The 57,621-nt window shown below is 55.4% G+C and overlaps 4 protein-coding genes across 9 annotated transcripts; 2 read left to right on the forward strand and 2 right to left on the reverse strand.

The window, feature by feature from the left end:
• Window positions 1-1,502: 1,502 nt before the first annotated feature.
• PLEKHJ1 (pleckstrin homology domain containing J1) lies at window positions 1,503-7,166 on the reverse strand. Its single transcript, XM_059489966.1, has 6 exons — window positions 7,013-7,166; window positions 5,403-5,470; window positions 4,167-4,233; window positions 2,560-2,650; window positions 2,332-2,395; window positions 1,503-1,735 (listed from the first exon to the last, which is right to left on the reverse strand). The coding sequence occupies exons 1-6, from the start codon at window positions 7,125-7,127 to the stop codon at window positions 1,667-1,669; spliced, it is 474 nt and encodes a 157-aa protein (XP_059345949.1). The 5' UTR covers window positions 7,128-7,166; the 3' UTR covers window positions 1,503-1,666.
• Window positions 7,167-7,214: 48 nt separating this feature from the next.
• Window positions 7,215-19,109, forward strand: SF3A2 (splicing factor 3a subunit 2). Its single transcript, XM_059489786.1, is given in 10 exon segments — window positions 7,215-7,261; window positions 9,381-9,548; window positions 11,260-11,331; window positions 12,600-12,646; window positions 13,384-13,493; window positions 14,679-14,728; window positions 16,462-16,602; window positions 17,595-17,663; window positions 18,659-18,799; window positions 18,801-19,109. Coding segments are annotated over 9 exon segments (948 nt in total). The 5' UTR covers window positions 7,215-7,261; window positions 9,381-9,422; the 3' UTR covers window positions 18,993-19,109.
• Window positions 19,110-21,174: 2,065 nt separating this feature from the next.
• On the forward strand, window positions 21,175-26,207 carry AMH (anti-Mullerian hormone). 3 transcript variants are annotated; one of them, XM_059489901.1, is made up of 5 exons: window positions 21,175-21,757; window positions 22,718-22,890; window positions 23,434-23,554; window positions 23,700-23,901; window positions 24,047-26,207. In XM_059489901.1, exons 1-5 carry the CDS (start codon window positions 21,217-21,219, stop codon window positions 24,948-24,950), a joined length of 1,941 nt encoding a protein of 646 aa, XP_059345884.1. In that variant the 5' UTR covers window positions 21,175-21,216; the 3' UTR covers window positions 24,951-26,207. The 3 variants fall into 3 exon arrangements, with proteins under 3 accessions (XP_059345884.1, XP_059345885.1, XP_059345886.1); XM_059489902.1 differs by having other exon boundaries at window positions 23,703-23,901; XM_059489903.1 differs by having other exon boundaries at window positions 23,724-23,901.
• Window positions 25,867-33,050, reverse strand: LOC132084673 (cilia- and flagella-associated protein 251-like). Of its 4 annotated transcripts, XM_059489908.1 has the most exons (8): window positions 32,993-33,050; window positions 30,660-30,746; window positions 29,276-29,441; window positions 27,733-27,885; window positions 27,584-27,646; window positions 27,306-27,448; window positions 27,090-27,199; window positions 25,867-27,059 (listed from the first exon to the last, which is right to left on the reverse strand). In XM_059489908.1, the coding sequence occupies exons 3-8, from the start codon at window positions 29,373-29,375 to the stop codon at window positions 26,519-26,521; spliced, it is 1,110 nt and encodes a 369-aa protein (XP_059345891.1). In that variant the 5' UTR covers window positions 29,376-29,441; window positions 30,660-30,746; window positions 32,993-33,050; the 3' UTR covers window positions 25,867-26,518. The 4 variants fall into 4 exon arrangements, with proteins under 4 accessions (XP_059345891.1, XP_059345887.1, XP_059345889.1 ...); XM_059489904.1 differs by having other exon boundaries at window positions 25,867-27,199; XM_059489906.1 differs by lacking the exon at window positions 32,993-33,050 and adding an exon at window positions 32,754-32,847 and having other exon boundaries at window positions 25,867-27,199.
• Window positions 33,051-57,621: the final 24,571 nt, after the last annotated feature.

The raw sequence follows: 57,621 nt of genomic DNA on the forward strand, positions 1-57,621 counted from the left end.
TCTTGCTCACCCAACTGTTCCCTGGAACAGCAAATAAAACCCATGTTCTGCACAGTGACACTGGAGGGTGGCAGCTGCACCTGGGGCAGGTGTCCTGCAAGGCACAGGTGACACATTTGTTACAGTGGTGGCAGGCCCAGCCGAGAACTCAGCTCTGCTTTGGAAAAATGCAGGATTGAAATGCCCTTTGGAGTCATGCAAGGACACTGATTCCCTAAAGCACAGCTCCTGTGTGCTCCTGCTCTTAATCCCTCACTGGATTCCCCCTGGAGCTGCCATCTGTCTGCAGCCCCCCCTGGACTCCGCTCCCTCCCTGCTGCCCTCAGCTGATCCCTCAGGGCAGCTGCCCTCGGCTGATTTTGGTAATTTCTGGAGCAAGCACCTGGAATGATTCAAGGGAAAGGGGGGAAAAGGGAAAATCTCAGCTTTGAGATCAAAACTAAAGCCTCAGTGACAGGAGTCACCCCTGGTGCTCAGCTGCATGAGGTAAAGAGGGAACACCAGGATACCAAAGGCTGGAGTGTGGGCTCTGCTTTGGGCATTAATTCCCAAAAAAAACCCAAAATTCCTTTCAAACCCAGCTCAGAGGCTGCTCCACCCCCGCCCTGGGCTGGGCAGCTGGAGGGGAACAATGCCCAGAGCTGCAGCTCCCAAAGGCCAGGCCCCCACCCTGCCCTGCCCCAGCCCCTTCCTGCTGCCAGCAGCCTCTGACAGGACCCCTGGCACCTTCCCAGAGGCCTCTCCTGGGAGTTTTCCCGGGCTGGGTCCAGGGAAGCTGCTCAGGCAGTCGGGAATCTGGGACTGCAGCAGCCCTGGGTGTGGGGAGTGTCCTCACCCCTCATGTCTGGGCAGTTTTCCTTGGGGCAGCCAGAGCCAGGGCTGATCCTATGGGGATGTTCCTATCCTGATCTCCTCCCTGCAGCCCTGCTTCCCTGGCAGCTCATGGCACCTTGGCACAGCTTTTGGTCTGTCCCTTTGGACAAAGGGGACACACAGAGGGGTGAAAAGCTGCAGCAGTGGCTCAGGGAATGAAGGGTTAATGCCTGGCTGAGCTGGTGCATGTCCTGCAGCTCCATCCTCCAGCCAAAGGGAGCAGCTCCTGCCTTTGCCAGCTCCTCCATCTGGATCACTGCAGAGCTCTGCAGGCAGGCAGGATCACACAGGGATCCCTCCCTGCCTTTGTTCCCTCCTGCTCTGCAGCTTTGTCCTTTTGGATGGGCTCATCCAGCCCCCAGGAACTGCAGGGGAGGGAAAGTAAGACCCCAAAAGGCTGCACAGGGCTGCAATGCTCCTCTCCATCAGCTGGAGCTGTGGAATTCCCACTCCTCCCTGGAGGGCAGGAAGGGGTTAATGTGGAGCCCAGAAATGCATCAGTCACATCCTCTTACACCAGGGATGGGCCTGGGGGACTGCAGGAGGATCCTGAGCCAGGGGAGCTGAGCTGAAGGGGGGAGCTGGCCCAGCATGGCCTGGAGGAGCTGGGGGCTCTGCCAGCCCCAGGCCTGGGGGCTCTGCTCCCACTGCAGCACCCCCAGAACAGCTCAGCCCCCCCAGCTGGGGCACTGGGAATGTGCAACGAATTCCTTTTAAAAAAAAGTACAAAATTATTGGGTAATAAATAAAAAAAAGTCAGGTGGTCAGTGTGGGGAGCTGCAGCAGGGGAGGGTTACAGCTCCCTGTGTGCTCCCAGCTGGAATCGAGCTTCCTCTGAGATCCCATACTGCTCCAGGGGGTCCTGTGGGGAGCACAGGGAGGCACCAGTGAGATGCAGACAAAGCCCAGCAGCCCTTGGGACACACAGGACACAGCCAAGGTCCAGGGAGCCACAGCCACCTCCCTCCCCAGAGCTGGGATGCTCCTGGCACCTGGCAGGGTGTGGCTGAGCAGCATCTCCACCCATGGAGCTGCTCCAGAGAGCCCCTGGGAGCTCCAAACCTTGGCCCACTCCAGCACTGGAATTTGTGCATCAGGGTTGGAGTGAGCACCCAGGGCTGGAACACCCAGCCACTCCAGCACTGGAATTTGTGCACCCAGGACAAGGTGCTCAGGTCTGGCTGTGCAGATCACAGCTCCCTATGGGATCTGGGATCTCCTTCCCACACACAGCCCGGGCAGGACTGGCAGCAGCAGCCCCTGTTGCTGCCAGGGAATTTGCTGGGAGATTTCAGGGAAGAGTTTCTTCCCCAGATCGCCTGGAAATGGGGGATCTCCCTGAGCCCAGCCCAGCCCCAGAACCTCCCTCCACAACCAGACTGGATACCATTCTGTTCCACTCCAGATAGCCCCTGCTGGCACCCAGAGCCATTGTCACACCTGCAGGGACTCACTCACCTTCCCTGTCATCTTCTGGATCTCATTCCTGTAGAAAATCAGGCTCCTCCTCAGGAACTCGTAGCTGCAAGACAGGAACAGAGCAAGGGAAGGATGTGGGCAAGTTTCAGATGCTATTTAGAGCTGAGGGAAGCTTGTCTGGGAGGAGACAGCACTGCCCTCCCAGTTCCTGCTCCCAGAGCAGCCCAGAGCCCCCAGCCCTGCCCTGGCCCTGAGGGCTCAGCCCACCTGGCTCTCTTGAGTGCCTCCACCCACTCCTGGCACTGCTCCTCCGTGGCACACTCAAAGCAGTATTTCCTCTCTGGCTCCTCGATGAAACCTGCCAGGGACAGGGAAAAGGCTCCAGGCAGGTCCTGGCAGAGCTGCTGCTGCTGCTCCCCTGGCTCTGCCCAGCCACAATTAGCAGCTCTGTTAACGAAGATGAGCTGGGAGTGAGTCTGCAATCCCCACCTCCAGCCCCTCTCCCATTCCCTGGGTGCCTGGGGCAGCTGCCCACAGCATTTCCCAGCTCACAGCACCTTGGGAAGAGCAACTTCTCAAACTGAGGGTGACCTGAACAGGATCAGCATGGCCACAACCAGGCTGACTCCCTGAGGCCCCTTGCAGACACCAGGATTTAAATCCAAGTGGGAAACAGCCCTGAGGGAGGAACTGGGAAACCTGCAGGGATAGCCAAGCAGTGAAACTGCACTGGGAGCAGGCCCTGAGCTGCTTTTGCTGGAGGATTTTGGGGATGTGACACTCACATGGCACTGCCACCATGGGGAGCAGGTCCTGGTGCCACTCCAGGACATGCCCCCAGTTCCTGTCCCCAGGGCTCTGTTGAGCTCACCCTCAGGGCTGCTGCTGCCAAACTCCTGGGTCAGGAGGTGCTGTGGACACATCCCAACACCAGGAACTGCTGCTCAGGAATCCTGCCCCATCAGAGCTCCCAACACCCCCAAACCCCAAAATCCAGCCCGTGGTGCTGTGAGTACTGCTGAGTTTAACCCTGCTCAGGAATCCTGCCCCATCAGAGCTCCCCAAAGCCCAGAATGCAGCCCCTGGTGCTCAGTGTGCTCAGGCTGTGTGAGGGAAGCACAGAGCAGAGCCACAGCTGTGCCTGGCAGCCAGGCCAAAAGATACAGGGATGGCCTTGGAGAAACATCCTGTTATTGTGGCCACATACCTCTGGCACAGGGGATGAAAGGCTGCTCCCAGGGGAGTGCAGCTGCACAAGGACACACAGACGGGAGGATGGGGCTGGAGCAGCTTTATCTGAGCCTCTCCAGGGTGTTTTTTTGGATCAAATGCAGCAGGACAGAGCAGATCTGTCAATAAGCAAGCTCCCCCTGCCAGGGATTCCACAGGGGCCTGGCTGCTCTTAGTGCTGCAGTGCAAACCCCACAGGCTGTGCCATGGAACATCCCTGAGATCTCAGGATGGGCCATGGGCACAGGGAGGAACAGCTGAGGAGGGAAAGGCTGAGGAATTGGTGAAGTTGGAAAACTCCAACCATCAGCCCAGCACCACCAGGTTCACCCCTGTCCCCAGGTGCCAGTGCTTCCAAACCTTTTGGGGGAGTAATTTTTCCCCAATATCCAACCTAAACCTGCCCTGGGCACAACTGGAGCTCATTTCCTCTCACCCTGTTCCCTGGGAGCAGAGTCTGAACCCCACCTGAAGGACCCTGACCCCACAGAGGGAGAGGAGAAGGGCTGGGGGCAGAGACCCCAAAAGGAGGGGAAGGGCTGAGCTGCCCCAGGGAAACAGGGAGAGCAGGAACTGAGCAGTGCCAACATTTCCTTCCCCCTGTGCCACCAGGAGAAGGCAAAGGGAGCACAGGCAGCACTCACTGATGGAGAAAACGTTCTCCTCCTCTTTGGTGATCTTGCAGTGCTCCAGCAGCAGAGCTCCAATGGGCTGGAAAACAGAGAGAGAGGGGGTTTAACCCACAGAGCCCCCACACCACGAGGGCTGAACCCACAGGGCTTCCCTGGAGCCTTTAAAGCAACTTTCACAAGCTGGGGCTGCTTTTAAATAATTCAGTCTGCACCATATTTCATGTTTCTTTAATCAACCTATTCATGCCAGTCTCACTTGTAGCACTTGGCATTTGTTAATTAGGTGTTAATTACCTTCAGCCTGGTCTTTACTCTGTGATACCAGAGAACATTTGCTTTTAAAATCAAAGATGAAACATTGACCGTGACACCCAGAATAACCAACACTGAGCTGTGTAAGGGCTGTGCTGAGCCTTGTAAGGGGTTAAACAGTGGGAGGGGAGCTGGGGCAGCTCAGGATGGACAAAAATCCACCTGGTAAAACTCAGGGACATGGGGACAGCAGGTGACACTGGCCATGAACAACATCAAGCACAGGAAATCCTTGTCCAAGTGAACCAAAGTGTCAGAAGCAAATCAGACAGCAGGGAAGGCATTGAAAACCTGATTTATCTTGTATTTTATAGAACTCTTTGGGTTGGAAGAGACTTTAAAGCCCACCCAGTGCCACCCCTGCCATGGCAGGGACACCTCCCACTGTCCCAGGCTGCTCCCAGCCCTGCCCAGCCTGGCCTTGGGCACTGCCAGGGATCCAGGGGCAGCCACAGCTGCTCTGGGAAATCCATTCCAGGGATGGATTCCACAATTCCTGATTCCCAATCTCCCACCCAGCCTTGCCCTGTGGCAGTGGGAGCCATTCCCTGTGTCCTGTCCCTGCAGGCCTTGTCCCCAGTCCCTCTGCAGCTCTCCTGGAGCCCCTTCAGGCCCCAAAAGGGGCTCTGAGGTGTCCCTGGAGCCTTCTCCTGTCCAGGTGAGCAGGCCCAGCTGTGCCAGAGAACAATTCCTGCCCAATACCCCATCTAAATGGAATTTTTTCCCATCTAAATGTCACTTCTTCAGTGGGAGCCATTCCCTGTGTCCTGTCCCTTCATCCCCAGTCCCTCTCCAGCAGCCCTGCTGAGCTGGTGGAAGAGGAAAGGTGGACCCTGTTCCTTTTTCCTGCACCATTTTCCCAGCCCACACAATCCAGGCACACAAAAAGAAGAAAGGAGGAGGGGAACAAACCCCAGCCAGGGGCTCAGTCCCTACCTCGGCCTCATCGGTGCGGAAATAGAAGAGAAAATTCACCACGAGCTTCACCAGGCGCTTCTTGAGCACTGCAGGGACAGGGGGAGCAGGAAAGGCTGAGTCAGGGGGCACAGGGGGCACCTCTGCCAGCCCTGAGCCCACCAAAGCACCCCCCAAACACTGCCTGGGGGAGACAAAGTGGCCTCGGGGTGACAGAGCCCCAGAGCAGCTCAGGAGGGCTCCCAGCAGCTCCTCCCGGGCACTCAGGGCTCCCAGCAGCACCACGGGGCCTCAGGCACTCCAGGAAAAGCTCCAGATCCCAGCAGCCCCACCTGGAGCTGCCAGCTGGGTGTCACCTCCCAGGGGACAAAGTCCAGCAGGAAAGGCTCAGCACAAGGGAGGGAATAGGGAATCAGGGCTGGTTTGCCAGGGAATTTGCTGGGAGATTTCAGGGAAGAGTTTCTTCCCCAGATCTCCTGGAAATGGGGGATCTCCCTGAGCTCAGCCCAGCCTCAGAACCTCCCTCCACGCCCAGACTGGATCCCACCACTGGTGCTCCCCATTCCCACAGTCCAGCTCCAACCCTCCCAGTCTGCCTGTCCCAGTCCTGCCTCCCAGCACTGCCAACCAGTACAGCCAGTCCCACCCTGACCCTGTGCCCCCAGTGCCGTGCCCAGTGCCCTCAGTCATGCCCACCCATCCACCTCTGCCCAGTGCTCCCAGTGCTGCCCACCCAGTAAAGCCAGTCCCACCCATCCCCTGTGTCCAGTGCTCCCAGTGCCCTGCCCAGTGCTCCCAGCCTGGATCCTCCAACACCCTCAATGCTCCCTCCCAGCTCCCCCAGTCCCTCTCCAGCCTTGCCCCCCAGTAACTCCAGTTCTGATTCTGCAGTTGGGGTCCCTCAAGTACCTCCAGTCCTATTCCCAGTTTCTCACCTGTGATTCTCCAGTTCCCACAGCCCCACCATCCATGGCACTCACGGCACTCTCCCAGTACCTCCCCAGTATCCCCAGTCCTGATTCTGCACTCGGGGCCCCCCAGGAGTCCCCACTCCTGACCCACCTTCACCTTCCTCCCCACACCCCCTGCCTCCCCTGTACTCCCAGCTCTCCCAGTCCGGACTCGGTCCTACTCCAGTTTCTCACTGGTGATTCTCCAGTCCCCTCAGTGCCACCACCCCAGTTCTCCCAGTCCCTCCTCGCCCACTGCTTCCACTTTCCCAGCCCGGATCCTCCAGCTCCCTCAGCTCTCCCAGTCCCTCCCCAGTAACCCCAGCCTGGATTCCCCATCTCGGGGCCCTCAGGTACCCCCGGTCCTGCCCTGGTCCCATCCCAGTAACCCCAGCCCTGATTCCCCACTCGGAGTCCTCAGGTACCCCCAGTCCCGCGCCCCCTGATCCTCCCAGTACTCCCAGTCCTGCCCTGCTCCTACCCCAATAAACCCAGCCCTGATTCCCAACTTGTGCCCCTCAGGTGCCCCCAGTCCTGTCCTGCTCCCTCCCCAGTATCCCCAGCCCTGATTCCCCACTCGGAGCCCACAGGTACTCCCAGTCCTGTCCCGCCCGACCCTCCCAGTACCCCCGGTCCTGCCCTGCTCCCATCCCAATAAGCCCAGCCCTGACTCCCCCTCACCGTTGCCCTTCTTGGGGACGCTCATGCGGATCTCGGCCGCTTTCTCGGCGGGCTGGCGGGCCAGGGACAGCAGCTCCCGCTCGTTGTAGCGCATGGCGGGCCCGCCCCGGCCCATGGCCCCGCCCGGGCGCCGCCGCCGCCGCCGGAAGCGCCCTCAGAGCCGCCGGAAGGGCTCGCGGGGCGGCGGGAGCGCGCATGCGCAGGGACGGGAGCGCGCGTGCGCCGGGGAGAGAGCGGGGCCGCGCGCAGGTACCGAGAGGGGGAGGGGGCCGTGAGGGGAGAGGGGGAACCGGGCAGGAGCGGGAGAAGCGGAGCTGGGATAACCGGGAGAGGTGCGTGAGGAGAGACCGGGGGAGCTGGGAAGGGGGGATTGGGAGAACTGGGTATGAAGGGTGTGGGAGAGCTGGCAATGAGGGATTGGGAGAGCTGGGTCAGGAGGGACTGGGAGGGTTGAGTATGGAGGAACTGGGAAGGAGGGATTGGGAGAGCTGGGTATGGAGGGACTGGGAGAACTGGGAAGGAGGGATTGGGAGAGCTGGGTATGGAGGGACTGGGAGAGCTGAGTGAAGAGAGACCGGGAGTTCTGGGTGAGGAGGGACAGGGAATGTTGGGTATGGAGGAACTGGGAAGACTGGGAAGGGGGGACTGGGAGAGCTGGGTATGGAAGGACTGGGAGAGCTGGGAAGGGGGGATTGGGACTCTTGGGTATGGAGGGACTGGGAAAACTGGGTGAGGAGATACCGGGAGAGCTGGGTCAGGAGGGACTGAAAAAGTTGAGTATGGAGGGACTGGGAGAACTGGGAAGGAGAGACTGGGAGTTTTGGGAAAGGACAGACTGAGAGAGCTGGATATGGAGGGACTGGGAAAACCGCGTAAGGAAGGGCTGGGAGAGCTGGGTGAGGAGAGGCTGGGAGAACTGGGTGAGGAGAAACTGGGAATGTTGGGCATGGAGGAACTTGGAAGGAGGGACTGGGAGAGGTGGGTATGGAAGGACTGGGAGAGTTGGGTCAGGAGGGACTGGGAGAACTGGGAAGGAGAGACTGGGAGTGTGGTAAAGGAAGGACTGGAAGAGCTGGGTGTGGAGGGACTGGGAGAACTGGGCAGCCTGGGTGATGGGGCTGGGGAAACTGGAGAATCACAAGTGGGAAACTGGGGGAAGGGCCCAGGCAGGGTTTGGGCTACTGGGAGAGTCAACAGGGCAGGACTGGGAACACCTGGGAGACCCTGAGTGCAGAACTGGGATGGAGTTACTGGAAAAGTACTGGGGGAACTGGGTGCCCTGGGTGGGAGCACTGGGGGTGCTGGAGAAACCGAGGATGCTGGAAAAGGAGGGAACTGGGAGAACTGGGGTGGTGGGGCTGGTGGAACTGGAGAATGACGAGTGAGAAACTGGGGTAGGAGCAGAGCAGCACTGGGAGCATTGGGACGGCAGGACTGGGGCCCCTGGGTGCAGAATCAGGACTGGAGTTGCTGGAGGGGGACTGGGAGAACTGGGTGAGCTGGGTGGGAGGACTGGGGGTACTGGAGAATGAGGACAGGGAAAATGGGGGTAGGACTGGGAGGACCAGGAGAAGCAGGACTGGGGATATTTGGGGGACTTTGACAGGAGAATTAGGACTGGGGTTAGAGGAGAGGCACTGGGAGAACTGGGTGCTCTGGGGGACCAGGGGTAGGATCAGGACAGAACTGGGAGTACACAGTGAGGAGGGACTGGGAGAACTGGAGAATCATGAGTGGGAAACTGGGGTAGGGCCAGGGGAGGACTGGGAATATGTGGAGCATCAGTGGGAGTCAGGGGGCCTTGAGTGGAGAATCAGGACTGCAGCTACTGGGGGATGTGGCTGGAGAGGGACTGGGAGAACTGGGCTCTCTGTGGGGAAGGATTTGGGGTTCCTTAAAGGTCCTTCCAGTGTTTGGGCTCTGTGTGGGAAGGTTTGGGGGGGACTCCAGGACCTCACCTGGGGCTTGGGGACACTCAGAGCCTTGTTGGGGGCTTGGGGGGCTCTGAGCCTCCCATGGTGGGAGGGTGGCCCTGGGGCTTTGGGGGGTGTTGGGGTGGTGGGGAGCAGCAGATCTGGTGGTGGAGAGGGGAGAGCTCTGGGGCTCTTGGTGCCTCGGGTGAGGGGGGAAAGCTCCTGTTTGGGGTCTCGGGGGGCGTCTGGTGGGGCTGCTTGGCTTGGGAGTGGCTGAGGAGATGGGAAGGGCTCCGGGGGGACTTTCTGGATCCTTTTACTCCACTTTCCTGAGTTGGTACCAGATGTGGGATTGCATCCCGTGCTGTGTGCCCAGGGCATGTCTGGGGTGCCCTCCCCATCCTCGCTGCTGGGCTGAACAATCCCGTGATTCAATTATCCCTTTCTTTTGCCAGACTGTCCATTTCTCCGGGAGCTGAAGGCCAGGAATCCCCGCCATGGATTTCCAGCACCGGCCCGGGGGCAAAACGGGCAGCGGGGGCGTGGCCTCGGCCTCCGAGAGCAACCGCGACCGGCGGGAGCGGCTCCGCCAGCTGGCCCTGGAGACCATCGACATCAACAAGGTACAGGGACCCCCTGGGCCATGGGGACAGGGTCACATCCATGGTGCAGGGACCCCCAGGGCCCTGGGGACAGGGTCACATCCATGGTACAGGGACCCCCAGGGCCCTGGGGACAGGGTCACATCCATGGTACAGGGACCCCCAGGGCTGTGGGGACAGGGTCATATCCATGGTACAGGGACCCCCAGGGCTGTGGGGACAGGGTCATATCCATGGTACAGGGACCCCCAGGGCTGTGGGGACAGGGTCACATCCATGGGACAGGGACCACCGTGGCCTGGGGACAGGGTCACATCCATGGTACAGGGACCACCGTGGCCATGGGGACACAGTGCAGGGTCACATCCATGGTGCAGGGACCCCCCGGCCTGGGGACAGGGTCACATCCATGGTGCAGGGACCCCCAGGGCGATGGGGACAGGGTCACATCCATGGTGCAGGGATCCCCAGGGCCCTGGAGATACGGTGCAGGGTCACATCCATGGTGCAGGGACCCCCTGGCCTGGGGACAGGGTCACATCCATGGTGCAGGGACCCCCTGGCCTGGGGACAGGGTCACATCCATGGTACAGGGTCCTCCATGGCCATGGGGACACCGTGCAGGGTCACATCCATGGTACAGGGATCCCCAGGCCATGGGGACAGGGTCACATCCATGGTACAGGGGACCCCGATGGCCATGGGGACACCATGGAGGGTCACATCCATGGTACAGTGATCCCCAGGCCATGGGGACAGGGTCACATCCATGGTACAGGGATCCCCAGGCCATGGGGACACTGTGCAGGGTCACGTCCATGGTACAGGGACCCTCCACAGCCATGGGGACACTGTGCAAGGTCAGATCTATGGGATCATGGCAGGGTTTGAGCATTAAGGCTCATCCAGGGACATCTTCAGCTATCTCAGGTGCTCCAAGCCCCAACCAGCCTGGTCTTGGATGCTTTCAGGGGTGCAGGGGCAGCCACAGCTGCTCTGGGAAGTCCATGCCAGGGCCTCACTACCCTCACAGCCAAGAATTTCATCCCAATATCCCATCTAAATCTACTCTTGGTCTATTTGAAGCCACTCTTCCTTGTCCTGTGCCCAAGTTCCCCTCCAGCTCTCTTGGAGCCCCTTTAGGCTCCATGGTACCCTCAGAGCCTTCTCATCTCCATGCTGAGCTGTGGGTTGGGTTTAAATACTTCTGTTTGTGGACATGTGGGGGTTGAATAAGGAATATTTGGGACAGAGTGACAGGGAGGTGCCAGCTCTTGTGTACCCATCTATTTCCAGTCTCCTCAGGGCTGGTTTGGGTTCTGGTGTTTCCTGCTGCAGCTGGGAATTCTGTCACCATTGCACACAGCTGCTGTTGGTTCTCTCTCTGTTTCCTCCTGCTAAAGCTCTCTTGTGCTGTTAATTTAAAATCTGAACTCAGCTACAGGATCCTGGGATTTCCTGAGCTGGGAGGGACCCTCAGGGATCATCAGTGTAGCCCCTGGCCCTGCACAGACACCCCAAAAATCCCACCCTGGGCACCCCTGCGAGTGGAATCCAAACATTCCTGGAGCTCTGTCCTTGGACTGGGACCATTCCCTGGGGAGCCTGGGCAGTGCCAGCACCCTCAGGATGAGGAACCACTTTCTCCAATGCAGAACTCTGCAGTATTTTGGTTATTCTCCTGCTTTACCAATGGATTTTGTTTGTAACTTGTCCATCATTCTTTCCCCAGGACCCCTATTTTATGAAAAATCATCTGGGCTCCTACGAGTGCAAGCTTTGCCTGACACTGCACAACAATGAGGTGAGGGAACATCTGCCTGTCCTGATCCCAGCAGCAGCACCTTGGGAACAGCAGGAGCTTCAGTGACTGCTGAGATGTGAGGGGTGGTGTCTGGGTTTGAACAGACAAGAGTCTGCTTAGGAAGGCAGGAACCTCCCTGAAATGGAAAATGTAATCCCCCTCCCTCTGAATTGTTATAAATTTGAAATGAAGGGACTCTCAGGCAAAGATATGGGAGCAGAAATAAAAATTCTTTATTAGGGAAGAAAATAAAAAATTAAATAATCAGTGCAGTAGTACAAAACAACACAGAGTCAGGATAGGAGCTGCCCCCTGTGTGCCAGGGTGGTGTCCCAGCCCCATCCCATGGGGGCTCAGCCCTCCTGCAGTGCCAGCTGTGGCTCTGCTGCAGCAGGGTGGAGTTTTCCTCTGAAGATCCAGTGGAAAAGGCAACTGCTTCTCTGGGAATGCAGTGGAAAGGCTGTGCTGGTGTCCCAAACCTCAGATTGTGCCCAGGTAGGAATGCTTGGCTCCTCCCCTGGGCGGAGCATCTCCCCATGGGATGCTGGGATTGGCTCAGCCCTGCAGGGACACTCAGTGGCCATGGACAGCAGAGATCTGGAGGGAGGGTTGGCTGTGGGAGAGATAAAGAAACAACTGCCCCATCAACAGCAGAGAACTGCCCCAGCTCTGATGGGAATAGAACACACAATGCCATCTAGGACAGATGGTTAAACCTGACAGTGTGAGCTGTGATCTTGTTGAAGTGTGTAGTTTTCTTCTGAAAGTTCAGTAGTGTAGATGAGCTTGATCTTCTGAGAATCTAATAGAAAAGAAAGCTGTTCTTCATAGAACCTAGTAGAGAAAGACTTCTTCTGAAAGAACACTTCTTCTAGTGTGCTAAATCTCAGATTATATCCAAGTAAGAATGCTCAGCTCCTCCCCCTTTGCAGGACATCTCTCAATGAGATGATGTAATTTTATCAGTTATGAAGTGAGATTCAATAGCCCATTAACAAAAGATATTTCCCCAGAGGGAAGATTAGTTGTAGGAGAGATAGACTGCCCAATTAACAAAAAATAACTGCCTCACTTCTAACATATAAGAAATAAAATACACACATATCTTATAACCCAAGCTCAGCAGCTGAGAGCAATCTGCACTTTTGGAGTGAGATTCCTCTGTGCTGAGGATTAAAACACCCTTGTCAGGGAGTGCTACAACCACCCTGTGACAGGAATGTTTCAGTCATGGCTTCATTTAACTTCTACCTTGGTTTTTATTTCAGGGGAGTTACTTAGCACATACCCAGGGGAAGAAGCATCAGACCAATTTGTAAGTTATCCTCCAAAATAACTTTATTCTTTATTACTGAATTCTTTATTACTGAAGCATTTTAATATTATGATTTTGGGTGTCTGTAGTCCTTTATCTCCACTGCACTCAGCTTGGTTGTTATTTTACTGTGGTTCCTTATGCAGCCAGGAGGCACAGCCTGGATCTGGTTGAAAAATGGTGCTGAAAATCTCCATTTTAAGCTAAAGTTCAAATCCAGTTGTGAAATTTCTAAAGGAAGAGGGAGATGGAGTTTTAAAAGCAAATTGTCTGAGTCTAGTTAGGAGGCCCTCTCAGTGTATGGACAACACTCTCAGGGATGCTCAGGGTGGGATTTTTGGGGTGTCTGTGCAGGGCCAGGGGTGGGATTTGATCCCTGTGGGTCCTTCCAACTCTGGAGAGTCCAAAATTCTTTGATCTGGATTTGTCAATACAGGTTTGGAGAAGTTTGTAAGTTTTGTTTTAAAGAAACCAGTTTGCTTTGCTTGATCTGTGGGTTTGGTTTCATGTTGATTTCAAGAATTCAAGTTTTCTCCAATCCATCTGTGGAGCCTGACCTCAAGGTCATGGTGAGGGTGGATCAGATGGTTGAGTGACAACCTTTAGCTAAGGGGGAGGATGGATACAGCTGGGGATAAAACAGGATTTCCTGGCATGATTCCTGTGGAATGCTGTGCTGAGGGATTCAAACTGCTCCTTTAGAAACAAGAATTCTTAAATTCTGAATTAATCCCCAGGGCACGACGAGCTGCCAAGGAAGCCAAGGAAGCCCCAGCCCAGCCTGCCCCAGAGAAGGTGAAAGTGGAAGTGAAGAAATTTGTGAAAATTGGGCGCCCAGGCTACAAAGGTGAGCCCAGGAGCTCCCTGATGGGCAGTCCCTGCCTGGTGGGATGTGAATTACTCATTGGTCTTTTGAGCAGCTCTGCCCATGAATAAGATATGGGCTCTTTCCTGGAGTCTTTTTATTGTTTAAGTTGCTCATGGAACTTCTTTTTATGGCTGACAGGCAGGGAGAAGCACTCAATAATACATGGGTGTGTCTCAGGCTGCCAAGGAGATGATGGCATCTCATCTTCTCCTTCTCTTGTGCTGCAGCACCTTTCATTAATGCTGTAAATCACTCACTCCAGGCAGAATTCATGGTTTTTTTTCTGTTTTTCATGGTTTTTTGGCCTTCAGTACCAAACTTGGCTTTTTAATCTCACCAGTGCTTTGCCCCACAGCAACTGAACTTCAGTAGAGGAGAATCATGGAATAATTTAGGTTGGAAAATACCTTTAAGGTCATTGAGTCCAACAGTAAACTTAGCACTGCCAAGGCCACAACTGAACCATGTCCCCAGGTGTTTTAACACTCCCAGGGATGGGGATTCCTGGACAGCTCCTTCCAGTGCTTTACAGCCCTTTCAGGGAAGGAATTTTCCCAATATCCAACTTAAATCTGGCCCAGCTTGTGGCTGTTCCCTCTCATCCTGTTCCCTGGAGCAGAGCCTGACACCTCCAACTGTCCCCTCCTGTCAGGAGCTGTGCAGAGCCACAAGGGCCCCCCTGAGCCTCCTTTTCTCCGGGCTGAGCCCCTTCCCAGCTCCCTCAGCCTCTCCTGGAGCTCCAGACCCTTCCCCAGCTCTGTTCCCTCCCCTGGACACCCCCAACCCCTCAATGTCCTTCTTGGGGTGAGGGACCCAAACCTGCCCATGGCAGTGACACAATCCCAGACTGGTTTGGGTTGGAAGGGACATTAAATCCCATCCAGTGCTACCCCTGCCATGGCAGGGACACCTTCCACTGTCCCAGGCTGCTCCCAGCCCTGCCCAGCCTGGCCTTGGGCACTGCCAGGGATCCAGGGGCAGCCCCAGCTGCTCTGGGCACCCTGTGCCAAGGCCTGCCCACCTTACAGAAGTAGCTTTGTGACATTTTGTTTGATAAACAGGAGAAAAATCTTGTAATACTTAATTGTTGGAAAATTTAATGCAGATTAATGCTGCTCTCACTCTGCTGGAGCATGTTCTCAGCTTTCTTACTTTTTTTTACAGTGACCAAACAGAGAGACCCAGAAACAGGCCAGCAGAGCCTTCTCTTCCAGGTAAGGGCAGAGTTCAAACTCTCCTTGTCAGGGTTTTTCAGGTCACACTGCTGCTAAATGAGCAGCTCTTTGCAGGATCTAATAAATCAATAATTATAAGGAGGCCTTATCTTCCTTGCTGCTGCAGCTGATTGTGTTGAGCAAATCCCTGAGCTCAGCTGTCAGGCTGTGTAGTGGGAGAGGGATATTCCTGAGGTGGAATGAGGTGACAATCACAGCAGAGTTTTGGCTGAAGAAAAAAAAAAAATTAAAAATTATCTGTTTCCATCCCCCTGTGATGGGCAGGGACACCTTCCATGAGACCAGGCTGCTCTAACCCTGGCCTTGGACACTTCCAGGGATGGAGCTTCTCTGGGCACCCTGTGCCAGGCCCTCCCACCCCTCACAGGGAACAATTCCTTCCCAAAATCTCTCCTAAATTTCCCCTAATTCAGTTTGTGGTCTTTAATCCCAAACTATTCTGGGATTCTCATCCTTTCCTTTGCTGTTTATTTCCTTTGCATTGGGGATTGCTCTGGGTGTGCTCCACACTGGGGATGTGTTTGGTGACCAATGGCTCCTGGCCTGGATCAGGAATTGTGTGGCCAGGAGGAGCAGGGAGGTCATTCTGCCCCTGTGCTTGGTGATGGTGAGGGCACACCGTGATTATTGTGTCCAGTTCTGGCCCCTCAGTTTAGGAAGGACCTTGAGGTGCTTGAGCACATCCAGAGGAGGCAGCAAGGCTGGAGAGGGGCTGGGAACACAAACCCTGTGAGGAATGTGTAAAGGAGCTGGGGTTGTTTAGGCTGGAGAAGAGGAGGCTCAGAGGTGACCTTATTGCTCTCTACACCTCCCTGAAGAGAGGTTGCAGACAGGTGGGGTTGGTCTCTTCCACCAGGCAGCACTGACAGAACCAGAGGACACAGCCTCAAGCTCAGGGAAGTTATAGGTTGGATATTAGGAGGAATCTTTTCACCAAAAGAATAATAAAGTACTGGAATGCTCTTCCCAAGGAGGTGGTGGAAATGCCATCTCTGGATGTGTTTAAAGATTGGACATGGCACTTGGTGCTATAATCTAGTTGAGGTGTTAGGGCAGAGGTTGGGCTTGATGATCTTAGAGGTCTCTTCAAACCTCATTATTCTGTGATTCTGTGTTTCTGTGATTCTGGGATTCTGAGCAGAGCTGGGGGTGCAGAGGAGGGGTTGTTTGTGGTGGTGTTCACAGCAGTCCCAGGACAAGGGAAGAGATGAGAATCTTGACTCCATGTTTCAGAAGGCTGAATTATTATTTGATGATATACATTATATTAAAGGAAAGGATATATTAAAATTATACTAAAAGAATAGAAGAAAGGATTTCATCAGAAGGCAGGAAAGGAAAGGAAAGGAAAGGAAAGGAAAGGAAAGGAAAGGAAAGGAAAGGAAAGGAAAGGAAAGGAAAGGAAAGGAAAGGCTCGTGACTCTCAGAGAGTCTGAGCCAGCTGACTGTGATTGGCCATTAATTAGAAACAACCAACATGGACCAATCAAAGATGCACCTGTTGCATTGTTTTTGAGGTTTTTTTATTGTTGTTTACATTTAATTTCTGAGGCCTCTCAGCTTCTCAGGAGAACGAATCCTAGCAAAAGGATTTTTCATAAAATACATCTGTGACAGAGATCTCTCCCAGCCTCATCACTCTACGATTCTGTGACTCTGAGCAGGGCTGGGGGTGCAGAGGGGGGATTGTTGATGCTGTCCTGCCCCCCCAGATCGATTACCCAGAGATAGCAGAGAGCATCATGCCCCGGCACCGCTTCATGTCGGCCTACGAGCAGCGCATCGAGCCCCCGGACCGGCGCTGGCAGTACCTGCTGATGGCAGCTGAGCCCTACGAGACCATTGCCTTCAAGGTGAGGCTGCCAGGGAAACCTGGGACACTGCCTGGGTGTGACCAGGGCCACCCTGTGCTGGGGGCACCAGGCCCAGGGAGGGATTGTCCCACTCTGCTCTGCCCTGGGGCAGCCTCAGCTCCAGTGCTGGGGGCACTTTGGGCACCACGAGATCAGAAGGACCCAAAGCTGTTGGAGAGTGCCCAGAGGAGGGACAGGGAGCTGGGGAAGGGCTGAGGAGCAGCTGAGGGCACTTGGCTCGTTCAGCTGCAGCCCAGGAGACTGAGGGGAGGCTCCTCGGGGGCTGCAGCTCCTCCCCAGGGCAGGCACAGGGGCAGGGGCTGAGCTCTGCTCTGGCACAGGGACAGGAGCCCAGCAAGGGCTGCAGCTGTGCCAGGCCTTGGCATGGAGCTCAGGGCAAGGTTCTGCCCCCCGAGGCTGCTGGGCACTGCCCAGGCTGCCCAGGGAATGGTGCCAAGGCTGCCAGAGCTGCAGGAGCTCCCAGGGCTGCTCAGGGTGGGGGTGTTGGGGTGGCTGTGCAGGGATGGGCCTGCACTGATCATCCCTGAGGATCCCTTCCAGCTCAGGACATTCTGTAATTAATTCCTAATGAACCCTCTGATGTCTGTGCTAACCCTCACGGAGTGGAAGGGGGGGTCAGGAAGACGTGGCTGGAAGTCTTTAAACCCCACTGAGGTTTGGTGGAGGACTCTGGCATAAAAACCAGACTGTGCTGAGCCCTGGGGAGCTGTGAATTCCCAGAGTCTGGCACAGGCAGGAGCCTCCTGGGTTTCACTCCTCAGCCTCTGTGCAGATGTTCAGGGAGGGATTTTTGCTGCTTGTCCTTGACCGATAGGGAAGTAACTTAATTCTTTCCTGCCCCCACCTCTGTCTAATAACAACCCTGCAAGGCCTGGAATAACTGTGCTTATCTCTCAGGCTCTGGGGCTAAAAAGGGCCTTTGAGCTAATCTGGTGCTGCTAAGAATAGCTCTGTGTTCTCTTTCGTTGCAGGTGCCAAGCAGAGAAATTGATAAAGCAGAGGGAAAGTTTTGGACTCACTGGAACAGAGAAACCAAACAGGTAACTGAGGTTTTGTGATGTCTGTCCTTAAGGGGAGCAGAGCAACTTGAGAGAGTGACATCAGTTCTGTCCTGCTGTTGAAATTTCCATTCTCTAAATGCACCTGAGCACTGAGAGGTGACAGAGATCCTCCTGTGGCGGATCTCAGAGAGGATTCAGTTTCTGGCAGCAGCAGGATGAGGCATAAATACCCAGAGAAAAGGAGGTTCAGGGGGAATCTTCTTGCTCTTACAGCTCCCTGGCAGGATGGTGCAGCCAGAGGGGGTCAGGCTCTGCTCCCAGGGAACAGGAGAAACCAGAGGGAATGGCCTCAAGCTGTGCCAGGGGAGGTTTGGGTTGGAAATTGGGAAAATTCTTTCACTGAGAGCATTGTCAGGCATTGGGACAGACTGCCCAGGGCAGGGGCATACTTCCACCCTTGGAAGTATTCAAAAACACATGGATGTGGCATTTGTGGCCACAAATGGTTTAGTGGTGAACTGGGCTGATGGCTGGACTTGTTGATCTTAGGGTTAGGGTTAGGTTTGGCTTTTCCCAGCCATGATAAATGTTCAGCACTGTGTCCTCTCCATGGCTCTGTGCCCTGTGTTCCCTGCACACACCTGCCTGAGGGAGCCTGAGGAACAGTGCCTGGGGGGGCTCCCACCCCTCACAGGAACCTCAGAGTCCAGAGGAGTTAAAATCTGCGGCCAGACTGGCACCAGTCACAGATGCTGCCAGGGACAGGAGGGTGACAGGAGGAGCCTGAGCTGTGCTCTGGGGCAGAGAGCAGCTCCTGGGTGCTGGCAGAGCTGTCAGCAGGGTGCTGGGCACTGCCCAGGGAAGGGTGCCAAGGCTGCCAGAGCTCTCAGGGATGCTCAGGGTGGGTTTGGGGTGTCTGTGCAGGGACAGGGGTTGGACTGATGATCCCTGAGGGTCTCCACCCAGCTCAGGGCACTCCAGCATTCTGTCAATTCCTGATTAATTAATTCCTCCCTTTTCTCTCCCATTCCCAGTTCTTCCTTCAGTTCCACTTCAAGATGGAGAAGCCCCCGGCCCCCCCAAACCTCCCCCCGGGGCCCCCGACCGTCAAGCGGCCGCCGCCCCCTCCCCTGATGAACGGGCTGCCCCCGCGGCCCCCCCTGCCCGACTCCATGCCCCCCCCCTCCCCCTGGGGGCATGGCCCTGCCCCCCATGCCCCCCTCGGGGCCGGTGCCACCCCCCCCAGTGCCCCCCCAGTTGCCCCCAGCGCCCGGGGTGCCCCCCCCTGCCCCGCTGCCCCCCATGCTGCGGCCGCCGCTGCCCACCGAGGGGCCGGGCACCATCCCTCCTCCTCCTCCCTCCAACTGAGGCCCCTCCTGGGCCCCATCCCGTGGGATTTGTGTCTTTTTAACTGCAGCTCACCCCCCATCCAGGGAACAGATCCTTTTTGTACCTCTGCAAAGATGGCTGAACTCTGTAGGTTCATTAAAAGGTTTTTGATTCTCCTTTCCCTCTGCTTTCCTGTGCTGCTTTTGGGGTTCACTTTCCCCACCCCTTAGATACAGGAGATTATATATATATAAAATATATAAAAATATATAAATACAAATATAAAAATATATAAAATATATAAAAATACAAATATAAAAATGTATAACATATATAAATATAAAAATACAAATATATATTAAAAATATATATGGAGCCAAAATATAACCAGGCTATTTTAGAAATCCTCCAAAGAGGAGGCAAAGAATTGGGAATTTCAAGACATCCTTCCATCAGCTGTTTTGGCCTGAGGAATACCCCTCAGGCTGCCCCATTAATTACCCCCCATTAATCAGTTTTAATTCAACCAGAGCCCTTCATCTCTGTTCATTCACTTCATTCTCTGTTCATTCACACAGACAGGTTCCTGTTACTGATATTAAATCTTAGTTTATTGATATAATTCATTAAGTGGCAGTACCATGGTGTAGCACCTGCTGTCACATGATTTTATTGTGTGCCCTCCTCCCACTTCCAGCTCTTTTCAGGCAAGTTTTTAGTTCTCTGTGGGTTTATTTATCCTGAATGTTTCCTTCCAGCCATCACTTGGTTCCCATAAAAAAGCAGCAGCAGCAGCAGCAGTTCTGCCATTTCTCTTCCCTTTCCCAGGTTCCTGAACTGGGGGGTCAGTGGGGGATCCTGGGTGAGGGCATGGCCAGGGTTGGGGTTCCTGACCAGTTCTGGTGTTTGAGGGGCCATGGGAGCCCTGCAGCTGCACCCCCTTGGTGGGGGAGCCAAAGCCTTCCTCTGCTGGGCTGAGATGGTCCCAATCAGTTAAAAATCCCAGACTGGTTTGATTGGGAGGGACCTCAAAGCCCATCCAGTGCCACCCCTGCCATGGCAGGGACACCTCCCACTGTCCCAGGCTGCTCCCAGCCCCGCCCAGCCTGGCCTTGGGCACTGCCAGGGATGCAGGGGCAGCCACAGCTGCTCTGGGAAATCCATTCCAGGGATGGATTCCACAATTCCTGATTCCCAATCTCCCACCCAGCCCTGCCCTGTGGCAGTGGGAGCCATTCCCTGTGTCCTGTCCCTGCAGGCCTTGTCCCCAGTCCCTCTGCAGCTCTCCTGGAGCCCCTTCAGGCCCCAAAAGGGGCTCTGAGGTGTCCCTGGAGCCTTCTCCTGTCCAGGTGAGCAGGCCCAGCTGTGCCAGGCTGGCTCCAGCCCTGGAGCAGCTCCCTGGCCTTTGTCACCCCCTGTAGAAGTGACCTCAGGTTCCTCCAGGCCTCGCTGTGTCCATGTCCTGCTCCAGTTTGGGTGCTTCATCCTTCTCTGATGATCCTGAGCTCCAGACTGCAAATGCTTGGAAACCCAGGAAGGGTCTGGAACTTTTTTGTCTGGACATTTCCCCAAAATCAGGAACTCTTTTGGGATGGTTTAGACCACCTGGCATTGACAATTCCAGCTGTTCCAGTGGGTCTGGGCATCTCATGGAGGGAAAGGTCTTTGCAATTATATTAAGAAATCTGAATGGTGTGTGAGACTTTCTAAGGGAGGCACTGAGTGCTCAAAGTCCTCAAGCTGCTGCTGCCCCTCATGATTCCCATTCCCAGGATGAATCCCTATTCCAGGGCAGCCTGTTGAGCTGCAGGGTGAAGGTTTTCCAGCCAGAAGAAGGAATGCTTTCCATACATTTACTTTTGATTTCGGCCCATTATCTGCCCCTGTCCCCCTCCTCCTGCTCTGGCTCTCAGCGCTGATGGGGTCGTACGTGCCAGTCCCCATGAGGATCCCATTCCAGACACTCATCCTCCTTTAGAAAATATCCAAAGTCAAGGCCGTGCATCCCTTCGAGCCAGTGCAACAGCTTCGATCTTTGCACGTTTCCAAAACGAGCTGCAGACCCAAAAATAGAACAAAACAAAGTTTCTTTGCCACCTCCCTCGCTGCTCCGCTGCGCGACAGCCCCGGGGCGGCTCAGGGGAGGTGGTTGTGCCTCGGCCACTCAAGGCCACCCGTGGTTAAAAGGCAGAGCTGTCCTCCCTCTTCCTGCCGAGGTTGTTCGGGATCCTGAGCTGCTCCAGGGAAGAGCTGAGGTGGCACCATGAGCGCTCTCGGGGGGCTCCTGCTGTGCCTGCTGCTGCTGCTCCCCTCTGCAGCTCTGCCCAGGAACCAGGGAAGGGATTCCCTGCTGGAAGCAGAAGGGAGAAAGGTGGGCAATGGAAGCTCGCAGGAGTCAGCCAGGTCCAGGAGAGCTGCTGCCACTCGCCCATTCTCCAAGGCTGAGCCAAAGGGAGCCAAATGCCCGCAGGGAGCGGCTGAGGATGAGGAGGGCCCGGGCTGGCCCCGCTCTAGCCCGCAGCCCTGGCCCCTCGGGGGCCTGGAGGGGCCCGTGTGCAGGGTGAGGATGGAGCAGGACGGGGCCCACCCGAGGCAGCTGGAGGTGGTGGGAGTGCTCAGCCACTACGAGAGCAGCTTCATCAAACTGCTGCGGCGGCGCCGGAGCTGGGACGGGAACTTCCCGGGCACCTTTGGGCTGTGCCGGCCCGGGGAGGCCGGGGCTGCTCCCCATCCCCTGCAGAGGATCCACCAGCACGTCCTGGAGCCCGGCCTGGAGAGATTCCTGGTCCTGCACCTGGAGGAAGGTTGGTGGAGAGCCCTGCAGGCTCTGGGGTGGAGCAGGGAGGGGAAGGATGCAGGCTCGGGGTGGTGGTGCTGTTTGCTGGCCCAGAGTCAGGGATTTAAACACAGAATTAAATCTGGGGGTTGGGTTCCCTTTAAAAACAGCGAAGTGATGGAGTGAAACGTTTCTGGACATGTTTTGAAGGAGGTGAGGATGGCAGCGTGGCTCTGCCATCTGTCCAACACCCAGTGCCACATTCCAGCAGCGTTTGGGACACACTCTCAGGGATGCACAGGGTGGGATTGTTGGGGTGTCTGTGCAGAGACAGGGGTGGGACTGGTAATTCTTGGTGATTCCCTTCCAGCTCAGGACATTCTATGATTCTTGGTGGCTTCTGCTCTGCTCTCATGAGTGTTTCTCCCTTTCTGTGTTTGGGTCCCCTCCCAGCTCTGGGGAGAACGGAGAGGCTCAGACCCAGGTGCTCCTGCTGTGCCGGTAGCCCAGCACCTGCTGATCTCCGCTCTTGGGGCTGTGGAGCTCCTGCAGCTTCAGCCTTATGGGAGATCCTCAACACACATTCCCCTGTCCCATCCCGGGGGTGATCCCGGTCCTGGAGAGGGAGTTACAGCCTCCAATTTAATCTATAATGAGAGGTCCTGAAATTTTCTGCCTCTGGCTTTGGATTTTCAGCTGGGCTCAGCAGTGCCGGGCAGCGGCGAGGTGCCTCTCCCCCGGGCAGTGCCCACAGCGTTCCCGAGGCACTGAAAGCCGATTTCCATGGGCTCTGGGGGAGGCAGCTCCGTGCCCGCCGGGTGCGGGGTGTGTCCCGCTCTCCATCTCCCTGGAGCCGGGATTTGCTGCGTCCCTTCTCCCCCTCGGCTCCGGTCCCGCTGCTCCGGTCCTTTCACGGGGATAGCGCTGGGCCCGAAGCCCCTTCCCCACGCTCGGGAGGGGATTCACGGCCGTGTCTCCCCCGTTGCAGTGCAGTGGGAGGCGCAGGTGAAGCTGCGGTTCCAGCTGGTTTTCCAGGCGGAGGTGGGACGGGCGGTGGGAGAGCTGCAGGCGGCCGTGATGCTTTTCTACCTGGGCCGCCGGGAGGGCTCCGGGCTCCCGCAGGAGCTGCTGGCCACGGGCCCGGGGCTGCCGAGGGACCAGGTGGGTCCGAGCCCTGCTGGGAGCAGGGGAGGGATGGGGTGTCCCAGTGCCGCTGTCATCCCTCCCAGCCCATTCCACAGCCCCTCCAGCTCCCTCCCTATTCCTTCATCCTTCCTCCCAGTCCATTCACCATCCCCTCCCAATCCATTCACAATCCCCTCCCAGCCCCTTGTCACCCCTCCAGGCCTTGGCCAGCCCTCCCGGTCCCTTTGCGGTCCCCTCCCCGCAGCTCCGCCCCGTCTCCCGCTCCCGCCGTGCCTGAAGATGGAGCTCTCGCCCTGCCCAGCGGGGCTGCCCCGGTCCCCAGCCCGGTCTGGGGTGCTGAACCTGCCCCTGGGGGGTTCTCTGGGTTCCCTGCACCCCGGAGCAGCTCTGGGGATGGGGATGAAGCTCCCAGCGCTCCCCACCCTCCCTGTGGCCGCTCCCTGGCCTGGGTGACCCGGGCCCCGCAGGGACCGCAGCGGGGGCTCAGGTGAGTGTGCCCCCCGTGATGCCGCACTCACTCCCTCCCTCGGGGTTTCTGTGCTTTCTGCCTCGATGCAGAGGCTCTGCCTCTCCAGGGACACGCAGTACCTGGCCCTGGCAGCCGCCGCAGCCTCGGTGACCCGCAGCGCGGAGCGGCTCCGCTTCTCGGCTTCCCTGAGCATCCACGGCGGCGCCGGAGGTAGGGACGGGGGGACCCTGGGGACAGCAGCATCCCCGCCCTCCTGTCCTCGCTTGGGCCTCTGGGGTCCTCTCAGGCCCGCGAGAGGTGGTGGGGACACGCAGGAGACCCCAGAGACCGACGTTCTCCCCTCTCGTGGCCGCAGCAGGTGCCCCCCTGCCCCGCACAGAGGTGCAGCAGCTCCTGTTCGGCTCCGATGACAAATGCTTCACCCGCATGACGCCGGTGCTGCTGCTGCTGGCCAAGTCCCGGCAGCAGGAGGAAGAAGAGGAAGAGGAGGCTTTGGCCCCATCCTCCTTCCTCTCTGCTGAGGGGGTGCTGGACACGGCTCCGTACCCACAGCTCAGGTCCGTGGCTGTCGCTGCGGGCACAGGAGAACACAGGGGCTGGGGGATGAAGTGGGGCAGGGGCAGCCCCAGCTGTGGGGACAGGGATGGCTGTAGGGCACAGCCTGGTGGGACCCCCGTGACTCTCCCTGTGCTGTCCTTGCAGCCCACCCCAGGAGCTGCCGACCCCCACGGCCCCGGGCCAGGCCAACACCTCGTCCCCAGCGCCCGGGGGCAGCGCCCAGTTCCTGGCAACCCTGAGCCGCTTCATCCGGCAGCTCCTGAGCTCCTCCAGCGAGCCGCCCCCCCAGCCCAGCGCCCACCACTGGCTGGACTTCGAGATGATGGAGACCCTCCCTCACCAGCTGCTCAACCTGTCGGAGGAGGCGGCGCTGGAGCGGCTGGTGCAGTCGGAGGAGCCCTCGGTGCTGCTGCTGCCCCAGGACAGCGGGGCCGTGCTGGAGCAGCACCTGGGGGACTGGCAGCCGGAGGGCACCGTGCTGCAGCTGCTGATGGGCAAACTGCAGCTGGTCATCCAGGAGCTCAGGGACATCCCGGCTTTCCAAGCCAACGCGGCGCTTTTCCAGCACCTCCTTTCCTTCTGCTATTACCCAGCCGAGCCCGGTGAGGCCGAGGCGGCCGAGCGGGGCCCGGGCTCCCGCAAGCTGCGCACGCTGCTGCTGCTGAAGGCGCTGCAGTCGGTGCGGGCGCGCTGGCAGGAGCGCAGGAAGGTGCAGCGGCAGAACCGCAGCGCCCGGCAGCAGGGGCACTGCCGCCTGCAGGAGCTCACCATCGACCTGCGCGACAGCCACTTCGTCATCATGCCTACCATGTACGCGGCCAACAACTGCGAGGGGCCCTGCCGGCTGCCGCTGTCCACACGCATCCCCAGCTACTTCTCGCACACGGTGCTGCTGCTGGGCATGCAGGACCAGGGCTCGCCGCTGCGCAGGGCTCCGTGCTGCGTGCCCGTGCGCTACTCGGACCAGCTCATCATCAGCCTGTCCTCGGACGGGCTGGAGATCCGCAAGTTCCCCAACATGGTGGCAGAGGAGTGCGGCTGCCGGTGAGGCTCCCGCCGGCCTCTCCCCGCCCGCCCCACCCCGGCCCCTCTCCCGGTTCGCCCTCCCGGCTCGGGGTCCGGTGCTTCTCCCGTGTGTCCTTGCCCATTGGTTTGGCTCGTTAGCGTCGCTCTGGTTCTGGGTTCACCCACGCCTGTCCCTGGGGCTGTGTCCCACTGGGGATGTCCCCTCCTGCTGCTGGGGGTGCCCGAGGTGACTCTGCTGGGTACATGGGGGAGGACAAAGCTTGGCAGATCCAGGCAGGACCATTCTTGTTTATCCCTCACTCTCTGCTCTGTAGTGCAGGGAAAGGCAGCTGCTGGTGCCTCCAAGCCTTGCAGCATCCTCTGGCCATTCCCCATCCCACGGGACCCCCCTTGGATGCACAGCTCTGCCTGTGACAGCAGAGCAAGAGCCCAAATCCCCTGGCAGAGCCCAGCCCTGCCCTGGGGACACGGCTCTGTGCGAGCCTGGCCGTGTCCTGGGGCTCCCGGCCAGGTCACATCTGCTCGCCCCGCGCTGACCCCGCCGCCGGGCCGAGGGGAGGAGGGAGGGAGCGATCCCTTTACAGCTCCCGGGCTGCTCACACCATTCATGGTGCCAGAGCACCTGCTCCGTGACCCCGCCGGCGTCAGCACGGGCTGCCCGCCCCAGATCATCTTCCAGCCCAGCCAAACCCTTGGGAGCAGCTCCTGGGCTTGTCCTGGCTGCACCTCCTCGGGGTTTGCAGTGAGGAGGCACGGCTGGAGGTTGGTACCCACCAGTCCCACCTCACAGACCTGCAGGATGAACCCTGAAAACACACACACACATAACCAGGGACAAAACACAAAACCAGGGACAAAACATGTAACCAGGGACAAGGGCTTTTCTCATTTTCCTTTTTTTTTTTTACCTTATTTTTTAAAAACTTCCACTTGAAAACTTTATTAAAAATGAAAATAGTTTATTTTAACCACTGTTGATTTAGCAAATACTGAAACCTGCCATGGGTGGGGCTGCGAACATCTCTGGCTGTGTGATATTGCTCTTGTGTTTCCTTCCTAAAGTGACTCGGAGAAGGCAAGGCCTGCAGGGATCCCCTGGGTGAAGGGCTCCAGCCCTGCTCTGTCACCAGCACCTCCTGGGCCACCCCAGTGATGGCACTGGGCTGGCTGAGGTCTGGGTCTGTCCCTGATGTCCCTTTGAGGATGGCTGCAGCCTGGTTCTGTAACCCAGAATGTTCTTCTCTCTTGATTTGCTTTCAATAAAACCATTAACCCAAGAGCTGCACAGTCTGGACACGACTCTGTTCATGGGGATCCCCAGAACCACGAGTGGAGGGGAACTGCAGAGGGGTTTGGGTGGGGATGGAGAAGGCAGGAGGCCCAAAGAAGCTCCTTCCATGAGTCCTTTCAGGTCACCTTTGATCCAGGGGGTCCCAAAGCCCCCGGGGAGCTCATGCCAGGCTCCTGGGCTGCTCTGCTGCTGCTCGGGGTCCTGGTGCTGCCCGTGCCCGGGGTGTCTCTGCAGGGCAGGCAGGGTGGGATTGGATCCCCCTGGACCCGGCTCCATCCAGCCCCGTGCCCAGCCCGGCCTCAGTCGCGCCTTTTGCCCTCCCTGGCCCTGCCGTCCCTGCCCGGCTCCCAGGGCCTCCTGCCCTTCTGCTGCTTCCAGTCCCGCCTGGGGCTCTCCCGGCCGCCCTCAGCCCTGCCGGGCCGGCCCCTCCACCCCTCCCTCCTGGGCTCATCCCGCTCCCGCCGCTTCTCCTTCCTCTCCCTCCTCTCCCGGTCCCGTTTCCTCTGCGGCTGCTGCTCGGGTTCCCTGGGGGCCCGGGGGTCTCGGCCGGGTCTGTCCCTGTGCTTGGCTCGTGGCTCCCTCCGGCTGCTCCGCTCCGCATGGACAGCTCGGCCTTCACGGGCTTTTTCCTTCTTCTCCTCCTTCTTCTTGTGCTCCTTCTCCTCTTCCTCCTCATCTTCCTCCTCCTCACTCTCTTCTTTTTCTTCCTCCTTCTCCTCCTTTTCTTCCTCTTCCTCCTCCACCTTTTCCTCCTGCTTCTCCTGGCTCTTCTTCCCCTCCGTCACAGCCGTTGGCACCTCGGGGACATCTGCAGGTTCTTCATCCTTGTCCTCATCCTCATCCTCATCCTCATCCTCATCCTCATCCTTGTCCTCATCCTCATCCTTGTCCTCATCCTTGTCTTCATCCTTGTCCCCGTCCTTATCCTCATCCTCTGGTGTTGCACGGCCAAACCATTTCTTGAAGATCCAGGGTTCTCCCTGTGGGGACAGAGGGGACCAGAACTGCTGATGCAGCCCAGGGACAGGGACCCCTCTCCATCCCTCCCCCTGGGGACAAGCAGGGAGGTGCCACCCTGACCCATACCAGGTTGCTGTCAGCTTCGCTGTCATCGTCATCATCACCATCATCATCATCATCATCATCCTCCTCCACTGCGCTGCTCTCGGGTGGCGGCGCAGGCTGGGCAGTCACCGCCTCTGGCACCTCCACCTTGGGGCTCACAACCTCTGGGAGGGGACAGGGACAGGCCACGGTCAGCTGGGGCTGCTTGGGTGGGACATCCCAGCCCGGGGCTCGCAGGGCCCTGTCCCTGTCCCAGGCCAGACCCGGGGCATCGGGCAGGGATGGAAGGTCGGACCCACCGGGAACTGGAGGAGGTGGAGGCTCCTGGTGACCACGGGCGAGTCCCTCCTTGGAGCATGGAGCTGCAAGACAGGAGGGGACAGCAGGGGACAGGAGGTGACAGCACGGCCTGGCCACCCCTTCCCGCTCCTCCCAGCTCCCCGCTCACCTTGCAGCACCTGGAAGGTGACGCTCAGCAGGGCCACCACAGAGGCCACCAGGATGCACTTGTTGAGGGTGAGCCCTTCCCAGAGCAGCGGCTCCTCCGCGGGGTCCAGGCTGGGCGGCTCCGCCTTGCTGGGCACGGGGAGGCTCCTGGGGACTGGGACACGGAAAATGTTACTGGGGGAACTGGGAGGAGGAAAAGGGCTCTGAGGTGGGGGGTGGGAAGAGCTCTTAATGTCCTCATGCACAGCCTGCTCAGGGCAGGGATAGGGGCAGGGACAAGGACAGGGGCAGGGTCAGGGATGGGAACAGGGAGACAGGGGCAGGGACAGGGACAAAGAGCAGGAGCAGGGGACAGGGACAGGGACATGGGGGCAGGGACAGGGACAGGGACAGAGACAGGGACAGGAATAGGGGCAGGAGCAGGGACAGGGACAGGGACAAGGGACGGAGACAGGGATGGGGGCAGGGGCAGGGACAAGGGCAGAGACAGGGGACAGGGACAGGGATACGAACAGGAGCAGGGGACAGGGCCAGGGATAGGGACAGGAGCCGCTCCTGCCACATGTTTGCACTGCAGGAGTGGGGACAAGAGTGTCTGGGGGGCTGAGACCGAGGGGTTTGGGCCATGGTGGCATTAGAGTATCCTGGCAGTCAAGCTGGGAATAGCTCTGCCTGTGCTCCTCCTCCAGCAGCAAATCTGGGCAGGATGGAGAGGAGGAGGAGGATCTGGCAGGAGGCGGAGGAGCCCCATCTCCATCCCCGAGTCACTGATTTCCCCTTTCCATGGCCAGACAGTGCCTCCAGGGACACAGGACTGTGCCTCTGTGGCCATTCTGGGGCAGGAAAGGCCTTTCCCACTGTTGAAGATTGCAATGCAAGATGTTTTCAATTGCCATCTGTATGGCAGATTATCTTTGTCAAGTGGGCAGTTTGCCTTATCTCTCTCTCTGAGTGACCACAATCACACCTCCCTCAGGAGGGGACATCTGCTGATAACAGCTACTGAATGTCCCTGCATGGCTGATAAGAACTACAGCATCCCATTGGGAGATGCGAGCCCAGAGGGAGGAGCCAAGCATTCCTGCCTGGATATAATCTGGAGATTCTGGAACACCAGCACAGCTTCTGCACTGGATTCCCCAGAGGAACAGCAGCTGCCTCTTCCACTGGATCTTCAGAGGAAGAGACTGCACCTTTCTACAGGATCCCTGCTCCAGCAGAGCCACCCCTGACACTGCAGGAGGGCTGCAGCCACAATTCCAATGGGACTGCTGCCAACAGCCTGACCCACAGGGTGTCAGGTTGGGTTCTGACTCTGTCAGTGTTGGTTTAGTGTACTGCATTGTTTATTTTATCCTTTTATTTTTCTTCCCTATTAAAGAACTGTTATTTCCTGCTCCCATATTTTTGCCTGAGAGCCCCTTAATTTAAAATTTATAGCAATTCAGAGGGATGGGGAGGGTTTGCATTCTCCATTTCAGGGGAGGCTCCTGCCTTCCTTAGCAGACTCCTGTCTTTCCAGACCGAGACACCCACACACCCACCTGGCGGCCCAGCAGCGCTGCCCTTGGCTCCCACCTTCTCCACCCGCTGCTTCTTCTCCGCCGCTCTCCTGTCCCCGCTGAGCGGGGCTGGCTCGGGCATGTCCGGCTCTGCCTCTGCCAAGGGATGGCCCCGGTGCTGCTCGGAGTCGCTCTGCTGCTCTATTCCCTGCGGGGAGGGCACGGAGCATGGCTGGGGGACAGGGACAGGGAAAGGGACAGGGATAGGGACAGGGAAAGGGACAAGGACAGGGACAGGGAAGGGAAAGGGACAGGGAAAGGGACAGGGACAAGGAAAGGGAAAGGGACAGGGGCAGGGACAGGGATGGGGCAGGACAGGGATGGGACAGGGATAGGGACAGGGACAGGGAAAGGGACAGGGACAGGGGGAAAGGGGGACAGGGACAGGGGCACAGGGACAGGGGTGGGATAGGGGCAGGGGCATGCGACAGGGATAGGGGCAGGAATAGGACAGGGACAGGGACATGGACAGGGGTGGGACAGGGACAAGGGCAGGGATGGGGACAGGGGCAGGGACAGGGGCACGCTGCTCTGGGGGTCCCGGTGCCACCCCAGCGAGAGGCACCAACCCAGCTCCTGCAGCACCTGGGGCTCGTGTTCACCTCAACAGCCTTAAAGCTGGGGTGGATTTTATGTTATTTAAGCTGGATTTAGCCACGAGTCAGCCCCGACTAAGGCATGGGTGTGCTTGGATTCCCCCCGGAGCAGCCCCCGGGGCAGGCTCGGTGTGCGGGAGCCGAGGGAGCCGCGCTGTGCCCCGGGCTCGGTGCTGAGCAGGCTCTGGGCTGGGCGTTGGTTGGTGCCACCAGGGAGAGCTGCCCACCGGCACAGATCAGTGACAGCGACAGCTGGGGGACCTGCAGGGACGTGCTGCAACCCTGCCGGGCGGAATGGCACCGCGGGACAGCCCCAGCCCGGCCCCTGACCCTGACCCGGCACAGGGATCCATTCCCAGTACCCCCTGCCCTGCCCTGGCACAGGGATCCGTCCCGGGCACCCCGTCCCCTGGCATAGGGATCCATCCCCTCAGGCACCCCCTCCCCTGGGACAGGGATCTGCCCAGACACCCCCTGCTCTGAACAGGAATCCATCCCTGGCACCCCCTGCCCTCCCCTGGCACAGGGATCCATCCCTGCCACTCCCTGCTCTGGCACAGGGATCCATCCCAAGCACCCCCTGCTCTGAATAGGGATCTGCTCAGACCCTCCCTCCCCAGGCACAGGGATCCCCCCAGGCAACCCCTGCCCTGGCAGAGGGATCCATCCCTGGCACCCCCTGCCCTCCCTGGCACAGGGATCCATCCCAGACACCCCCACCCACCCCTGGCACAGGGACCCCCCAGCCCCTCCGTGCCCTGGGCACTCACATGGGCTCTGCGCTGTCCCGTGGCTGTCGCTGCTCACCGGGGCGCTGCCATCTGTCACAGACACAGCTCAGCTCCTCAGGGACAAACCTGGGGACATGGGAATCACCAGGGGCTGGGGGGACGTGTGGGCCCCTTGGGGACACCCCCAGCCTGCACAGAGGGGACATCTGGCCGTGATTCCCCCATTGGTGTCACCCATGGATGGACAGGGGGGTCCCAAGCCAGGAAAAAAAACCCCCCCAGGAATTGAGGGGTGCAAGGGGAGCTCTGAGACTCTGAGCCCCAAAAGGTCACCAGCCTGGAAATCCCAGGGGAGTGGCAGCCAAAGGGACAGTGACCTCCCTGCCAACAGGGGGGGGACCAACAGCCCAGGGTGTGCTCAGACACCCCAAAACCACAAAGCTGGACACTGCAGGGCACAGCCTGGCAGCAGGAGAAGGCCCAGCTACCATGGAGCAACCAGGGCTCCAAAAGGAACTCAAGGAGCTCAGGGAGGGCTCTCAGGGCTTTTCCTGAGGGTCCCCAGGGCTCTGGCACCAGGAAGGGCTGGGGAGGGGGTCCTGGGGGTTTCTCTGCCCTGGGAGGGCTGCAGGGGTGGGAAGGCACCACAAGGTCCCAGCACCACTGGTCCCAGCTCTCTTGGCATCTCTGAGTCCAGTGCCTCAGGTGCCACATCCTCTGCAGAAAGAAGAAGAATTTCTGCCCCCTTTGAGGCAGATTTAGTTGATTTCCCCTCTGTGGAACACTGAGAAAGAGACCAGTACCCAGGATGAAACCTAGACTCAGTGCTGGAGGCAGAACAGATAAATATGAGGAAACCTTTTGGCCATGATCTGCAAGGTCTTTGCTTTCATGAGGAAATAAAATGAATCTTTGGTTTATTTAAGTGGTGTAGGTCTGGTCCTTTCTCTGCTGGGAAGGGACAGAGCTGCCCCAGGACTCTGGTGGTACCTGAGAGGTTCCAGACCCAGGGAAAGCACAAGGGTGGAGAACTTTTCCCAAAGTGTTTCCCCCCCATGTGCTTGCCCTGTTTTTGAGCTTCTCAATCATTCACCCTGGTTTGGGGCACAGATGAGCACCAGGAAGGTGGAGGAGGGTCTGAGCCTCTGTTCCTTCTGCCTGGCCATGATCCATGTGGTGTCACGCAGGTGTCACACAGGTGTCCTTCAGTGCCTGAGGTCACCCTGAAGTGACACCACCCTGCAGAACCATCTCTGCCAGGCTGAGCTGTGCCCTGCAGAGTCTCACACACCTCACCAGTGGCCAAGGAACTTCTCCTGTCCTTCCCTGCCACCTCTGAGCTCTCCCTGCCCACCTGGACAGCCCTTAGGTGGCCTTAGGACATCCCAAGTCTTTCTCCAACACCACACAGGGACCATCACCAAACTGAGAGGGGTCAAACACTGTGCCCACAGCACACCTCACTCCTCAGCAAAGCCCAATGCCCTGTCACAGAGTGCCAGGCTCTTTCCATGCCTCCACCCCTTGTGTTTCACCCTGATGGAAGAGCCCAAAGAGCTCCAGACCCAGGGCAGGCAGGTGTCCTTCCCTGCCATGTGCCCCAAGGGCATTAACTCGGCCCCAGAGCTGAACAGATCCATGTCCAGCTCTGTCCCCTCTGTGCCCTGGCAGGGGTGGATGCACTCTGGGGCTCACAGCCCATCAGGGTCCTTGTCCCCAGGCAGGATGGGCCGTGTCACCTGCAGGAACAGCCACCCTGGGCTGGTGATCCAGGGACAGCCACTGCCAGGCCAGGCAGGGCAGGGATGGCCACGAATGCCAGGGGTGGCTGTCAGTGCCATGTGAGGCCATTAATTCCAAGGGTGGCCACAGTGCGAGGGGTGGCTGTCAATGCCAGGCATGGCCTCAGTGCCAGGGACACTTTGCCCATGGCAGGGCTGGTCACCCGCAGCCCCCAAGTCCTTGCTCACAGTGGCCCTGCCCAGGGGTGCATCCATCCATCCATCCATCCATCCATCCATCCATCCATCCATCCATCCATCCATCCATCCATCCTCCCTCCCTCTCCCCCGCCCATCCCTCACCCCTCACGCCAGATCCGCCCGTAAATGCTGAAAATCGCAGGCACTTAACAAATAATCAGCTCCGCTCTGCTGCCGCTGGGATTTCTCCCGCACGGGCTCCCGAGGTCGCCTGCACCGCTGACTCACGTCAGAGAAACTTCCAAAAATATCCCCTGGCCTGCCCCGTGTGCCGGTCAGCCCCGGCCGGGGATGAGCCCCGTGGGGTTCAATCCCACCCAGAGCCGGCTGTGGCCAGAGCTGCCTGGGGGCTGCCTCATATCAGGGTTTAAAATCCCCAGAAATTCGTACCTGGGGTCGGCACCGCCTCCTCCTCCTCGGCTGCAGCCCCCGGGCGGCCCCGGCTCTCCCGGGTAAAGAACAGCAACAGCTGCCGGGGGGAGCGGAGCAAAATAGCGCCCAATCACCGGGGCTGAGAGCCACAAAAGGCAGCGCAGCCCCGGCACCGAGCGCTGCGGCTGCCCCGGGCACGGGCTGAGGCTGCCGGGGCACCTGAGAGGGGTTTGAACCTCTGTGACACTTCTGGGGACACAGGGAGGGGACAGGAGCCTGGGCACGGGTGTGTGAGACAGGTGTGGGAGGGATGGATGGATGGATGGATGGATGATGGATGGATGATGGATGGATGGATGGATGGATGGATGGATGGATGGATGGATGGATGGATGAATGGATGGCGGATGGATGGATGGATGGATGATGGAGGATGGATGGATGGATGGATGGCGGATGGATGGATGGATGGATGATGGATGGATGGATGATGGATGGATGATGGATGGATGATGGATGGATGGATGGATGGATGGATGGATGGATGGATGGATGGATGGATGGATGATGGATGGATGATGGATGGATGGATGGATGATGGATGGATGGATGATGGATGGATGGATGGATGGATGGATGGATGGATGATGGATGGATGGAGGTGCTGGGTGTGCAGAGGTGGAGCCAGGCACAGGTGAGGAGAGAGGTTGAGAAATCCCCCTGGGGGCAGCAGTGCTCAGACAACCCCAGTGCAAATCCCATTTTGCAGTGTTTGCAGGGGTCCATTGTGCTCCCATCCCTCTGATGTCCCCATTCCTGTCCCCAGGAGCCCTGTCACAGCCACAGGCACCTCCTGGGCAGGTGGGAGTGGGGATGTCCCATCCCCGGATAGAGGGAGGAGATGAAGAATCCCACCTGGGGAGCAGCAAAAGCCCCTGGAGCTCTGGCCCTGCCTGTGGGGTTATCCCAAGCCCCCAGCTCAGCACAGCAGGAACAGCCTCAGGCAGGAGCTCCTGTGCCAGGGATGTGGAGCAGCAGTGCCTGGTATCAGTCTGGCACATCCCACTTTGAGGACATTGCTGTTATGCAGAGGCTTCAGACCCCAAAACCCCCAAAACCCCGAAACTGTAACATTTCCCACCTGCAGCACTGACATTTTTCTTTAGCACGCTCTAAAGGAGGAATGAACCAAGCACTGCCTTTTCCAGGTGAGGCTGGATCCAGGCCCTGCTTTAGGGGGCTCAGGAGCAACCTGTGCTCCCCAGGGCAGGGATTTGGCCTTTCTGGCAGGGACAGGATGAGCACACGGAGGGAGAACAATGTGGAAGCCCCCAGAGCAGCCAGAGCGCTGGGCACACCCTCAGCAGAGTTTTCCCGTTTGTATTCCCATTCCAGCAGGGCCAGAGCTGTTCACCGGCATGGCATTTGCTTTATAGGGAGGTGATGAAAGAAGAAAATCATCACCAGGACAAATAAAATCCCTTTTCCTCCCAGTTAATCACGTTTCCATGCTGCCCCCAGGTTTGCTCGCTGCTCCTGCCTCCCGTGGCTGAGCTGCTCCTTCCAGGAAAGATGCCAGGGGCTGAACCGGCACCGGCAAAACACCCTCCCACTTCATCCTTACATGGAGCCAGAGGATCCAGAGCTCTCCTCACCCTTCCCAGGACCTTTCAACACCCCCTTCCCGCAGCGTTTCTGCCTCCACACGTGTAGCTGGGAGCTGTTCCCCGTGGAGCTGCAAAGCCTCCACCTCCATCGCGCAGTTTATCCCGGGCAGATGGAGGAAAGAGATTCCCGCAGGCAAATTCTTTCCTAATCTCTTGAACCCCCCCCACCAAATCCCGGCCTCTTCCATGCCCTGAGCCTGATAAAAGTGTAGCTGGGACGGGGTGAGCTCAGGGAGAGGGAAACCCGATCCGGCTGGGAGAGCAGGAGCAGAGAGCCAGGTGGGGAGCAGGGAGGGCAGTGGAGAGGCCAAAGAGTGACTTTGGATGGGGCTGGATGGCACAGCCCCTCTTCCCTGGCTTCCCATGGCCTCTGTCCCCATGAATTGTGGTCCGGGCTGTGCTGCAGCATCCCCTCACTGCCATGGCAACGCTCACTTCTCCTCCCACCAGGACATCATCTCCCTTTTTCTCCCCGTTTTTAATAACTCACAGTTAAAAGGCAATCAGAAAGGCATAAAATTAGTCACTGAGTATTTTTGGCACAGGTTGGTTCTGGGGATGGATCTTCTCTCAGTTCTCACAATTCCCTCTCTCCCCAGAGCCCCTAGGCCCTGCCTGACTCTGTCTCCTGCTGGCACAGGTATGAGGGGTGGCAGATGCTCCAGCTACCTGCTCAGGTGGCTTTCCCACTGCTCACCAGGCTGGCTGCAGATTTTTTCCCCTTGGATTTCATCCCTGGCTCCATCAGAACCTGCCTGACCATGTCCCAAGGCTTGAGACTCCAAAACACCTCCCAGCCTTTGGAGCCTTTACCCTCCAGCCTGGGCAGGGTTGGGCTCTTGGCCTGATTTTAGAGATGGGAATTCGGATGTTGTCTGCCAAGCCAAGTGCCCTGGGCACAGCACAGCTCTGCAGGCAATGCCCAGCTCCAGCAGTGTCACCCCCACGCTGGCATTGTCCCTTGGGGGCCACAGGTCTGAGGGTGCCCAGGGCAGGTTCCCACTGCTGGCACCAAAATCCTGCTGGAGATGCACGTGGAGCTCACCAGGTGCTGCACATGGAGCTCACCAGGTGCTGCCTGGGCTTGTTGGAGGAGCTTGGTGTCTCCCAGCCCTCCACCCTCCCCTCAGATGTGGTTGGGGATGCATTCAGAACGGGGCTGGTGGAGGAGAGGATCACAGAAACACCAAAATTCTCCAGGAAATGGGGTGAAAGAGCACCTTGATTCCCTGCACGAACCAAACCCCAAAGGTGTCCCCATGGCAACCTGGGCACAGCCCAGCGCTGACAGCAATATTCCCAAAATTCCTCTTTAGCTGGATCCACCATCTCCAGCTAGGGGTTGTGCAATGGTTGTGCTGACAGCTGCTGCCTCCTTCCCCTGAGGAACCAAACATCCACCCAGGAGATGATTCCTGCAGGAACCACGGAGCTTCCCAAGCACTGAGGAGCACTTGGGAGCTTTCAGGGAGGGAAGGAATGTCTCCCCTCTGCCAGCTGTGCTGCTCCTGTCAGATCCCATCTGTCAGCATGGAGATTTCAGATCTGCCAAGCTGAGCCATCTCCTTGCAGAGGTGTGGATGATGGAAGGCCTGGAGCAGTTTGGATGCTGGATGTTCCTGTGGCTCCACATCTCCAGGTGTTGCAGCAGGGCTGGAGGGAGCCAGCAGGAGATGAAGCATCCTCTGCATGAGCTGATTCCCACAGCTGATTCCTGGACAGGCTCCACATGCCCAGGAGGCCTGGCTGCACCTCACGGGCCTGCAAAGATCCTCATGCCACTTCTGATCAAGAACTCAGACCTGGGCCCTTCCTCGTGGCTTCAGGGATTTGGTTCAGCTGGAAAACACAGCCAAGGGGATCTTCTGTCTCCTCTCCTGGGTTTGAGGTGGTGTGGAACTGGTGAGGGAAGATGGGAGCTCTCTGGGCTGGTACCTCCTTGGTTTAATGAACCACAGCTTGGAGCATCAACAGGACAAGAGGAAATGGCCTCAAACTGCTCCAGGAGAGGTTCAGGTTGGACATCAGGAGGAATTTCTTCATGGAAAGGGTGGTCAGGCATTGGAAGGGGCTGCCCAGGGAGGTGGTGGAGTCACCAAAGAACAACTGGAGGTAGCACTCAGTGCTCTGGGCTGGTGACAAGGTGGGGATTGGACACAAGTTGGACTCAATGGTCTCAGAGATGTTTTCCAGCCTAAATGAGTCTGAGATTCTGGGATCTTGGAGGATCTTCTTCCTTTTACCCTTTTAGCCTGGAGGGAATGCAAGTCAGATAAATGATGGCTCTTTGTTTAATGGGAAGGGGCCCAGGAAGAGAGGACACCTCACCACAGGGTTTTGGGAGCAGATGCTACAGCTTGACACATTCCTCCAGCTGAGCATGGAAAAAGGGATCACATCTCAGAAAAACTCTCCCATGTCACCTCTGGCTTCCCAGCCCTGAGCTGGATCCATCCATCATCCATCCATCCATCCATCCATCCATCCATCCATCCATCATCCATCCATCCATCATCCATCTGTTCATCCATCCATCCATCCATCCATCCATCCATCCATCCATCCATCCATAAATCCATCCATCATTCATCCATCCATCCATCCATCCATCCATCCATCCATCCATCCATAAATCCATCATCCATCTGTTCATCCATCTGTTCATCCATCCATCCATCCATCCATCCATCCATCCATCCATCCATCCATCCATCCATCACCCATCCATCCATCCATCCATCCATCCATCCATCCATCCATCCATCCATCACCCATCCATCCATCACCCATCCATCCATCCATCCATCCATCCATCCATCCATCCATCCATTATCCATCCATCCATTATCCATCCATCCATCATCCATCTGTTCATCCATCCATCCATCCATCCATCCATCCATCCATCCATCCATTATCCATCCATCCATTATCCATCCATCCATCCATCCATCCATCCATCCATCCATCACCCATCCATCCATCCATCCATCCATTATCCATCCATCCATCCATCCATCCATCCATCCATCCATCCATCCATCCATCATCCATCCATCCATCCATCCATCTATCCATCCATCCATCCATCCATCCATCATCCATCCATCCATCCATCCATCCATCCATCCATCCATCCATCCATCATCCCTGAGCCTTCCATGGGCTCATCCATCACCCCTGGAATGACCCACAGCTATCTGGAGCAGCTCCACATTTAAATCCCAGCCTGGAATCCACGTGTGCCCTAAATCTTCAATTCACAAATCTCAGAGGTTTTTCTCCTTTTCCCTGGCAGCAGGAGCTCATTCAGGTCAGGGGGATGGAAGATCCAGATCCTGTTAAATCCTACTTTTAGTCTCAGCTCCTTTCTGTAATTGTTCCATGATCCCTTTTCTCACAGCTCAGCACCACTCAGGGCTGATCACGTTCTCCCTAAAGATTTGCAGTTTGTCACTCCCAGGAGAATAGGAGGTGTGATTCCACTCCAGGGAATTATCCCTGGAAGTGCCATTTGGGATTGGGAAGGGGGCCATGACATTTGTCCCACCAAGGGCTGGGGCTATGGCAAATAAACCTAGCAAAAACTAACAATAAGGTTAGGACTAAGTCTTTTGTCCTTGGGTGTGTGTGGCAGCCATCTTGACCTCTTCAGTGTCATGCTTTATATAAGCTACAAGAATGTAAGATTTGGTGGGTGATTGGTTGATGATTTATCATCATGGTTTGTATTTTTATTTGGCTTCTTGGGGGGAGTTAGTTCTGGGGTTAATTTACGGGAAACTGAGGCAAAGGGAGATTTAGGGCAAGTGAAGCTTTGGGTGGAACAGCCTGGCAATATTTAACATCCCAATGATCACAAATCTTTCCTTTTTTTTGGCTTTCCTGATGGATGGAGCATTGGTGCATTTACCCAGACAGGTTCCAGCACTGGGGGCTGCAGATCCCAAATCATTCCCAGTGAAGGAGCTGCTTCCCTCTGCTCTGAACAGACCTGCAAACAACCCAGGGCACCAGGAACCAGAGAGCTCTGCCTCCTGTGGGAATAACTTCATCATCCCAGCCTCTTTGGGATGATGGCACCCACTGGAGAGCAGGTCCTGGTGGATTTAAACCTTTCCCAGGGCCTCAGGTTGGCCCCACAGAACTGAGCAGTTCTGAAGCAACAAATCCATGTCCAGAGAAACATCCCTGTGCTGTGGGGATGCTCCCAGACTTGGCAGCTGGGCTGTGGGACATGGGGAGGGAGGAGATGTTCCAGGCAGGCTTTAGGTCTTAAAAGGGTCATAAAAGTACAAAATCCACCGCAAAGTCCAGCACAAAGTCCTGCAGGGACAGCAGAAATAACAGGAACTTCCTACCCACCTCCAGCCCTCAGCTGGGGTTTCCCAGTTTCTCTGTGCCTCCCATCCTGTTCCCCGTTTTCTCTCTCTGTTATCAGACCAAAAATTCCCAAATTAAAACTCAGCAGCCTCCAGACACCAAGGGCAGAGGTTTCACCCTGCCAGGCCCCTCTGCTCTCCCCTCCCTGCCTCACACCACGGATTTCCCAGTTCCTTTGGGCCACTCTAGGAAGGCTGGAGGGGTTTGGGTTCCTTCCTTATCCCCTTGCAAGACCAGGACTGTGCTCTGGGGCCCTTTGTCCCTCTCAGGCACTTGCTGGGGTGCTCATGGAGGGGCTTTGTCATCTCAGAGGTCTGGAAACTCTGATGATGACTTTACCTCTGCAAAATTCTAGCAAACTCCTCTGATCTATAGCAGGACAGGAAGGGCTGGGACCTGAGGATGAGGTTTTTGAGTGACGCCCCCCTTTCTGCTCCAGCTTTCCCTCTTCCTATTTTCACACAGCAATGCCAAATTCAATATATTATGTAATGGGAACAAGCAAGAACCAAACCAGCAAGGGCTCCAAGCTGCAGGAAACTCCCTTTCCAAAGCCACACTCTCAATGAGTCACTTTTCTCTCATTTCTGCTCACCACCCTTGCAGACCAGGCTTTGTCCAGTGCAATGAGAAGACATCAAAGCTCAGGATCTTTAATGTTTCCCAGTTCTTCCTCAATATGTCCTTGCTGGATATTTGTTCCTAAGACACATCCTGCTCAAACAACAAGATTTGTGTTTAAAATAAAGCTTGGGCACTGCCAGGGATCCAGGGGCACCCACAGCTGCTCTGGGCACCCTGTGCCAGGGCCTGCCCACCCTGCCAGGGAACAATTCCTGATTCCCAATCTCCCACCCAGCCCTGCCCTGTGGCAGTGGGAGCCATTCCCTGTGTCCTGTCCCTGCAGGCCTTGTCCCCAGTCCCTCTGCAGCTCTCCTGGAGCCCCTTCAGGCCCCAAAAGGGGCTCTGAGGTGTCCCTGGAGCCTTCTCCTGTCCAGGTGAGCACCCCCAGCTCTGGGATTTAGAAGGCAATCCCAGAGCTCACAGGCATCCAGGAGATCCAGCTTTAGGACAGTTCCTCCTCCTCAGCTCTCTGCCAGCACCAGGACAAAGCAAATGTCCCACAAAAGCCAGGCTGGATCCACCAACTCGTGATTAATATAAAATCAGGTGGAATCTTTCACTGAGTGACAGAGAGGAGGTTCCAGGAATGAACCTGGAGTGGCTCTGCCCACCTGGCTGGGGAAGGTGATCCAAGGGATTTGGACAAGAACCTCCCTCCTGGTGGCTCCTGAGCTCAGGAATCTTCCAGCCTGCAGCACTGCCCTGGATTTTGGGCTGTGTTCTCACAAACACCACATGGGGATGTGAGCACCGAGACTTCTCCTCTCCCTCACTCCCACACAGCCTGTGCTGCACTTTGGGCAGGGCTGCGCTCACACCTTGGATCACAGAGTTCAACACAGACTCAAGTGGTTCCCATGATCAGATACGACACCAGTCTGGTATTTGTTGGCAAAAAGGCACAAAGGAATGAAATGTGCCCCAGGATGGGGCAGGAAGGTGCAGAGACATGCAGGGCAAGGGCAGCCTGCCCAGGAGCTGAGGCAGGAGCCTGCAGGCTGTGGTGGTAACAGTCCTGGAAGTGATGATGGAATTATTAAAATGTGGCAACAACACGGGTGTAGGAGTGGGCAGAAGAGCAGGAGAGGAGCTGCTGCTGCCCAGACATTCCCAGCAGGAAGGTGCTCAGTGTCCCTGCAGCCAGGATCTGTCCCTGGGAGCACCCTCACATCCCTGGGGAGCCCCATGGAGAGCTGGGGGTGCTCACCTGGACAAGAGAAGGCTCCAGGGAGAGCTCAGAGCCCCTGGCAGGGCCTGAAGGGGCTCCAGGAGAGCTGCAGAGGGACTGGGGACAAGGCCTGCAGGGACAGGACACAGGAAATGGCTCCCACTGCCACAGGGCAGGGCTGGGTGGGAGATTGGAATCAGGAATTGTGGAATCCATCCCTGGAATGGATTTCCCAGAGCAGCTGTGGGTGCCCCTGGATCCCTGGCAGTGCCCAAGGCCAGGCTGGACAGGGCTGGGAGCAGCCTGGGACAGTGGGAGGTGTCCCTGCCATGGCAGGGGTGGCACTTGGATGGGCTCTAAGGTTCCTTCCAACCTAAACCATTTTGGTTTCTGTGATCTCCTGTCTGGGGGCTCCTCAAGTGACCAGTGAAGTCTCCATGACTTTGTAGATGACAACGAGAGGAGCAAGGACCTGGATCCAGCTGCAGGCTCCATCCTGGGAAGGAAATGGAGGCAGAGCAGTTCGAGGGGGTTTAGCAGGGCCATGGCAGGAGCTCTGTGTCCTCTCCCAGCCCCACTTTGGCTCAGCTGCCCTCAATTGGCGCCTCTGGGTTCCAGTGAAGGGACATTAAGGGACATTAAGTCTCCAACTCAGCTCCAAGCCCAGTGTTTAGGCACCATTACCCACACTTCCCCCATTCCCTCCTCTTCTCCCCACCTGTGCCCAGCCTGCCTCAGCTGGGGGGAACCAAACCAATACCAGTGGAATCCTTCTGGTTTTTCTGACTGTTTCACTGAAATATCCACCACAGCCTGAAAGAATTCCCTCCTTGAGTCCCAAGCTAGGCCCCAGATGAGACGCTGAAACCCATGAGGAGGTTTTTCCATAGGAAATGCTGCAGGAGTCTCTCCCAAATCCAAACACCACATCTGCCACGCTCAGGGAGGAACCAGGTCCTGCAGGACACATTCCCTGAGCCAGCCTCGGGTCCCTGCAGGTGCTTTCCTGGTCTAGATATCCAAGGAAAAGTGAGGAGAGAAGTCACCTCCCTTCCACCTCCCTCTGCCCTGCACAGAAATGGGACATGGGACCTCTCCATCCCCACCAGCCCCTTGTGGTGTTGGTGGAACCCAAACACCACCCATCCCCAACAGCCTGCTGGTTATTCCCACCCTCCACAAGGCCAGGGAGGTGCTGCAGGAATTCTGGGGGGAAAGGGGCAATTCCCCATTTTCATGCTCACATAAGCCATCCCCAGATGGCTGGGACAAAATCCAAATCTAGCTGGGGGACAAAACACCCCCAGATTGCTGGGATCTGGTCTGCAGATTGCTGGGATCTTCACCATCGGGATCTCCTGTCCCACAGCAACCAGGACCAGAGAACCATGGAATCATTATGGTGGGAGAAGATTTTTAAGATTAAGTCCAACCATGAAGCCACCACCATGGCCACCACTGAGCCATGTCCCCAAGTGCCACATCCAATGCATTTTGGAGCACTCCCGGACAGACATAGTGCTGGTGATGAGAAGATGTCTTGGGTTGGAAGATGTTAGTGGGGGTGTGTGTTCTATTCCCATCTGTCAGAGCTGGGGCAGTTCTCTGCTCTTCATGGGCAGTTTTTTCTTTATCTCTCCCACAGCCAACCCTCCCTCCAGGAGATCTCTGCTGTCCATGGCCACTGAGTGTCCCTGCAGGGCTGAGCCAATCCCAGCATCCCATGGGGAGATGCTCCGCCCAGGGGAGGAGCCAAGCATTCCTACCTGGGCACAATCTGAGCCTGGCACAGCACAGCAGCCTTTGCCCCCTGCATTGCCAGAGGAGCAGCTTTCTGCTGCCCTGCATGGCCAGAGGGAGCCCAGGCCCATCTGCAGCAGCCCTGGAGCTGCAGAGGAAAACTCCCCCCTTGTGCAGGATCCCTGCTGCAGCAGAGCCACAGCTGGCACTGCAGGAGGGCTGAGCCCCCCTGGGATGGGGCTGGGACACCACCCTGGCACACAGGGGGCAGGGCATGGTCTGGCTCTTCAGTAGTTTATTTTCTTTTTTTGTACTATTGCATTTGTATTTTTAATTTTCCTAGTAAATAACTGTTATTCCCACTCTCATATCTTTGCCTGAGAGCATTTTAATTTCAAAATTATAATAATTCACAGGGAGGGGGTTTGCATTTTCCATTTCAGGGAGGCTCCTGCCTTCCTCAGCACACACCAGTCTGGTCAAACCCAGACCCCAGGTCCCAGGGCTGCAGAGCACAGGTGCACACACAGGGTGTCAGGTCTATTCTGACTCTGGCAGTAGGTTATTTTGTTTGTACTATTGCATTTGTATTTTTAATTTTCCTAGTAAAGAACTGTCATTCCTGCTCCCATATCTTTTCCTGAGAGCCCCTTAATTTCAAAATTATAATAATTCAGAGAGGGTTTACATTTTCCATTTCAAGGAAGGCTCCTGCCTTAGCACACACCTGTCTGTTCAAACCAAGACAGAAGAGAATGAGGAAGAAACCTGGAGAATGAGGAAGAAACCTGGAGAAAGCAGCGCCAGAATCCCCCTGGGAGTGTTTTGCTCCTGCACTGGGAGGTGAATGATCTCACCAGAGAGGCATCAAAGCTTCTCTGCAGGTGAATGAGCAGCAGAGCCAGGCTGGGAACCTGGGACATGCCAGGACAGGCTGTGACACAAGGAAGAACTGGGATTTTGGCTGTGGGGAGCTCGACACCCTGAGCTGCCCCGTGGGAATTCCTTTTAAACTCAGGCTGGGGAGGAGCCTGGCTGAGTAATTGCTCCATGGCAGGTCCAAGAAGTGAATAATATTCCAAGAATAAAGGTTAAAAGCCTGGAGACTCCAATGAAAGGCACTCTATAAATAGGATGAAGTAGGCAGAGCAGTGGGAATTACAGGAGGAAAAACTCAGTGTGGAAAAGGGCTGGGAAGGATCTGACAGCCACAGTGGGGTCGGGCATGGCTCTGCAGAACAGATCTCATACGTGTGTCAGCATTTTGGGGTTTGATCAAAATCAGATTCTGGGCACCCTCAGAGGGAATCTGGTGCCTGTTGGGATCTGCCTGGAGCCATCCTGCCCCAGCAATGTGGGATTTGTCCCTGGATGATGTGAATGGGACAATGCAGCAGCAGGACAGGAGGTGAAATTTGGGGTTTCCACCACATGGGACAACTTCTGCTGTGGCCAAGGGAACTGGAGGAATTTCCTTTCCCATTTTTGTCCCCTTTTCCCATATTCCTGTGTGGGACAAGGGGGTGCAGGGACAGCCTTGCTGCCAATGTGGCACATGCCCTGCATCTTCCCCTCCCAAGGATGTTTTTTTTCCTTCCTTCCTTCCTTCCTTCCTTCCTTCCTTCCTTCCTTCCTTCCTTCCTTCCTTCCTTCCTTCCTTCCTTCCTTCCTTCCTTCCTTCCTTCCTTCCTTCCTTCCTTCCTTCCTTCCTTCCTTCCTTCCTTCCTTCCTTCCTTCCTTCCTTCCTTCCTTCCTTCCTTCCTTCCTTCCTTCCTTCCTTCCTTCCTTCCTTCCTTCCTTCCTTCCTTCCTTCCTTCCTTCCTTCCTTCCTTCCTTCCTTCCTTCCTTCCTTCCTTCCTTCCTTCCTTCCTTCCTTCCTTCCTTCCTTCCTTCCTTCCTTCCTTCCTTCCTTCCTTCCTTCCTTCCTTCCTTCCTTCCTTCCTTCCTTCCTTCCTTCCTTCCTTCCTTCCTTCCTTCCTTCCTTCCTTCCTTCCTTCCTTCCTTCCTTCCTTCCTTCCTTCCTTCCTTCCTTCCTTCCTTCCTTCCTTCCTTCCTTCCTTCCTTCCTTCCTTCCTTCCTTCCTTCCTTCCTTCCTTCCTTCCTTCCTTCCTTCCTTCCTTCCTTCCTTCCTTCCTTCCTTCCTTCCTTCCTTCCTTCCTTCCTTCCTTCCTTCCTTCCTTCCTTCCTTCCTTCCTTCCTTCCTTCCTTCCTTCCTTCCTTCCTTCCTTCCTTCCTTCCTTCCTTCCTTCCTTCCTTCCTTCCTTCCTTCCTTCCTTCCTTCCTTCCTTCCTTCCTTCCTTCCTTCCTTCCTTCCTTCCTTCCTTCCTTCCTTCCTTCCTTCCTTCCTTCCTTCCTTCCTTCCTTCCTTCCTTCCTTCCTTCCTTCCTTCCTTCCTTCCTTCCTTCCTTCCTTCCTTCCTTCCTTCCTTCCTTCCTTCCTTCCTTCCTTCCTTCCTTCCTTCCTTCCTTCCTTCCTTCCTTCCTTCCTTCCTTCCTTCCTTCCTTCCTTCCTTCCTTCCTTCCTTCCTTCCTTCCTTCCTTCCTTCCTTCCTTCCTTCCTTCCTTCCTTCCTTCCTTCCTTCCTTCCTTCCTTCCTTCCTTCCTTCCTTCCTTCCTTCCTTCCTTCCTTCCTTCCTTCCTTCCTTCCTTCCTTCCTTCCTTCCTTCCTTCCTTCCTTCCTTCCTTCCTTCCTTCCTTCCTTCCTTCCTTCCTTCCTTCCTTCCTTCCTTCCTTCCTTCCTTCCTTCCTTCCTTCCTTCCTTCCTTCCTTCCTTCCTTCCTTCCTTCCTTCCTTCCTTCCCCTGTTATGAGAAGGAGGGGTGAAGTCACAGCAAAATGTATAACCAAAACCACTCTGGTTCTTTAAGAAATAATAACTTTTCTGCAGAACTGAGCTGTAAAGGAGCCCAAGCTGCTCAGAGGCCTCAGAGGATGTCACTGTGCAAATGTCAGCTCGGGGCTTAAGGCAGCAAAAAGCCTTGCCAGGGAATTGCTGTGGTGGACGGATGATTGGAAAGATCATGCTGTGTTTGCAGGAAGCCCCTGAATCCTCCCTGTATCTGCCAGCAGCTCTTGGTCACCTTGAAAAGGGAGAGAAAAGCAAGAAAAAGGGATGGGTGTGGGAACAAATGGTGTAAATGGAAAAGCTTCCCCAGGAGGAAAGGCTGAGGAGAGGGAAATGCCAGCTTGGAAGAGAAACCACAACCCCAGGGAGCTCTGGAGAAGGAACAGCTTCCCTCTAATCCACAAAGCACAGAAATTTGGGTCCAGATGGAACTGGAAAGCCACAGGTTGAAATCCAACAAAGATCCCTTCATGGAATCCTGGAGATCCTGAGTGGGAAGGGATCAGGGACTGCAGCCCCTGTTCCTGCACAGGCACCCCAACACCCCCACCCTGAGCACCCTGGGAGTGCTGGTTTGGGCTGGGAGAGACCTTAGGGACCATCCTGTTCCACCTTCCAGCAGCCCAGGCTGCTCAGAGCCCTGTCCAGCTCTGTCACCCTGGGCAGCAGCAGCCACTGAGAGTTCAGGTGACACCAGGAGTGACAGACACGACCCCACTGCCTGCACTGCCAGCACAGCCAGCTCCACACAGGCTCAGAGACTGGACAGACCACGGAATCCTGGAATGTGCTCAGTGGGAAGGGACCCTCAGGGATCATGGATCCAGCCCCTGTCCCTGCACAGCCACCCCAACACCCCCACCCTGAGCAGCCCTGGGAGCTCCTGCAGCTCTGGCAGCCTTGGCACCATTCCCTGGGCAGCCTGGGCAGTGCCCAGCAGCCTCGGGGGCAGAACCTTGCCCTGAGCTCCATGCCAAGGCCTGGCACAGCTGCAGCCCTTGCTGGGCTCCTGTCCCTGTGCCAGGGAGTTCAGTGCCTGCAGAAGGGACACCTGGATCTCATTGCTGTGGGATGTGGCTGGAGCCAAGTGTTCCATACTGTGGGAAAGGGTTAAAAACCCACCCGGAGGAAAGATTTGTGAAATCAGACTCTGGGATCTGGTCTGCTGGGATCTTCACCATTGGGATCTTCTGTCCCAGGACCAGAGAACCATGAAATTATTAAGGTGGGAAAGATCTTTAAGATCAAGTCCAACCATTACCCCACCACCAATTCATACTTGAGAGCCCAAATTCAGACTCCAGAGCCCAAAGCTGGGCAAGTTGGTGACTCTTCTGCCCAGCCCAGCCTTACCCCCTGACTCCAGTGCCAGGGCAGATCCAGCAAGGGCAGATGATTTACAGGAGCTCTGGAATTGTGTGCAAGGCTAGAACTGGGGCCCAGATCTGCACATCAAAACAGATTCCCCATAAATTACTCTGTTAAAGCTTTTCAACAAAGTTTCACAGGGGGAGGGTTCATGAGGAACCCGTAATGTTTAATTAAAGGGGAGAAAATGATCCTGCCATGAAAATCTTTCCCATCCCATGCCAAGCTCATCACTGACTTGATTTATGGGGCATTAACAGGCCAGAAAATGGCAAAGTGAGAAAGCTGAGGAACTTCTGCCAATTTTGGATACAGAGATGTGCAAATTGGGGGAGAGGGGGGGTGGTGAATTTACAAACTAAGTGAGGCAAAGGTGGAAGTGCAGCAAAAAAAAAAAAACAAGGAATAAACTCCTGGGCACAAGATGGGAGGATCCAGCCTAAATCCAACCTCCAGCTGCTGTTTTTGCTCCTACCCTGAGTTCTGCCTCTTGACATGAAGGTCACTGCCATGAAATTCCCTATTGCTTAAATGACCTGTGTCCTTCAGGCTGGAATCCCACATGGAAAAGTATCAGGGCTGTGATGTTGGTGACACAAACACTGCTCTGGAAATGACAGAATGACTCTGGACTGACCCACTTCCACCCCACCCACTGCCAGGGGAACCTTTCTCCAGTTTTGCTCAGGTTTCCCTGCCCTGCTCATCCCCCTCCGTGTAACAGTGCCCATGGTGGGAGGCAATGTGTGCCCAGAAAGGGATTCTTGGTGTTATTCACATGGAAAAAATGCTGTGGGATTGCTTCAACCCCAGAACTAACTGGTCCCATGAGCTCAGCTCATGATTCTTGATCCCTGAGTGGAAGAATTTCCAAAAGTGAGGAGGGAGAGGCTGCTGGGTTTGTGCAGAAGGGAGAAGGGAGGCTGCAGTGCTGGGAAAAGAGAGAGCTCAGCTGAGCCTGGCTCCCCACACCATCATTCCAGACCAAAGCAGGGAATTGGGACCCCAAGAGCCACAGAAATCTGCTGCTGGGGATGCCTCTGATGAGGAATTCACCAGCCACTAAACAGAGCAGCTCCCCACTACCAGGGGAAAGAGGGAAGTGAGGAATTCAAAGGCCAGGAGGGAGAGGAGGTCACTGCAGAGCTCCCCCCGCTCAGCAGCAGTTTCATAAATGCTTTAAAGAACTTGAAATAAAACACTTGCAACAACACTCACTGCTGGCCTGGGCACTGCAGACAAAGCTTAAAGCTCAAGGTTTTGGGGAAAAAAAAAAGGTGAACAAATGCAGAGGAATGTCAGGAGCAGCTCCCTGATTGTACAAGGAGATGCCTCCACCTCCTTGGATGATCCTTGTCCAGCTCAGGACATTCCATGATTCTACAATTCCTCCGTCCTTTGGTCACTGTCAGAGTCAGGATTTTGCAACAAAGCTGAATTTGAGTGGAGGGAATTGCCATGGCAGTCAGGTGCTGCTGTCACATCCTGGAGCATCCCACAGGCAGCCCCAGCTGAGGACCTGGGATGTTCCACCTCCTTGGGAAGAGGCTCTCATTGAGTTTTGGAGGTAGCAGGGGCACAAGAGGGATTTCAAAGCAGAAGAAAACAAATCAGAAAGGCAAAAATACAAGGAAAAAAAGCCCAACCCAAATCCCTCAGCTGCAAAATGTTGCAGGAACCAGGAACGACTGTGCATGATCCACTTTTATATTTCCATAACGAGGAAATATCCTTGATCCAGTGTTTGCATTCCCACAACCAGGAATCATCCCTGATCCACTTTCACATTCCCACAATCAGGAATCATCCTTGATCCAGTGTCTGCATTCCCAAACCAGGAATCATCCCTGATCCACTTTCATATTCCCACAACCAGGAATCATCCCTGATCCAGTGTTTGCATTCCCACGACCAGGAATCATCCCTGATCCAGTGTTTGCATTCCCACGACCAGGAATCATCCCTGATCCAACGTTTGCATTCCCACAACCAGGAATCATCCCTGATCTGATCCAGTGTTTGCATTCCCACAACCAGGAATCATCCCTGATCAGCTTTCACATTCCCACAATCAGGAATCATCCTTGATCCAGTGTTTGCATTCCCACAACCAGGAATCATCATTGATCCAGTGTGTTTGCATTCCCACAACCAGGAATCCTGTCCCTGTCCCTGTCCCTGTCCCTTCCTGCCCTCCCCTGCCCAGGGAAGTGTCCCCAAAGCTCCAGAGGGGCTCAGGGATGGAGCACAGCCCCGGTGGGAGTGGGACCAGCACACTCCGCCACGGGCACCTCTCCCATCTGCTCTTCCCTGTGCCAGATGGGCAGGGGAGGGAGGGAGGGAGGGAGGCAGGGATGGGGGATGGAGCCGCATCGCTGGGATGGCGGGGATTCATTTCTTCCCGTTCTTTTCTCGGTGCCATTTCAGCGGCTCGCCCCAAAACGCTTTCTGATTGCTTTGCCTGCCCCAGTGACACCAAGGCAGGAGCCTTTCAGAATTCATCATTTCGAGGCACAGAGAGAGAAAAAAGCAGCAGCTCCGACCCCAAAGGCGCAGACACCTCCCTCCTCCTCCTCCTCCTCCTCCTCCCCTCCCCGCATGTTTTGGAGCTGCTGGAGCAAAGGGGAGAGCGAACAGGAGTAATTTTCCACGGATGCAGGGAACAATCGAGTCCCGCATGGTTTTTTCTGGTTGAAACGCTTCCCTGCAGCACTTCGTGCTCATCCCCGGCACACAAAGGCGATGCACATGCAGGGACCGGTCGTGTCTTGCTCCAGCCGCCGGTGCCGAGGTGCGGGGGATGGAGGAGCGGGGGAGATGCTGCAGGAATCATCCCTGATCCAATATCTGCATTCCCACAACCAGGAATCATCCCTGACCCAGTGTCTGCATTCCCACGACCAGGAATCATCCCTGATCCACTTTCACATTCCCACAGCCAGGAATCATCCCTGATCCAGTGTTTGCATTCCCACAACCAGGAATCATCCCTGATCCAGCGTTTGCATTCCCACAACCAGGAATCATCCCTGACCCTGTGTCTGCATTCCGACAACCAGGAATCATCCCTGATCCAGTGTCTGCATTCCCAAACCAGGATTCATCCCTGATCCAGCGTTTGCATTCCCAAACCAGGATTCATCCCTGATCCAGCGTTTGCATTCCCACAACCAGGAATGATCCCTGATCTGATCCAGTGTTTGCATTCCCACAACCAGGAATCATCCCTGACCCAGTGTCTGCATTCCCACAGCCAGGAATGCCCTGGGCAGGGGATGGCTGGAGCGGCGTCTGAGTCAGCCCCGGGCACAGCCCCTGCCCTGCCCAGGGACGGGAGAGGGCACAGGGAGGAGGAACCTGTGGGTTTAGGGTTTGGGGTTTAGGAGCATCTTCGAGAGAGTCTGGGGGAGGAAGGAGGCCATTGTGACTTCACAGTGGTTTTTGCTCCAGCTTTGTGCCCAATTTCTCTTGGGATCCAACCCCTCCACTCACACCCAGACCCCTGCCCCATCCAAGGGTTGCTCCCTGGGGACACGGTGTGCTGGTGCTGAGGGTGGATCCTGCCACCACCTGGGGAGAGGCTTTAGAGGGGAGCAGGGAGCCCTGGGCACCCTCAGCACCACCCCCCCAAAGGGGGCTGGGCAGTGATGGGGTGCAGGCAGGACCTGGGAGTGGGGTTAGGTCCTGCAGTGCTGTGGGGTGAGCTCCAAGTCAAGCAAAGCCTTGCCAGGATCCTTTTTCCCCTTTGTCCCTATTCCCTTCCCATCCCAACTCCTTTCAAAGAATCCTGGAATGGTTTGTGTTGGAAGGGACCTCAAAGCCCATCCAGTGCCATGGCAGGGACACCTCCCACTGTCCCAGGCTGCTCCCAGGGAAGAGGAGCCAAAAGGGGCTCAGAAATGGTGTCATGATGTGCAAGAGCAGCAAAACTGCCAGACCAAACCACACCTCCTGCTGTCCTGCAGGCCCCAGAGATGGACATTTCAAAGTTCTTTTTGGTTCAGAGGTCTGAAGCTCTTACTTGGGGCAAGTCTGGGCTATAAAAGTTGATCTTTTCACAGGTTTGACAAGTGGGGAGGGGATTTCTGAGGACCCTTCCTCCTGAGGGGGCTGAGGGTGAAGCTTGGGGAAATTCTTCCCTCTGAAGAGAGACTGGAGACAAGGCCTGGAGGGACAGAACACAGGGAATGGCTTTCACTGCCACAGGGCAGGGCTGGGTGGGAGATTGGGAATCAGGAATTGTGGAATCCATCCCTGGAATGGATTTCCCAGAGCAGCTGGGGCTGCCCCTGGATCCCTGGCAGTGCCCAAGGCCAGGCTGGGCAGGGCTGGGAGCACCTGGGACAGTGGAAGGTGTCCCTGCCATGGCAGGGGTGGCACTGGATGGCCTTGAACAAACCATAAACCACAAACCATTCTGTGATTGTGTGGAATCCTTTCAATCCCAGCTGTGCTCAGGGGGCTCCCAGGTGTGGCTGTGGCTGCAGGGCCAGGGAGGAGCTGCCTCTGCCTGGGGAGCTCCCTGGGCTGGGCTGAGCAGGCAGAGGGGTCAGTGGCACTGTGTTTGTGTCCCCAGTGGAAGGACACGACTCCAGTGAGGATGCCAGAGCCTGCATGGAGCTGATGGTGTGGAAGATCAGAGAGGCTGCCCCTGGATCCCTGGCAGTGCCCAAGGCCAGGCTGGACAGGGTTGGAGCAGCCTGGGACAGTGGGAGGTGTCCCTGCCATGGCAGGGGTGGCACTGGATGGGCTTTAAGGTCCCTCTAACCCAAAGCACTCCAAGATTTTGTGATCCTTGTCAAATCCTAACCCTGCCATGTAAATGTGCCAAACTCTTCCCTCCTTGTTCTGCTTGGGTGTTTGTGCTTTTTTAGCTCCGTTTCCAACATTCAGCAAATAAATTTAGAAACATTTGGGTTTTACCTAAGAGGTGATGGCACTGAGGTGGTCGTGGAGAGAAGCTTTCTGTAAATAACTTGTGTGGGAATGATTGTGGATGGCTGAGAGGCTTCCTCGACGAGAAGCAGGGAAAGCAGAAAGGAAGATTTACAGAGGAAAGTCTCAGTTTGCTTTGCCTACCAAAACAAAGGGGTTGGATTGCTACACACAAAAGCACCAAGAGAGAGCCAAGATGCCAATTTAAGCATAAAGACAATGCTGGCATGAAACCAACTGGGGAAAAAAAATGGCTAAAATAAATAAAACTGGAATTAAAAAGGAGCTTTGTAATTCTGAGAGCTCCCAGCTTGTGCAAGGGACACACTGGGGGCTGAAGGGGGAGCTCTGTGCCTTTATGAGTCCTTGGACCACATGTGGACAGCAGGATTGGGCTCAGAAGGTCCCTCCCTGCCCTACCCAACAGCAAACACATCCACATCCAGGTCTCCAAACTGGGAAGCCAAACCTTGCATGTGGAGAATGCTCAATGTCCCCTTAAAGCTGCACCAAGAGCTCTTGAAACCTTCTCAGAGGAAAAATCAATCCAAGGAATGGGGATTCCTTGGGAATGGGAGTTTTTCAAAACATTCCAAGGAGAAAGGATCTGGGAGAGCTGCAGCAATAGCTGATTTCCAAGGAAAATGAAGTTCAGCTTGTTTTCCCAAATCCCAATTTCCTCCCAATGTGTCAGAGCTGTTATACCTGGAGGTCAGGGGGAAAAAAAAAAAAAAAAGCCGTGGAAAAAGGCCTCACTGGAATGAATATGTATTTTGGATGAAAGAAAAGATTTGGGATGTGTCCTGGCTGAATCCAGTGAGGACAGACTGGAGAGAAACTGCTCCTGCCTGTGGGAAGTGAGGGATGAGCAGCAGCCATGGATTTAAGAAGAAAACCCCAAATACTTTATAAACACAGCAAAGTATTGGAGGGATTGTGTGGGGAAAGCTTGGCCTCCCTCTCTCTGAAGGGTTTTCTGAACAGCTTTGTCAGGAAGGGCTCCTGAAAATCCCTTTTAGGGCAGGGATTTGGGTTATTTGTCCTACAATGGTGACTAACACCACCTGTGACCCAAAATGGGCTCCTCTGTCCCAAACTGGACACAAAACTGGCAGGGACCCCAAGGACCCTGCACATCCCAGCTTGGAAGCACAGTTTGGGCCAGAATGATAAAGGATTAATCATATTAATTAACTTTATTTGCATTGATTTGCATGGAAGCCTCAGGAAAGGCTTGTTGTTAAAATTCAGAGTTTTTTAAGTCCCAGGGGCACTGAGAGCAATGATACAAAAAATTGCAGAACATAAACCTGACAGTGCCAAACAGCAGAGAAACCTGGGAAAATAAGCCAAATGGGATAGAAAAGAGAATTAAACATGATTAGCAGTGCCAAAGTGATTTCCCATTTTTTTAAAGGTGACAAGGAGATCAATAAAATAAAATAGTATTTAAAAAAGGGGGAGTTGAGGTAGGATTAGGATAATAAATATAAAATAAATATTTTATCCTAAATAAATATTTAGGTGGTTCCTGTTGGAATCACAGCTCCAAAGGGGCAGCACGGGGCCACAGGGGGAGCCTAAACCCACAAACCTGGGCTCCCTGTCTCAGGTGGGTCTTGATGATCTTCAAGATGTCTTCCAACCTCAAAAAGCAAAGCAAAGCAAAGCAAAGCAAAGCAAAGCAAAGCAAAACAAAACAAAAAAATCCAAAAAAAGAACAACCCTCCCCCCTGAAAAAAACCCCAAAAATCCACCAAAAATCAAACCAAACCAAACAAAAAAAAACCCCAAAACAAAAAACCAAAACCACACCACCAACTCCCCCCAAAATCTCCAAAAAACCAAAAACAGAACACAAAAACAACAACAAAAAAAAAAAAAAAAAAAAAAAACAAAAAACACCCCCTCCAAAAAAAAAAAACCCAAAACCACCAAAAAAACCCCAAAAACCAACAAAAACCCTCAAAACCCTGCAGCCCCAGGGATGCTGTGGGATCTGCCCTGCAGGGATCAGGTTTAAGTTAAGCCTGAGCCTGGGTTTAGCAGAGCTGCAGTGGTGGCTCTGTGCATTTTACTAAAGCCTGACCTGCTGGCTCCCATTGCTTCCTGTCACATCCTGTTCCTTCAAGGATTCCTGGTGGTATTTTCCTCCCTTAAAGGGCCAAGAAAGCTGAAGATGGGCTGAGAGTGATGATCCTGGGGCCAGGTGAGGCTGTGTGTGAAGCCAAACAAACATGGGAATGTTCAGGGGAATGAGGAACTGAGAGCTGGGAAATGAAAGTGCTGTAGGACAAAAGAGCAGGGAAGCAGAGCAACACCAAAATCTGACAGGATTTACTCACTGGAAAATCCAACAGGGAAATTCTGACCCAAAACCCAAGACAAATATTTATAAGGGGATCAGAAAGGGCCTAAATACCCCAGAAAATGATTTCACAATGAAATTTCCGCTCCTGTCCAGTTTATTTCCAGTGCTCACAGCCATTCCCAGTCTTCCACACATCTCTGAGGAGGGAGATTTTCAGCTCACCACCTGATGTAGCTGGCAAAAGTCACCATGAGCAGGAAATCAAACTAAAGTAGGTCACAGCTCCGAACCTGAGCAGGAATTTCAAGGGTCTTTACCTTCCTTATGCCACCTCTTTATCTTCCAGCACCTTTAGGAAATCTGCTGCTCACATTTAGAGCTCAGCTCTGCTGGAAGTGGGGTGTGCCCACCCAAAGAGGATAATAAATATAAAATAAATATATTATATTGCAGAGTGTCTGTGTGTGCAGGACACATGGGAATGAAGAGCTCCTTGAATTCTGGTTCCTCTGGAAACACCAGGACAGGCAGTGAAACACTGCTCTGCTCACCCCTCTGCTGGAGCAATGAACCCTTCAAAGCTCAGCTTCTCCCACAGTTAATGACCAACAGGAGGCAGGGGAAGTTAATCTGTATCTAAGAACAGCTTCATAAATAAAACTGGAAAATTCTGGCACTGAATTAAAGCTGCTTTCATTTTAAAGCCTCCACTCCTGAGCGTGGTGGCAGCCTGGGGGCTCCTTTGATGGCAGCGCCAGTCCCCTTAGGGAGCACCAAATCTTTAGATTTTGGTTTGTCACTTCCAGAGCAGGTTTGTCACTCCCTGGGGAGATGCCAAGGCCGGCCCAAACCCCCTTCCAGAGGGAATTTTTGCCTGTAGAGCTCTGGGATGGGCAGGTTGCTGCAGGGAGGGCTGGTGTTCACCAGAGTTGTCACCTCTTCCCAGCCTGGAAATCAGGAGTATTTTTTAAAAAAAGCTGTAAACAAGAGAAGCTGCTCAGCTGGGCAGGTTCCAGCCCTGCTCTCACTGCAGGGATTGCTGACAATCCCAGCACACAGAGCCCTGAGTAAATATTGGTTCAGACACGGATGCAGAGAGCACGAGGCCGCCTGCAGCTCAACAAACAGCCTGGCCAAAGCAGCTTTCCCCAGGCTGCACCTTCCTGTCCCTCCTGCAGCTCAAAAACCAGCCTGGCAAAACCAAAGTTGGACCTTCCTGTCCCTCCTGCAGTCAAAAGAAACTTTTTACCAAAGTTGGACCTTCCTGTCTCTCCTGCAATCAAAAGAAACTTTTTACCAAAGTTGGACCTTTCTTGTTGTTCCTGCAGTCAAAACCAGCCTGGCAAAAGAAACTTTTAATCAAAGTTGGACCTTCCTGCTCCTCCTGCAGTCAAAAACCAGCCTGGCAAAAGAAATTTTATACCAAAGTTGGACCTTCCTGCTCTTTCTGCAGTCAACAAACAGCCTGGCAAAAAAAAAAACCTTTTAACCAAAGTTGGATCTTCCTGTTCCTCCTGCAGCTCAAAAACCAGCCTGGCAAAATAAATTTTTAACGAAAGTTGGACCTTTCTATCCCTTCCGCAGTCAAAAACCAGCCTGGCAAAAAAAGAAAACTTTGAACCAAAGTTGGACCTTCCTGTTCCTCTGGAGCTCAAAAAACAGCCTGGCAAAACCAAAGTTGGACCTTCCTGTCCTTCCTGCAGTCAAAAGAAAGTTTTTACCAAAGCTGGACTTTCCTGTCATTCCTGCAGCTCAAAAACCCGCCTGGCAAAAGAAGAAACTTTTAACTAAAGTTGGACCTTCCTGTCCCTCCTGCAGTCAAAGACCAGCTTGGCAAAAAAACCCTTTTAACCAAAGTTGGACCTTCCTGCTCCTCCTGCAGCACCCCAAGGGCTGCCCTGGCCTTTAGCACAGGGATTTCTGGCCAGTGACAGAATCCACGTGGATTATCCCCAAAATAAAGCAGTGTGGAGCACACAGAGCTTGAAGAAATCCACCTTAGCCCGTTGGTCTCTGGCTCTCAGGGAGAGCTGGTTCCCTCAGCCCCAGCTATCCAAGGGGTGAGTGTGGGATAGAACTGATTCCAGGCAAAACAACCTTCCCTGCCTTGCAGGCCTGCTCATTTTATTTATGGGAAAATATGCTCGTTAATGCTCTTATCACAGGCAGGATCTAATGGTGAGGGGGGGGGAAAGTCTCCTTGGAGAATCTCCACGTTAATGAGCTGCTGGGTGAGATGTTCCAGCAGGCACAGCTCCCTCTGAGCTGCTTTTCTGACACAGCAGCCTCTGCACAGGTCTGAACGCTCATCCTGCTGGCAGCTGTTTGTTTGGATAACATTTCCAAACGAAATGAGGGGTTACAAAAGCAGAGCTGCACTTCCTCATCCCTGAGGCTGCCTGAGCCAAGCACAAGGGGAACTGGAGGAAAACAAGGCAGGCTGTCCCATTCCCATTCCCCTTCCCAGCATGAGGGATTGTCCTGCAGGAAAACCTGGGATGGTGGTGGATTTTGGAAGGGGGGAATGGAATAAAAATGGAATAAAAAAATAAACTCCTAGATCCACCATACAGGCTCCAGCAAGCAAGAGAGGAGAATGAAAATGGAGGAATTCGAGGGAGACTGAAATGCTGATCATGGTGGGATTGATTGTGAGGGGTGGTGGATTTTGGGAGGGGGGCAATCAAATAAAAAATAAACTCCTAAATCCACCATACACAGGCTCTAGCAAGCAAGAGAGGGGAAGGAAAATGTTCATGTCCAGGGAGCCTGAAATGCTGATTATGGTGGGATTGATTATGAGGAGTGGTGGATTCTGGAAGAAGGGAATGGAATAAAAATGGAATAAAAAAAATAAACTCCTAAATCCACCATACAGGCTCCAGCAAGCAAGAGAGGAGAAGGAAAATGCAGGAATTCGAGGGAGACTGAAATGCTGATTATGGTGGGATTGATTGTGAGGGGTGGTGGATTTTGGGAGGAATGGAAACAAAAAATAAACTCCTAAATCTACCGCACACAGGCTGCAGCAAGCAGGAGAGGGGAAGGAAAATGTTCATGGAGGAATTCTAGGGAGACTGAAATGCTGATTATGGTGGGTGGTGGATTTTGGAAGAAGGGAATGGAATAAAAATGGAATAAAAAAAAATAAACTCTTAAATGCACCACACACTGGCTCCAGCAAGCAAGAGAGGGGAAGGAAAATGTTCATGGAGGAATTTCAGGGAGACTGAAATGCTGATTATGATGGGATTGATTATGAGGGGTGGTGGATTTTGGGAGGAGGGGAATGGAATAAAAAATAAACTCCTAAATCCACCACACACAGGCTCCAGCAAGCAAGTGAAGGGAGAGAAAATGTTCATGGAGGAATCCTAGGGAGACTGAAGTACTGATTATGGTGGGATTGATTGTGAGGGGTTTGCAAAGGGTTTGCTCAGGACCCCAACACCCTTTCCATACAAATAGGGACAGGGCTTCAATCCCTTCCCAAATTAAGTCCCCTTTGTAACTCCTCAGCAAGACACAGAGCTCCAGTGTGGGAAATGGATTTGTAGGAAATTCATAAAACAAAGAAATTTACCCATGAAGGGTAATTTAGATTATTT

Source organism: Ammospiza nelsoni, chromosome 27, assembly GCF_027579445.1.
Source record: "Ammospiza nelsoni isolate bAmmNel1 chromosome 27, bAmmNel1.pri, whole genome shotgun sequence".
Classification (NCBI taxonomy): Eukaryota; Metazoa; Chordata; class Aves; order Passeriformes; family Passerellidae; genus Ammospiza; species Ammospiza nelsoni.

Coding starts and splice junctions, on each gene's coding strand:
- PLEKHJ1 (XM_059489966.1), bottom strand. CDS start 7,127: ATGGGCCGGGGCGGGCCCGCCATGCGCTACAACGAGCGGGAGCTGCTG. Junction 5,471..7,012: donor CGTCCCCAAGAAGGGCAACG/GTGAGGGGGAGT, acceptor CTGTCCCTGCAG/TGCTCAAGAAGCGCCTGGTG. Junction 4,234..5,402: donor TCCGCACCGATGAGGCCGAG/GTAGGGACTGAG, acceptor TCTGTTTTCCAG/CCCATTGGAGCTCTGCTGCT.
- AMH (XM_059489901.1), top strand. CDS start 21,217: ATGAGCGCTCTCGGGGGGCTCCTGCTGTGCCTGCTGCTGCTGCTCCCC. Junction 22,891..23,433: donor CGGGGCTGCCGAGGGACCAG/GTGGGTCCGAGC, acceptor GCCTCGATGCAG/AGGCTCTGCCTCTCCAGGGA. Junction 23,555..23,699: donor CATCCACGGCGGCGCCGGAG/GTAGGGACGGGG, acceptor TCGTGGCCGCAG/CAGGTGCCCCCCTGCCCCGC.
- LOC132084673 (XM_059489904.1), bottom strand. CDS start 29,375: ATGCCCGAGCCAGCCCCGCTCAGCGGGGACAGGAGAGCGGCGGAGAAG. Junction 27,886..29,275: donor CAGCGCTGCTGGGCCGCCAG/GTGGGTGTGTGG, acceptor TCCGTGTCCCAG/TCCCCAGGAGCCTCCCCGTG. Junction 27,647..27,732: donor CACCTTCCAGGTGCTGCAAG/GTGAGCGGGGAG, acceptor CCTGTCTTGCAG/CTCCATGCTCCAAGGAGGGA.